At 40.8% G+C, this 72,089-nt stretch overlaps 1 protein-coding gene across 1 annotated transcript; it reads right to left on the bottom strand.

Moving 5' to 3' along the window:
• Positions 1-23,912: 23,912 nt before the first annotated feature.
• LOC124779513 lies at positions 23,913-68,505 on the bottom strand. The gene is made up of 3 exons (XM_047253716.1): positions 68,357-68,505; positions 46,602-46,975; positions 23,913-24,423 (listed from the first exon to the last, which is right to left on the bottom strand). The coding sequence occupies exons 2-3, from the start codon at positions 46,910-46,912 to the stop codon at positions 23,937-23,939; spliced, it is 798 nt and encodes a 265-aa protein (XP_047109672.1). The 5' UTR covers positions 46,913-46,975; positions 68,357-68,505; the 3' UTR covers positions 23,913-23,936.
• Positions 68,506-72,089: the final 3,584 nt, after the last annotated feature.

The following is a 72,089-nucleotide window of genomic DNA, read 5'->3' as shown; positions in this document are numbered from 1 at the left end:
GGATATGCTGTTTCGAGCCACTTACTGATTTAACGTAAGACCAGAACTTCCTAGGATTTTCTGTCAAGTCGGTACATAGAATTTTACTTTCGAATTCAATGAACGCTTCACGCATAGCCCTCCTTACGCTAACTTTGACATCGTTTAGCTTCTGTTTGTCTGAGAGGTTTTGGCTGCGTTTAAACTTGGAGTGGAGCTCTCTTTGCTTTCGCAGTAGTTTCCTAACTTTGTTGTTGTACCACGGTGGGTTTTTCCCGTCCCTCACAGTTTTACTCGGCACGTACCTGTCTAAAACGCATTTTACGATTGCCTTGAACTTTTTCCATAAACACTCAACCTTGTCAGTGTCGGAACAGAAATTTTCGTTTTGATCTGTTAGGTAGTCTGAAATCTGCCTTCTATTACTCTTGCTAAACAGATAAACCTTCCTCCCTTTTTTTATATTCCTATTAACTTCCATATTCAGGGATGCTGCAACGGCCTTATGATCACTGATTCCCTGTTCTGTACATACAGATTCGAAAAGTTCGGGTCTGTTTGTTATCAGTAGGTCCAATATGTTATCTCCACGAGTCGGTTCTCTGTTTAATTGCTTGTTAAAATCAATCACTGTACCTTCTTCATCTCCCTCAGAGGCGCATTTGTATTGCTAGGAAGTCTTTAGTCTGGAACAACCAGACCAGGATAATTTGTTTCGGGCTATACTCGCGACATTATCATCACCACGACGGGACGTCGAAGCAACCAGCCATAGCCTCCGGTATGCCAGATCGTTTTCTTCCAGTTAAGAAGACAGCTTGGTAATGTAAGTCCGCAGCACCGGCAGATTAGGGATTTTCCTAGGTGATAATCAGAGCTCGACAGAGCGCGCCTGTTCGTCTTTTTCTAACTTTGTACTGTCTTGGGTGTTCACTGTTTGAGTTCTCACTACTGTAGCAGCAATTAATGTTGGGTTGGCTGTGTGTTTCTCTTAAGATTTGAGTTGCAAGGAATTGGCTCCACATACCACTTCGTCACAAATGTCACAATCTAGTTTAGGGACAACTTCACCTTCATAGCATTTATTTGAGTATCCAGTTTGAGCCAATTTTATGTATTGTAAATGTTTCATGTGTTTTGTTCATTATTTTGAGTTTAGTCATAATAAATCATATTGTTATTTTGGACAGAACTTTCATTCTGTTAATCGGTAGAGCAACCCTTTCATTTCTCACTACGTTAATGAAACTTTCCTTTATTTAACTTATTTATCAAATTAAATTATTGCAGGTGCCAAACTCTTTTTTACTCCACTTGCAGGGTCGATTACAGTCAGTTCGCGTTTCTTTTTAATCCATGTGCAACAGCAAAAGTCGGAGTTAAAAAAGGGGGGGGGGGCTTAGCGCATCATTTACATATGAAGATTCTAGAAGAATTTAGTGTTAAATACACTGCTAGCCCCGGCACCTCGCATCACAACACAGATAAAGAAAAATATCCGAAAATACTTAATTTGTTTTTGGCTTACACGAAAAAAATTATTTGTCTTGTGTTATTCGGCTGTCTGTCTACCCGTCGGCTAAAACTACTTTTACTCAGTAACAAGTAGAAGTAACAATTTCAAATTATTGTCATGTAGTAAGATCTACAGTCCCTTGGTGGTTTCAAAATCATGTACTTCTAAGCCAATGTAATCAAAAGATAACGACTTTTCATGTCACACACTTTGCTACTCGTTATATGATACTTCCTATTGACCCGGAATGATGAATTTCGGCAAGAAGCAGGGTTTCACGATATAACTAAAGGAAAATATCCGAAAACTATTAAGTTGTTATTTTCCCATACGAAAAAAATTTTTGTCATTTGCTGTCAGACTGTCTGCATGTCCGTCCGTCTGTTGAGACCCCTTTTTCACAGGAACATGTAGACGTATCAAGCTGAAATATGTCGCATACTGGGGTCTATGTTCCCTTGGCGGTTCAAGAGGCTGAAAGGTTTTAAGTCAATCCAATCAAAGTTATGGCCATGTATGTCACTTATTTTGATACACGCAAATTCACTCATTAAAAGCTATAGTGCACTTCCCGTTGACCTAGCATCATCAAATATCGCAACAAGCAATTCTTCACAGTAAAACTAAAGGAAAAAATCCTAAAACTGGTAATTTGTAATTATCTTACACGAAAAAAAAAAATTGTTTGGCTTTTGTTATACGACTGTCTGGACAGTAACGGGAAGACGCATCAATTTCAAATTTATGTCAGAGACTAAGGTCTACGGTCCTTTGGCGGTTTAAAAACCTTACAGCTTTTAAGTCATTGCAATCATACGAAACGGCCTTTGTGTCACATATTTTCGTACAATCAAATTCACTCACCAAAAGCTGTAGGGTAGCTGCCTGTCTGTCAGTCGATCCATCGGCTTAGACCCCTTAATCTCAGTAACTGGTTGACGTATCAATTTCAAATTAATGACAGGTACTAAGAGCTATAGTCCGTTGATGATTTACAAATCTTTTACGTCTAACCCAATACTGTCAAAACATACGGCCTTGATGTCACACATTTTCACACTCGCAAACTCACTCATCAAAACCTATAGTATATTTCCCATTGACTTAGAATCATTATACTTGGCAAGAAGTAATGTTGTCCAGTACAACTGAATGAAAGTTTCAAAAACTGTAAATTTTTAATTGTCCGACACAAAAAATTGCTTAGGTTATTTGTTATTTTGTAAGTGTCCAACAGGAAAAAAAGTATAACCATTTGTTATTTGACTGTCCCTCTTCGTCCGTTTGCTTAGACCCCTTTTTCTCAGTAACTAGTAGAGGTATCAATTTCAAATATTTGTCAGACGCTAAGGTTTGTGATGCCTTAAGGTGTTGAGTCAATGCAAGCATAAGATATGGCCAGTTACGTCACATATTTTGAAACACGCAAATTAACTCGTCAAAACCTATAGGGCACTTCCCGTTGACCTAGAATCAGAAAATTTGGGATGAAGCAATGTTTCACAATGCTACTAAAGGGAAAAATCCGAAAACTATGAATTTGTAAATATCTTACACGAAAAAAAATTGTTTGTCATTTGTTATCTGAATGTCTAACTGTCTGTTTAGACCGATTTTTCTCAGTCACGTGTAGACGCATCAATTTCAAGTTCATGTCAGATACTAAGGTCTATGGTCCCTTGGGGGGTTAAAAACCTTAAGCTTTCAAGTCAGTGCTGTCATAAGATACAATGATTTAGTCACATATTATGATGCAGAGAAATTCACGCATCGAAAGCTATAGGGTACTTCCCGTTGACTTGAATCGTAAAATTTGGCAAGAAGCAATGTTTCACAGTACAAGTAATAGAAAAATCCGAAAACTGTTAATCTGTAATTATGTTACGGGAAAATTTTTTTGTTATTTTTTATCTGTCTGTCCGTTCGTCTGTTTAAACTCCTTTTTCTCAGTGGCCGGTAGACGAATCAATTTCAAATTCGTGTCAGATACTAAGATCTATAGTCCCTTGACGGTTTAAAAACCTTAAACGATCACGTATTTTACTCACGCAAATTCACTCATCAAAACCTTTATGGTACTTCCCGTTGACCTAGAACCATCAAATCTGGCCAGATGAAATGTTTCGCAGTACAACCAAAAGAAAAAGTTCGAAAATTGTTAACTTGTAATTACCTCACAAGAAAATTGTCGTCTTTTATCAGACTGTCTGTCTCTCTGTCCCTCAGTCTGTTACGAACGACTTTTCTCAGGAACGGGTAGACGTATCAAGATGAAATTAATGTCACATCCTAAGGTCTGTGGTTCCTCGGCGGTTTAAAAAACTTAAGCTTCTAAGTCAAAGCAGTAAAAAAACACAACCATTTATGTCATATGTTTCGATACTCGAAAGCCCACTCATCAAAACGTGTAGGATACTTCCCGTTGACCTAGCATCGTAAAATTTGGCAAGTAGAAAGGTTTCACAGTAGAACTAAAAAAAAAAGAAAAAAAATCGAAAATTGTTTATTTGGAAGTGTCTCAGAAGAATTTTTTTTTTCTTATTTGTTATCTACCTGTCTGTCCGTTGGTTGAAACCCCTTTTTCTCAGTAGCGGGTAGACGCATCAACTTCAAATTTATGTCACATCCTAAGGTCCACATTCTCTTTATTGTGTAAAACACTAAAGCTTCGGCGTCAGTGCGATCAAAAGATACTATCGGTTATGTCACATATTTTAATACCTTACCTGTAACGACATGACATCGAGAACATACAAAACCCGTGGAAACTCTGTATCCCGTGGATGGGTGAACTATTTATGTACTTGATTAAGTTTGTACGGAACCTCATGTGCGTGAGTCCTTCTTGCATTTACCTGGATTTTTTTTTACTAATAATCGGGTACAAAACTGGTTTATCAATCTGTCACAGCAGCAGACCTATAAAATTTTATTTTTAAATACAACTTTAAAGGAACGAGTGATGTTTATTCGTAAAATTTCGATTGCTTTGAAATATTGTGTTACTGCAGAAAATGGGAAAAGCGAACAGCGCTATTTTAATAATATCACCGACAGCCTGAAACGACTAAAAAATTTGTGTATATGACAAAAAGAATCGGCACAGCACTGCTGAGACAATACTGCACCTGTTGACGTGCGGCGTGGCCTGTTTAGACGGTACGCGTGCACGAGCAGTGCGGAATACGTGGCCACGCTTGGTGGATTTCCCTGCCGCCAAAATACGCCTCATCTGCACTTACGGAACAGAAGGGGAGTTATGGCGAGAATACTCACTGAAATGAAATATTTCTACCCCAAAATCTTAGATATTTAGTAGGAGACCACCCAGCAACGCTACATTCAAATGTTCAAATGTGTGTGAAATCTTATGGGACTTAACTGCTAAGGTCATCAGTCCCTAAGCTTACACACTACTTAACCTAAATTATCCTAAGGACAAACACACACACCCGTGCCCAAGGGAGGATTCGAACCTCCGCCGGGACCAACCGCACAGTCCATGACTGAACGCTACATTAATTCAAAAGCTAACAAACTGAGCCTGTTGATGTGACGAGTCTATCACCACTTAGAATGCTTTCATCCGCAAAAAAACTACGCAAGTTACAGAAGTGTTAATAACTGTCTCTTATGCTAATTCCTTAACAAATTAATTGTATGAGAACCTGAGGTGCTATGAACTCAGACGAGGTGTAAAATGCAATATATCCGTTTATATTGTAACCTGTGGGCCCCCTGGTAAGACACATTAATGGTTTTAACGGAACCAGCAATAAACAATTTTACAGCTAAACAAATTAAGCCAGAAATCGAAACTCTCCGCAGTAGCACCTATTATGAAGTCAGCGCGGTGTAGGCACTTCCAGACCTGTTTTAGTTATTATACAGTATTCACTGTTTTTCATAGCTATATTAACTCTGTTTTAAACCGGTCATTAATAAAGGCTTTTGCTCTGTGAGTATGGTGCATGTTTGTAGCTTACGTGACCATTAGGTGAAAGTTCGTAAAAAGACGAATCCGAATAACTGCAGACTTACATTTTATGTTAATGTGTAATCGTGTTTTATTTGTGTAAGTCAGTGTTGCGAAAAGGTTTCAATACGCACTTCTTTTTAGCAACAAGGAGACCAATAGATGTGTATTGTATTTTGTAGGCTGCAGATGACTGCAAGGGAGAGGGTTATATGTGTACGAGGGTGAGTCAGGAGGAAAGGTGCATTCTTTGAGGGGCGATGGTGATTCTCAACAAAAGATTACTTATGGACATATGACCTATTCTGAATTGTTTCCGCGATGGAACACATTTAGCATCACTTTTCTGCTTTTTCTCTTTAATAACTCGAAAACCGCACTCTCCAGCGAAAACGTGCCGCAGTACAAAATTAAGCTACATTAAATTTTCTTCAAAAAGGTTTTATTCACTTTTGCTGTACGACTAGTAGTTTGCACGAAGAAAGCGCGATAGTATTGAAAATATCTCACAACGCGCATGCGATGTAGCTTAGGTAGCTATTGTAGGCCAATTTGAGGTAGTCTCCCGACCTGATAGACCACAAGTGTGCTGTTCGTCTCTACTTCCTCTACTCTACTGTGGTACTTGTAAACAGTGACAATGTTTGTATAATACAGAGATAAAATAACAATGTACATTAAAATCTGTTGTATTTCGGAAATCATTCAGAGTAGGGCATATCTCCATACGCAGTTTCTGTTTTTTTTTTTTTTTTTTTTTTTTTTTTTTTTTTTTTTTTTTTGATCGCTTCGGAAATCATTCAGAGTAGGACATATCTCCATATGCAGTTTTTTTTTTTTGGATCGCTAGCCTTATCACCCCCAAAGCAGGTATCTTTCCTCCTGCCGCGGCCTGTATATGTATTGGTTTAATGATATATTTGGAATATTTGAACGGTGGGCATAAAAGTAAATTTCTTTGTAACTAAGAGAAATGTGAATTCAGCAACGCTTTATAAATGAGACGCGGGGTTCTTAGGCACTGTAGTCATGCCCGCTATCTCTCAGCGCTAGGCTTGGAAATAGCTAGCCAAAATAAGAATTTTTGCGGCGTCTGACTCGCCAAGTGTGAAATAGTGAACTGTAAAACTTTTTTACATTAATTTCTGGCAAACAAGTAGTGCTACACAGAAACTAAAGAGATACCATTGGACAGTTTTCTTACCGCTTTCCTATGACCACCGAATTAAATAACGATCTACAACTTCCGATTTTCCTGAACCTAAGGCGCTTTTGGACTTTGAAACGGAGCGTCCAGGTGGGAGTTCGCTCTGTTCAGAAGTACTGCTACGTTTACTGCACTCATATACGAATCTTAGTGAGGGGATGTGTTCATTTCAAAACCGTTTTCAATTTATGTCTTCCTTTGTAAGGCCACCATTCACTTCTGAATTCAGTTACCGAATAAAATTAATTTTTATTCAATTTCAGTCAGCAATCAGTTACTTAATGTTCACATTTTATTTGTTTTCTTTGCAAATATTGTCAAATTTCTTCAATTACTAGGAAGCTCAGTAAAAATCTAATGACTCTACTGCCAAGTTGGCCAAAGGGTGATAAATGAAGTGATGTGTAACAACCACTGAGACATGTGTTCGAGCCAAAATTCTACTGTTGTTGTTGTTGTGGTCTTTCAGTCCTGAGACTGGTTTGATGCGGCTCTCCACGCTAATCTATCCTGTGCAAGCTTTTTCATCTCCCAGTACATGCTGCAACCTACATCCTTCTGAATCTGCTTAGTGTATTCATCTCTTGGTCTCCCTCTACGATTTTTACCCTCCATGCTGCCCTCCAGTGCTAAATTTGTGACCCCTTGATGCCTCAAAACATGTCCTACCAACCGATCCCTTCTTCTAGTTAAGTTGTGCCACAACCTTCTCTTCTCCCCAATCCTATTCAATACCTCCTCATTAGTTATGTGATCTACCCACCTAATCTTCAACATTCTTCTGTAGCACCACATTTCGAAAGCTTCTATTCTCTTCTTGTCCAAACTATTTATTGTCCATGTTTCACTTCCATACATGGCTACACTCCATACAAATTCTTTCAGAAATGACTTCCTGACACTTTAATCAATACTGGATGTTAACAAATTTCTCTTCTTCAGAAACGCTTTCCTTGCCATTGCCAGTCTACATTTTATATCCTCTCTACTTCGACCATCATCAGTTATTTTGCTCCCCAAATAGCAAAACTGCTTTACTACTTTAAGTGTCTCATTTCCTAATCTAATTCCCTCAGCATCAATCGACTTAATTCGACTACACTCCATTATCCTCGTTTTGCTTTTGTTGATGTTCATCTTATATCCTCCTTTCAAGACACTGTCCGTTCCGTTCAACTGCTCTTCCAAGTCCTTTGCTGTCTCTGACAGAATTACAATGTCATCGGCGAACCTCAAAGTTTTTATTTCTTCTCCATGGATTTTAATACCTACTCCGAATTTTTCTTTTGTTTCCTTTACTGCTTGCTCAAGATACAGATTGAATAACATCGGGGAGAGGCTACAACCCTGTCTTACTCCCTTCCCAACCACTGCTTCCCTTTCATGTCCCTCGACTCTTATAACTGCCATCTGGTTTCTGTACAAATTGTAAATAGCTTTTCGCTCCCTGTACTTTACCCCTGCCACCATTAGAATTTGAAAGAGAGTATTCCAGTCAACATTGTCAAAAGCTTTCTCTAAGTCTACAAATGCTAGAAACGTAGGTTTGCCTTTCCTTAATCTAGCTTCTAAGATAAGTCGTAGGGTCAGTATTGCCTCACGTGTTCCAACATTCCTACGGCATCCAAACTGCTCTTCCCCGAGGTCGGCTTATACCAGTTTTTCCATTCGTCTGTAAATAATTCGCGTTAGTATTTTGCAGCTGTGACTTATTAAATTGATAGTTCGGTAATTTTCACATCTGTCAACACCTGCTTTCTTGGGGATTGGAATTATTATATTCTTCTTGAAGTCTGAGGGTTTTCGCCTGTCTCGTACATCTTGCTCACCAGATGGTAGAGTTTTGTCAGGACTGGCTCTCCCAAGGCCGTCAGTAGTTCTAATGGAATGTTGTCTACTCCCGGGGCCTTGTTTCGACTCAGGTCTTTCAGTGCTCTGTCAAACTCTTCACGGAGTATCTTATCTCCCATTTCATTTTCATCTACATCCTCTTCCATTTCCATAATATTGTCCTCAAGTACATCGCCCTTGTATAGAGCCTCTATATACTCCTTCCACCTTTCTGCTTTCCCCTCTCTGCTTAGAACTGGGTTTCCATCTGAGCTCTTGATATTCATACAAGTGGCTCTCTTTTCTCCAAAGGTCTCTTTAATTTTCCTGTAGGCCGTATCTATCTTACCCCTAGTGAGATAAGCTTCTACATCCTTACATTTGTCCTGTAGCCATCCCTCATTAGCCATTTTGCACTTCCTGTAGATCTCATTTTTGAGACGTTTGTATTCCTTTTTGCCTGCTTCATTTACTGCATTTATATATTTTCTCCTTTCATCAATTAAATTCAATATTTCTTCTGTTATCCAAGGATTTCTACTAGCCTTCCTCTTTTTACCTACTTGATCCTCTGCTGCCTTCACTACTTCATCCCTCAGAGCTACCCATTCTTCTTCTACTGTATTTATTTCCCCCATTCCTGTCAGTTGTTCCCTTATGCTCTCCCTGAAGCTCTCTACAACCTCTGGTTCTTTCAGTTTATCCAGGTCCCATCTCCTTAAATTCCCACCTTTTTGCAGTTTCTTCAGTTTTAATCTACAGGTCATAACCAATAGATTGTGGTCAGAGTCCACATCTGCCCCTGGAAATGTCTTACAATTTAAAACCTGGTTCCTAAATCTCTGTCTTACCATTATATAATCTATCCGATACCTTCTAGTATCTCCAGGATTCTTCCATGTATACAACCTTCTTTTATGATTCTTGAACCAAGTGTTCTATAATTAAGTTATGCTCTGTGCAAAATTCTACCAGACGGCTTCCTCTTTCATTTCTCGCCATACATTTCATCACTTTCTTCATCATCTGCGGAGCTAGTTGGCATATAAACTTGTACTACTGTAGTAGGCGTGGGCTTTGTGTCTATCTCGGCCACAATAATGCGTTCACTATGCTGTTGGTAGTAGCTTACCCGCACTCCTATTTTTTTATTCATTATTAAACCTACTCCTGCATTACCCCTATTTGATTTTGTATTTATAACCCTGTATTCACCTGACCAGAAGTCTTGTTCCTCCTGCCACCGAACTTCACTAATTCCCACTATATCTAACTTTAACCTATCCATTTCCCTTTTCAAATTTTCTAACCTACCTGCCCGATTAAGGGATCTGACATTCCACGCTCCGATCCGTAGAATGCCAGTTTTCTTTCTCCTGATAACGACGTCCTCTTGAGTAGTCCCCGCCCGGAGATCCGAATGGGGGACTATTTTACCTCCGGAATATTTTACCCAAGAGGACACCATCATCATTTAACCATACAGTAAAGCTGCATGCCCTCGGGAAAAATTACAGCCGTAGTTTCCCCTTGCTTTCAGCCGTTCGCAGTACCACAGCAGCAAAGCCGTTTTGGTTAGTGTTACAAGGCCAGATCAGTCAATCATCCAGGCTGTTGCCCCTGCAACTACTGAAGAGGCTGCTGCCCCTCTTCAGGAACCACACGTTTGTCTGGCCTCTCAACAGATACCCCTCCGTTCTGGTTGCACCTACGGTCCGGCTATCTGTATCGTTGAGGCATGCAAGCCTCCCCACCAACGGCAAGGTACATGGTTCATGGGAGGAGGAAAATTCTACTAGGAAACTGAGTCAAAATTCTACTAGGATGCGCATTTACCGAATCCTCTGCTATTTAAATGGCAATCTTTAATGCTGACTTTTTTAGTCGGAAGAAAGCAGGCAGCTGCAGTAGGGATCTAACGATGGTCGTGCACATATGGAATCCACGGGTTCAGATTGACCTTAGGATCTTTATTATCCTCACGCTTCTAGCGCCCTAGAGGAAAGTGATATTGTTCGCTCGCCCGTAGCGTTTCCCGACACGTCAAGTTCTGTGTATAACATCACGATGGAGGTATCCGTTCTAGAGGCTTGAAGCAGAACGAACATTACCAGAATGCATTTGTCATCGTCATTCGGTGCAGCAGTTCGCATGAAGATATGCCATGCTACTGGGTTCACAACAGTCGTCTGGTTCGCATAGCCGGTAACATGGACAGCAGTCGTTACATTTCTGACGTTTTAACGGCACTGACTGTGCACTATCTTAGAGCTCTCTGTGGCGTCATCTTTCAACAAGATGACGCAAGTCTGCGTGATGTCCATGCTGTGATGACGACCACTTTATAGGGATGGAAAAAACTAGCCAGTTAAAACCGACACCGGTATTTTAGTTCTGAATATCCGATATTTCCCGGTATTTGTTTGGTCTTGATTGTAAAAGGTATTTTTTTTTAATTTTTGATAATAAATGAGTAAAAAACCGAAATATCTGTTAGCCATAGCAGCAATGCTAATTCTTTTTCGTTTTTAAATACACCTTTTTAATAAAGGAGTAATTTTAATTCGTAAAATTTGCATTGGTTTGAAAAATTGCGTTTTATAGAAAATGAGAAATTTTATTCATAAAATTTTATTTATTGTTTTATTTACACGTCAATTTCCGTAGGACCAAATTAAGGAGCAAATCTCCAAGCCATGGAACGTGTCAGTAAATCAAATTGAAACATAAAAGTGATAAAATGTTTATTAATCCAAAAACAGTCAAGCCGTAAGTTGAAGTAAGCGCAATCAACAATATAACATAAGAATCAGTTTAATTTTTCAAGGAACTCCTCAACAGAATAGAAGGTATGACGCATGAGAAAACTCTTTAGTTTCGATTTGAAAGCGCATGGATTACCGCTAAGATTTTTGAATTCTTGTGGTAGTTTTTTGAAAATGAATGTACCAGTGTACTGCACACCTTTCTGCACAATAGGTAAGGAAGTCCGATCCAAATGCAGGCTGTATTTATGCCAAGTATTAACTGAGTGAAAGCTGCTTATTCTTGGGAGTAAGTTGATATCGTTAACAAGAAACGACGGTAAGGAACATACATATTGAGAGGCCAATGTCAAAATACACAGACTAGTGAACAGCGGTCGACAAGAGGTTCGCGAACATACACCACTTATTGCCCGAACCGGCCGTTTGAGTCAAAAATATCATTTTAGAATGGGAAGAGTTACCCCAAAATGTAATACTGTGCGACATAAGCGAATGAAAATAAGCAAAGTAGACTAATTTTCGTGTCGAACGGTCACTCACTTCTGATACCGTTCGAATAGCAAAAATGGCAGTATTAAATGTTTGAACAAGATCCTGAACGTGAGCTTTCCACGAAAGCCTACTATCTATCTGAACACCTAGAAACCTGAACTGTTCAGTTTCACTAATGATATGCCCACTCTGCGAAATTGAAACGTCGGGTTTTGTTGAATTGTGTTTCAGAAACTGTAAAAACTGAATCTTACTGTGATTTAGCGTTAGTTTATTTTCTACAAGCCATGAACTTATGACATGAACTGCACTATTTGAAACCGGGCCAATGTTGCACACAACATCCCTCACTACCAAGTTACTGTCATCAGCAAACAGAAATATTTTAGAGTTACCCATAATACTAGAGGGCATATCATTTATATAAATACGGAACAGGAGAGGCCCCAGCACTGATCCCTGGGGCACCCCCGAATTCACCGTACCCCTCTCAGACCCCACATCACAGCCATTCTCAGCTGTCATCGCCGGACATCCATTCTGTGCAGTATGGCACCATCCATAGAGTGGAAATATTTTTAGAAGTGACTTTGGAATGAAGTACAATACTTCATCTGCTTTAAAAAATTATGTATTTGTCTGCCATTTTTATAAAATGATAAAAGAGGAAGGAAATTACGGTAACAATAATAAATTAAAGCCTTAACAACGATTCAATTCATTCATGGCATACAATAAAAACAGAAAGTAGCTGATCCGTCTGTGTCTACATAACATACCTTTATTTGCTTGTAGTTTTAAAGCGGACAAATTAATACGACAAACAGATATCCTCAACCTCGGCTTTCACCCTCTAGTACTGACCATTCGTAATGCCGAGATTGTGGTATGATCTCCGATTACAAGATGACTCTCGAGTAGAGTTTCAAAACATTAAAATCAATAGGAGAATACTAGTTCCTTTCTCCTTTTTGTAGTATTCAGCCACTTACCAGTTTTCGAGAAAATCAAGTAGCGGTGGAAGTGCTAAGTTTCCTCTTATTTACCTATTTAATTTAATATTTTTATTCTATATACCTCGAAACTGGGGGACTCAACATTTTTCAATCTTTGATCGATGTCTACATTTATCACAGAAAATGAGTAAATAAAAAACAGAAAACCGGTTATTTCAGAAGTCGGTTATTTTGAGCGATTTTAACGGTCAGGTTAAGCTGGAGGGGGAAAAAACGATATAACAGAAAACGGATTATTTCAGCGATAACCGCCATCCCTACCACCAGTCAGAGGTTATGTTATGTTATGGTAACCAGGGAAACGACAGAGAGGCTCCGTCCCCGCCGCAGCCGCAGTGGTCCGCAACCCCACGACGACTACCGCAGTCCACTTCACCCCTCCGCCGCCCCACACCGAACCCAGGGTTATTGTGCGGTTCGACCCCCGTCTCAAACCAGACGAGTGTAACCCCTATGTTTGCGTGGTAGAGTAATGGTGGTGTACGCGTACATGGAGAACTTGTTTGCGCAGCAATCGCCGACATAGTGTAGCTGAGGCGGAATAAGGGGAACCAGCCCGCATTCGCCGTGGCAGATGGAAAACCGCCTAAAAACCATCCACAGACTGGCCGGCTCACCGGACCTCGACACAAATCAGCCGGGCGGATTCGTGCCGGGGACCGGCACGCCTTCCCGCCCCGAAAGCCAAGGCAGAGGTTACTCAACTATTCAGCTGTTGTCCTGACGAGCGCGTTCCCTGAATGTCTCACCCACTGCAGACACGGTTGTTCTGTTCTTTTCCCTGATTGTGTCCTCAAGATCCGACTGCCTCAAGACTTAACTGTCTTCGATGCAAAATTATTTGAGATCTTGAGGGCTCTGGAGCAGATGAGACATTCATCCAGTGCTAAATTTCTTGTCTGCTCCGAATCTCTGAGCGCCCTTCACTCTCTACAACATTTGTATCCAGCAAATAAAGTAGTCCAGATGTCCAGAATGCCCGCCTCCAAATACAGTGACTGGGAAGGAGGTGACTTTCTGCTGGGAACCAGGGCACATGGGTATTGTGGGGACGAAAGGTCGGATCTAGCAGCCAAGGAGGTGTGTAGTGGTCCTCAGTTATTCCAGTGGCCATCCCCCTGCATGTTGTAGCCTCGCTGTTGAAATCCAGAGTCTTGCGTCGATGGGAGAAATGAGTGGCTGGAATTGCCAGACAATAAGCTCTGTCTAGGAATGCACACAACGCGACCGTGAAGTACCTCCTTCCAGCCACTTCGACGGGTCAAGGTCCTCCTTATCGTCTTCGCATACGACACAGCCCTATTAAGCATAATGTCAAATGTGTTGTGCTTGCGACGTAGAGATCACTTTATTTTATTGCAGTGTCTTTCATTTTCCGACCAGCGAGCCGCTGCGGATTTGCCGAAGGATCTGCCCTTAATTTCAGGTTACGTTCAAGCAAATGTAGTTGGAGTTTTAAAGTTTTGTGAATTGTCCGACATTTTGTCCAAGATTTTAGCGAGATAAGTTTTAATGTGCCATCAAGGTGACTGGGTAACCCACGTTTTTTTTTTGCAAGTGGTCAGCCAGTGAGAATTTCCTGTGGCTTCCTTTTGACTTATTTGTCGTTTTATTTGTGTTTTGATCTCATGCATGGCCGCCCTTTACTCGTTCTCCGCTGTCTTAGCGGATGTGAGATACAATGAGTTTGTGGTTAGTTCGAGTGAGGTGGTAGTGAGAGAGTACACGAGCATCATTTCATAGATTTCCTCTTCATTGTATGATAACATTTTCATAATTTTATACACATTCGCTTCTTTTAATGTGCGTAAGGGCGCTGATAACCCCGCCGTTGAGCGTCCGTAAGCTCCAAACACACACGCTCTGAACAACTTATCATGGGCTGCCGACAGATTGGCACATTACTAACCACCAGCCACTACGGTCGCTGAACTCTGGCTTTTAGAGGTGACGCAACTTGGTATGACGTACCTTTATTTGTGACAGAAACTCAATCAGGCTCCATGTTCAGCAGGGTTAGAGCCCTTGTTGCTGACGATGGTGTCAGCGCTATGTACTAAATTCTGCACCCTGCCTATCCTCAAAGTATCGCATTTTAAGGTGAAAGTAATGACCTCCGGGTCACATTATTAATATAACACTCGTTCTTTCCTGTAAGCATTGCTTTTATGAAATGTTAAATTTATTCGTATCTTTTTACAAATAATTTCGATCATATCCATGCCGGTGTGGCCGAGCCGTTCTAGGCGCTTCAGTCTGGAACCGCGCGAACGCTACGGTCGCAGTTTCGAATCCTGCCTCGGGCATGGATGTGTGTGATGTCCTTAAGTTAGTTAAGTTTAAATAGTTCTAAGTTCTAGGGGACTGATGACCTCAGCTGTTAAGTCCCATAGTGCTCAGAGCCATCATATCCATACTTGCCCGTATCATTGGATGTAAATATTGACGTATTCAGATATCCATGAGCGTTTAGCTACGGTATCTTTCTCATTAATTTTGGGGTAACAGTACAGTGTAGTCGAATACCGAGTCACTTGTGGTTGTGTGGTGGCGCAGCTGGTTGGACTCTGGAATCTAGTATTGTACAGTTACGATGAAATGAGATGAATAAAAGCACGATGAGCTGTATTGAATGTTAATTTTCTTACAAATGTTTTCTTCGAATTGCGCATAGTGTTTAGAGTACCGGTACTGTGAAATGAATGCATCGACACACATTAAAAATCTGAAGTGAAATCCCAGTTCCTGCATCAGTATTACATTTCACCGTACATTTATGAAAGCGACAACCCACCCCTCACGTAAGAAGCGACATCATCGAACTAGACTACCTGCCACAGAAGAATTCCACCTCAACGAGACAAAAGTTAAGTAAATTATATTGTTTCCAACAGTAGCTTGCTTGCTTTTTATTATCACACAAATGGGCGCACTGTCTATAAATGCGTAGCTTTGCTGTTTGTTGGTGTTGCTATTGTTGATTCCAACTCACCGAGGAGTCCTGTTAACCAGTGAAGAACTTAAACATGCTGAGTTGCCATAGAAAAACTAAAATGTTTCTGGCGGATTAAAACTGTTTTCTGGACCACGATTCAAGAAGGAAATACCCAAGCACGACTCAAAACTTGCCCTCACAGCTTTGCTTCTACTACTACCATATCTACTACCCTCCAAACTTCACACAGGTTCTTCTACAGCTCGCAGGATTAGCACTCCTAGAAGAAAGGATACTGCGGAGGCATGGGTTAGCTGCAGCCTGAGGGATTATTTCCAGAATGAATTTTCACCGTGTATCAGAATGTGCGCTGATCTGAGACTTTCTCGTTGTACGCGAAATGGAAAGGTCCCAGGTTCGAGTATCGGTGTGGCACACAATTTTAATATACCAATCAGAGCAATCTTCGCTGCAGAGTTAAAATTCATTCTGGATTCCTAAAATGTTTTGGTACAAGTTATTCGACAGAAAAAAGTCGTCTGTGCAGGTGAACGTTCTCCACGGTCTCATTGTAGCGGAATAAAATAAAATAAAGCCAGAAATATAGGATGTATCAAAAAGGACTTTAAAGATTTGAAAACTTTTATTGATTTATTCATTTAACCTAAGGACATGATTCTGGAGTGATTTTATCGCAAAATTACATCACGTTTTTTTATCATGTACCTAAGAAGATTCAAACTGACTTCTACTGGTTATGTGGCACACATCCCATCTGAAGTCAAACTCGCTGGAGCATGTCAGGCATGACTTGTTCAGTTGCGAGATAAGATTCTAGCTCTGAGCTCTGACAGAGAAACTGTAAGAGTGAAACAAACAGGAACTCTTGACGATTCTCCAAAAGAAAAAGGCCAGGAGGTGTCAGGTCCAGTGAATGTGGAGGCCATGCAATTCGCGTACCTCGATCCGTCCACTGATGTGAATCGAACATTTAGGAAATCTTACCAAACAGTTAAAACTTCACCTATTTTCGTTTACAGTGACACCAAGACTATGTCTGTAAGTAGTGTGAATAAGTTTGTACGGGTTTTCAAAGTTGTTAAGACCTTTTTGATACACTCTATAGTAAGTTCTGTCTTCCGAAATTCCTTGGCTGAAGAAGCTCTCAAAGCATCCCTACATTCAATCGGCACACAGATGCGAAAACCTCAGCTACAGAAAGAAATAAGCGCTCTACGGACGTGATGGGGCGCACATAAGAGCATGCACAGCAACTGGAGGCTCTTCTGGCTGCAGTCTGCGATGTTCACGATTGGTGGCAGTATTTCAATTGCGACCCATAATACACCAAGCGCTAGTTGTGAAAAAAATGGCCTTTTTATTCACGTCGCAACAATTTTTTGTTTATCGGACTTCATTTTAGTTATACTGTTTAGCCGGATTCAGTATTATGACGTCTACATGTTCAAAGCTAAATTTATTGACACGTTCTACTTCACCAGCAGGTACACACTGTTTCCGCTGCGCTGAGGCATAAAGGCTGCGCAAAAACCTCTCTGCCCCTGGTAAGAGGCCCTTTGCCATCTCTTCCACTTTCATTCTCTTTAGCCGCCCCCAAACTTCCAATTTTTTGAATTATTCTGTAAAATACGTAATTCTGTGTAAATCTTCCGAAACTGTCCTACCTTTCTGAAATTTTATGTAAATATTCCAAAACTTTCCGATCTTCCGTCGTAGATCACACATCAAAAAAGTTTTGCAACACCTCCGTTCCTAGAGTTCCTGAATCTGTACCGAAAATTGGAACAGAGATGAACACAAACACCATTTCCGTCCTTTTTATCGCTCATGAAAACCACACATTTCATGTTGTATCACCATTCAGCGAGACCTTCAGAGGTGGTGGTCCAGATAGCTGTACACACCGATACCTCTAATACGCAGTAGCACGTCCTCTTGCGTTGATGCACGCCTGTATTCGTCATGGCATACTACCCACAAGTTCATCAAGGCACTGTTGGTCCAGATTGTCCCACTCCTCAACAGCGATTCGGCGAACATCCCTCAGAGTGGTTGGTGCGTCACGTCGTCCATAAACAGCCCTTTTGAATCTATCCGAGGCATGTCTGATAGGGTTCATGTCTGGAGAACATGCTGGCCACTCTAGTCGAGCGATGTCGTTATCCTGAGAGAAATCATTCACGAGATGTACACGATGTGGGCCCGAATTGTCGTCCATGAAGACGAATGCCTTGCCAACATGCTGCCGATATGGTTGCACTATCGGTCGGAGGATGGCATTCGCGTATCGTACAGCCGGTACGGCGCCTACCACGACCACCAGCGGTGTGCGTCGGCCCCACATAATGCCACCCCAAAACAGCAGGGAAGCTGCACCTTGCTGCACTCGCTGGACAGTGTATCTAAGGCGTTCAGCCTGACCAGACGATTGTCTGGTTGAAGACATATGCGACACTCATCAGTGACGAGAATGTGATGCCAATCCTGGGCGGTCCATTCGGCATGTTGTTGGGCCCATCTCTACAGCGCTGCATGGTGTCGTGGTTGCGAAGATGGACCTCGCCATGGACGTCGGGAGTGAAGTTGCGCATCATGCAGCCTACTGCGCACAGTTTGAGTCGTAACATGACGTCCTGTGGCTGCACGAAAAGCATTATTCAACATGTGGCGTTGCTGTCAGGGTTCCTCCGAGCCATAATCCATAGGTAACGGTCATCCACTGCAGTAGTAGCCCTTGGGCGGCCTTAGCGAGGCATGTCATCGACAGTTCCTGTCTCTCTGTGTCTCCTCCATGTCCGAAGAACATCGCTTTGATTCACTCCGAGACACCTGGACACTTCCCTAGTTGAGAGCCCTTCCTGGCACAAAGCAACAATGCGGACGCGATCGAACTGCGGTATTGACCCTCTAGGCATGGTTGAACTACAGACAACACGAGCCGTGTAACTCCTTCTTGGTGGAATGACTGGAACTGATCGGCCGTCGGACCCCCTACGTCTAAATAGGCGCCGTTCATCCATGGTTGTTTACTTCTTTGGGCCGGATTAGTGACATCTCTGAACAGTCAAAGGGACTGTGTCTGTGATACAATATCCAGCCAACATCAATCTTCAGGAGTTCTGCGAACTGGGGTAATGCAAAACTTTTTTGATGTGTGTAGTTAACTGATTTCCATTGCCCTTTTAAATAATTTTGTAATTACTGTGTTCTGAAGCTTCTCAGAATTATCAGAATGTAAACAGACATAAACATTATGACTTTAGTTTATGTTTTCCGGCCGGGCTGGCCGAGCGGTTCTAGGCGCTACAGTCTGGAACCGCGCGACCGCTACGGTCGCAGGTTAGAATCCTGGCTCGGGCATGGATGTGTGTGATGTCCTTAGGTTTAAGTAGTTCTAAGTTGTAGGGGACTGATGACCTCAGCAGTTAAGTCTCATAGTGCTCAGAGCCATTTGTAGTGCATTGTTTACTCATTTGGAATCATATATTTGCACAAGTTAATCTTTGTATATCAGCAAAACTCTGATTCTATATTTGAGTTCGTATATCAACAAAACGCTATTGACTAATGAACTGTTAAGATTTGTGAAACTTAAACCGCAGTTCACAAAAAGTGGGCAGTCAACAATGTATGGCTTACAGTTTGAATAAGTCTTGGTGTAATTCCACACTTTCAATGTGATCGCTACTACTTTTGGATTGTTCGGCGTGTTATCAGCTTCTTCTTCCTGGCACCTTCTGCAGCGATCTTGAGGGATCTTCTCTCCATGTGGTTCCTGGTTTCTCCACTGACGTCGTCACCATTTGTATTTCTGTTGATCTTCTAAATAACCTCTTATTCTTGAAGTATTGGCCAGTTATCTCGACAATAGTGAGCAATCTTTTTCCAGAAGGTTCTGGAAATCAACTCTTTTCTCCACGTATAATTTACACCGTTCTCAGCCTCAAAACACTGTCCCTGAATTCTTTCAAGCTTCTCCTGTTGCCACTACTACTGAAAGTCCGCAGCTCGTGGTCTAGTCGCTAACGTTGCTGCCTCTGGATCACAGGGTCCCCCGTTCGATCCCCGGCCGGGATGGGGATTTTCTCTGCCCAAGGACTGGGAGTTTGTGTTTTCCTCATCATTTCATCATCTTCATCATTCGTGACAGTGGCTAGATTGGATTGTGAAAAATTTGACTGCGTAAAAATTGGAACTTTGTACGGGCGCTGATGACCGCACAGTTGAGCACCCCATAAACCAATCATCAACATCATCACTACTACTGAAAAATGCTTTCTCTCCACAAATTAATTAATTTCTGGCAAATATAGTTTGCACTCGTGCTCAACATAATAACACTTTCAAGTCCTGCCTTGAACTACTGTTCTTCCAAAATGCACGTTTTCTTCTTCCACACATCACCTGCCATTCGTTACTGCTAATAAACACTCCTTCTTACAAAATACAACCGTTCTTTCTGCCGATAATTAGATCCGTCCGCTTTAACGCTGCTGAGTATCGCCATTAGCCCACTCTACTCACAATTTTTGTTACACAGATAAAATATTCCCTACTCTGCTGAAACTTCGAGAAATACACGGAAGAAATACATATGTACGCTTCTTCTTCTTCTTTCGAATAACCCATTTGGAGGGTACGATGAATCAACTTTGGCTACTCTTCATTGTATTAGATCTCCTTAGTTTCCAAATTTCCTTCATCCTTTTAGAGTGTTGTACCCTTTCTTCTTGAGTCTACTTTCCTCTAGTTGTTTTCTTTCTCTCCTGAAATTCTGCCTTTTGAACTGCCACATCTCACTTTAGCTTGTAATTTTAAGGGTAATTCGTTCCAGTGCGTGAATTCCAATCTCTGCGTCAGAATTACTCTTGAGAGAAAGCCCAGAGCATATTTCTTATCGCTGCAGATCGAGAGGTTAAGATCGATTTAGTACCGACAGCTACATGCCTCTAACACAACAGTAGATTGTTAATTTTTACTGGTTTGGATTCACAACAATATAAAATTTTGTAAAAGACAGAAATTTCGCCATATAATGTAGAAATTATTTATTTTTGAAATACATTATTGTGGTTTCTCATTTACTCATCGTGAAGTGAACCGCTAAGTAAAGTATATGCTTAAGCACATGTCAAAAATTTCAAAATATCAGCAATACATGCAGGGTGTTCGGAAATTACAGTTACAAGCTTCTAGGACTTGTAGGCGGGAGTGAGTACATAGTATTTTGAACAGAAACTCGTCTCCGGGAACGTACCACTTCCGTGCTACAGGCGTTTGAAAACATGTTTGCTTGGTGGCTATGTAACAGGGTAATCATAGTGGGGGATGCTTACATTGGATCGGCTGATGTCTTTTGAAGTCAATCGTACCTCTCTGACCTAGTTCGAGCCTGATTCACGCGTCTGTGAGCGTTACAGCAACATGGTTGAGCACATGTTTGCAGAATTCACCGACATGAACGTTTTGATTAGTCACGGTATCGGAGGAGCTGCTTCGCGTTCTCCCCAACGTCCGACTTCATTGCTTACCCTTTCCGCCACAATTACGCGGCGGTCTCGAGAAAGGGTACCTTCTCCGTCAGCAGGCGTAACTCTTGTGCTCCAAGGAGACGCCGCATATCCGAATTGTACAGGCCCTACTGTATCACGTTGAAAAGAACCCGTCAACAAGTACAAGAGCAATTTCTCTGGCTATTAATGAGTGGAACTGTAAAACAAGTGATGCGCTGGGTCACACCTAACCAATTAATTGTAAAAGTGGCCGCTTTACCAACATGTTTTCAAATGGGTGTAGCACGGAAACGGTACGTTTCCGGACATGGGTTCCAATTCAAAATATTATCCACTCACTCCCATCTACAAATCCTATAAGTCTGTAACGGAAATGTACTAACACACTGTATACATCATTCTCACACGGTCCACACCCATTGGCTCAACGTATACCTGTATAGATTCTACATTGAGAGCTAGAGATTTTTGTTTCTTTAGTGTTGGGCGGGCTGGCAGCGGTAAAACCGCTCTTCAGCCAAAAATTATAAAAATTTTATTTAAAAATTGTTAAAACATATAAAAGGTGACAATAACAAATGATTTTGTAAAAAATACATAGGTGGACGACAGTGACAATTTTTCTGTAAAAACAAGTGACACTAAACAAAGATTTGTAAAATACACATAGACGAAAATACTGATGGTTTTTAAAACTCGTTTGACATTTTATTTTACAGTTAAAATACAGTCACTTTTGAACGTGAATGATGGCTAGGTGTCACGTGAACAGGTTGCATGATGAAGGTGTGATGAGGAGTATGACTGTGGGGCTCTGTAGAACTGCAGGGAGCGACTAGAAGCGAGCAAGGTGGATCAGGGGAAAAGAGAAAGTTGGAGGATGGTCTGAGGTGGAGTGTTGTGATTAGGGTATATCTTGGGACGGATTTCATAGTTCTGGAGTGGGAGTTGGTTCAGATTCCAGCAGGAGGGGATGGATAAGGCATGGAGGTGCATAGAAGGTGGAATACGGATATAGTGGCGCAGCCGGGTACCTGGACTGGTGATTAGTGGATGGGAAATTGGATGCTGAGACTGGGTTTTGCGATTAATATATGGAATCCGAAGGTGCTCTAGGAAGAGAAGAAGGTGTGGGGAAATGGATGAGTTGGTACAGGATGCGAGTTTGGGAAGGTAGGCGGATGTGGAAGGCGAGGCGGATTGTGTGTCTTTCCACGATTTCAAGGGACTGACAGAAATTAGGTGAGGTGGGGATCCAGGCAACATTAGCGTAGGTTAGGATGATGTGGATGAGGGATTTGTAGGTGATGATAGTGGTAGAAGGATGTAGGCCCCAAATGCAGCCTGATAGTAGTTTTAGTCGATTTTGGGCTTTGTGGTGGATGGTAAGGAGAGGTGGTTTGCATATTAGTTTATGGCGAGAGTTAGTCCTTACATACTTTTCTGTGTTAGTCAAAGGGATGAGTTGGTTGTAGATGGAACGATGGAAATCTGGAAGATGGAAACGTCGAGTGGTGTGACCCGAGATGGTGGCCTGCCTTTTCTGCCGGTTTAGTTGAAGTTTCCACGTATTACATCAGTCAACTAGGAGGTTCAGGGCCGGTGGAGGGAGACATGAGAGAGTTGAAGGGTATGATGAGTGGTTAGGTAGGCAGTGCCATCAGCATATTGCAGGAGTTACGTTCGGGGAGTAAGGTGGCGTGGTCTCCTGACCTCCATAGACCTCACCACTGTATTGTGCATATCAAGATGTTTCATTCAAGCCCAAACTCGATAGGGTAGAGTCAATTTTACATATATCCATTTAATCGATATGCAATAATAAATAAATCGCAAGTGTACACCGAGATTAAAAAGTCGAGGCCGGCGTACACAAAAATTCAAGACACGATGGCCACAGGAGTGTTTGTTCAGCAGAGGCAACCATCCCGCTGGAAAGTCCGTAGGAGGGTGAGTTAGCTCGCAGCTGCGCCGGCCGGTCGACCGCCCACGGACCAAAGCAGTTTTTGCCAGAGAAAAGGGATAATGGCCTGCGTTTTCACCTTAAAAGCAAAACCTGCTGTGCTGTTTGAGGGAGCCCTCGCATACGCATTTTTTTGATGGACCTGGTGCGGTGTTTCAGAGTTCTCACAAGTGGTGCTATATATTTCTGGATTGGTCCGCTTAGCCATTCCCCCATTTGTAAGAGTAATGATGATTGGTGGACTATTTCTGACGCGATGAGCCGGAGGAGGGAGGGAAAGACAGCAGATGATATACCTTTTTGATTTTTGCGTGGAGGGAAGTCGTGGGATTCTTGGAGCAACGAAAGAGTACGTGGAGGAAGAATGGGACCGTCGTAATAGAGATTTGGGAGTGAGATACGGTTGTAAATGGCATCCGAGATGGTGTGTTTGGATGTCATCAGGGTTTTGAAAACTGGAATCACAACTTTCCATTATCGAGAGCGACACTACATACAATATAAATTTGACGTCGGCTACAAACACCGTTACTGTCTCTGGCATCTTTTATTATAGATAACATCGAACTATTGCGCATGTCACTGCGTGGTCCTTCGACAGTGTCAGTTGCTATCAAACGTGACCACTTCAAAATGGCAAAATGCCGATATTGGAATAGTGCATTATAAAAAATAGCCCTCGAGCGCTCAGTCGATGATCGATCAGTAAGTGACCGGAGCCTAGCAGCACTTGCAGCGTCCGTAGAGCTTCACGTCGGCCGCGACCAGCACCAGCCAGACCACAGAGTTGAGCCACGAGCTGACGATGGCGGCCACGAGCGCGCCGCCGGTGTCTACAGGGTCCCCGCGGTAGCGGTCCCTCTGCTCCGACAGCGGGTAGTAGTCCTCCTGTCCCACCTTGGCGAGGAAGGGCCGCGTGTGGGGCTCCACGAAGTCCATGATGTCGAAGATGGCGCCGCAGCTGAGGCGGTCGTAGACGGCGGCGGCGGCGTCCCCCACAGCGCCCAGCTCGCGCACCGCCGTCTCTCGGTACTGCGAGCACGAGGCGTGGTAGCCGGCGGTGAGCGCGGCGGCCGCCGCCAGCAACAGCAGGCAGCACAGGACTGACGTCACCAGCAGCACCAGCCACCACGCGAGCGCCATCTGACCGCCGCCGGCCTGCGGGTCCTCCGCCGCCGACCTCGCCACTGCCACACTCCTGCCGCTCCTGTGGAAACGTCATCGCGCATCAGCCATCTTCGATACTAACAAAGCAGTTCAGGTGCTCTAAGCAGGCAAAAATGAATACAAACGTCTCAAAAATGATATCGACAGGAAGTGCAAAATGGCTAAGCAGGGATGGCTAGAGGACAAATGTAAGGATGTAGAGGCTTATCTCTACTGCCTACAGGAAAATTAAAGTGACCTTTGGAGAAAAGAAAACCACTTGTATGAATATTAAGAGCTCAGATAGAAACCCAGTTCTAAGCAAAGAAGGGAAAGCAGAAAGGTGGAAGGAGTATACAGAAGGTCTATACAGGGGCGATGTACTTGAGGACAATATTATGGATATGGAAGAGGAGGTAGATGAAGGTGAAGTGGGAGATATGATACTGCGTGAAGAGTTTGACCTGAGTCGAAACAAGGCACCGGGAGTAGACAACATTCCATTAGAACTACTGACGGCCTTGGGAGAGCCAGTCCTGACAAAACTCAACCATCTGGTGAGCAAGATGTATGAGACAGGCGAAATACCCTCAGACTTCAAGAAGAATATAGTAATTCCAATACCAAAGAAAGCAGGTGTTGACAGATGTGAAAATTACCGAACTATCAGTTTAATAAGTCACGGCTGCAGAATACTAACGCGAATTCTTCACAGGCGAATGGAAAAACTAGTAGAAGCCGACCTAGGGGAAGATCAGTTTGGATTCCGTAGAAATAGTGGAACACGTGAGGCAATACTGACCCTACGACGTATCTTAGAAGCTAGATTAAGGAAAGGCAAACCTACGTTTCTAGCATTTGTAGACTTAAAGAAAGCTTTTGACAATGTTGACTGGAATACTCTCTTTCAAATTCTGAAGGTGGCAGGGGTCAAACATAGGGAGCGAAAGGCTATTTACAATTTGTACAGAAACCAAATGGCATTTATAAGAGTTGAGAGGCATGAAAGGGAAGCAGTGGTTGGGAAGGGAGTGAGATAGGGTTGTAGCCTCTCCTCGATGTTATTCAATCTGTATATTGAGCAAGCAGTAAAGGAAACAAAAGAAAAATTCGGAGTAGGAATTAAAATCCATGGAGAAGAAATAAAAACTTTGAGGTTCGCCGATGACATTGTCATTTTGTCAGAGACAACAAAGAACTTCGAAGAGCAGTTGAATGGAATGGATAGTGTCTTGAAAGGACGATATAAGATGAACATCAACAAAAGCAAAACGAGGGTAATGGAATGTAGTCGAATTAAGTCGGGTGATGCTGAGGGTATTAGATTAGGAAATGAGACGCTTAAAGTAGTAAAGCAGTTTTGCTATTTGGGGAGCAAAATAACTGATGATGGTCGAAGTAGAGAGGTTATAAAATGTAGACTGGCAATGGCAAGGAAAGCATTTCTGAAGAAGAGAAGTTTGTTAACATCGAGTATAGATTTAAGTGTCAGGAAGTCGTTTCTGAAAGTATTTGTATGGAGTGTAGCCATGTATGGAAGTGAAACATGGACGATAAATAGTTTCGACAAGAAGAGAATAGAAGCTTTTGAAATGTCGTGCTACAGAAGAATGCAGAAGATTAGATGGGTAGATCACATAAATAATGAGGAGGTGTTGAAGAAGATTGGGGAGAAGAGGAGTTTGTGGCACAACTTGACTAGATGAAGGGATCGGTTGGTAGGACATATTCTGAGGCATCAAGGGATCACCAATTTAGTATTGGATGGCAGCGTGGAGGGTAAAAATCGTAGAGGAAGACCAAGAGATGAATACACTAAGCAGATTCAGAAGGATGTAGGTTGCAGTAGGTACTGGGAGATGAAGAAGCTTGCACAGGATAGAGTAGCATACCACACCGTGAGTGGGACGGTGACGTCAATGATAAACTGATCGTGCTTAGTTTACACTGTAGATTCACTCATGCTCATAAATTAAGGATAATGCTGATACATGGTGAAACAACGCTCTGGTGGGTGGTTTGCGGGTTTAAATCACTTCGGGGTATGACCATGGGGTGCATTTGACCTGCGGTCGTCGCACGGTGGCGCTGGCAGCAGTTCACATACGCAGAGGTGTGTTGGTCCCTGTCAGAGTACAGTGCAGCGAGTAAGTGTGCAGAGGTTTGCAGACGTGCTAATGGTGACTGTGCGTTGAAAATGCCTCAAAGAACACATATTGATGACGTTACGAGGGGTAGAATACCAGGGCGACTGGAGGCTGGTCAAACACAGCAGGTCGTAGCATGGGCCCTCCGTGTGCCACAAAGTGTGATCTCAAGATTATGGCAACGATTTCAGCAGACAGGAAACGTGGCCAGGCGCTGCAGTACGGGACGTCCACAGTGTACAACACCACAAGAAGACCGATATCTCACCATCAGTGCCCGGAGACGGCCACGGAGTACTGCAGGTAGCCTTTCTCGGGACCTTACTGCAGCCACTGGAACAGTTGTCTCCAGGCACACAGTCTACAGACGACTGAACAGACATGGTTTATTCGCCCGGAGACCTGCAAGGTGCATTCCGCTGACCCCTGGTGTCAAGAACGCAGCACATGGTCCAAGGATATGTTCATGGACGAATCCAGGTATAGTCTCAACAGTGATTCTCGCCGGATTTTCATCTCGCGTGAACCAGGATTCAGATTCCAACCCCTTAATATCCTTGAAAGGGACCTGTATGGAGGTCATCGTTTGATGGTGTGGGGTGGGATTATGATTGCTGCACGTACACCACTGTATGTCTTTGACAGAGGAACTGTAACAGGTCAGGTGTATCGGGAGGTCATTTTGCACCAGTATGTCCGCCTTTTGAGGGGTGCAGTGGGTCCCACCTTCCTCCTGATGGATGATAACGCACGGCCCCACCGAGCTGCCATCGTGGGGGAGTGCCTTGAAATAGAAGATAACAGGCGAATGGAGTGACCTGCCTGCTCCCCAGACTTAAACCCCATCAACCACGTCTGGAGTGCTCTCAGTCAACATATCGCTGCACGTCTTCAAACCCCTACGACACTTCAGGAGCTCCGACAGGCACTTCTGTGAGAATGGGAGGCTATACCCCAGCAGCTGCTCGACCACCTGTTCCGGAGTACCAACCCATTGTGCGGCCTGTGTACGAGTGCATGGTGATCATATCGCATACTGATGTCGGGGTACATGCGCAGGAAACAGTGGCGTTTTGTAGCACATATGTTTCAGAACGGTTTTCTCAACTTATCACCAATACCGTGGACTTACAGATCCGTGTCGTGTGTGTTCCCTACGTGCCTATGCTATTAGCGCGAGTTTTGTGTAGTGCCACGTTGTGTGGCACCACATTCTGCAATTATCCTTAATTTATGAGCATTAGTGTACATACAGACTGTACGCACAACAAACAGCGTGCCATTAAGGAGACTGCGAATGTGTGGAAGTCTTTCCAGCGGGCTTCTTGCAGGGAATCAGTCCTCCTTTGTCGGCTCTGCATTGGCCATACGTGGCTAAAGCATGGTTACCTCCTCCATCGCGAGGACCCACCTCAATATCGCTGTGGCTTACGAATGACGATCGTCCAGCTCTTGCTGGTCTGCCCACTTTTAGCCGCTCTCTGGCGGACTTTTAACTTTTACAGCACCCTACCTTCGGTGTTGGGTACAATGCCTCTACAGCAGCTTTAGTTTTACGTTTTATTCGTGAGGCTAGGTTTTATCATTTGATCTAAGTTTTAGCGCTTGTCCTTTTCCGTCTGTGTCCTCCACCCAGGGGCTTTCAGGGTGGACGTTTTAATGTGTTGCAGAGTGGCTGGCTTCCCCTTTTTTATTCTCATGGTCAGACAGCCATGGTAGTCTGTTTTCTTGTTTTTAATGCCTTCTCCCTGTTTCTTGAGTCTCTCTGTGGTTTTCTTGCCGGACTCTGTGGCCGAGCGGTTCTAGGCGCTTCAGTCTGGAACCGCGCGACCGCTACGGTCGCAGGTTCGAAAATCCTGCCTCGAGCATGGATGTGTGTGATGTCCTTAGGTTAGTTAGGTTTAAGTAGTTTCTAAGTCTAGAGGACTGATGACCTCAGATGTTATGTCCCATAACGCTTAGAACCATTTGATAGTGAAAATTACCAAACAACGGGCGAGACAGCATTAATTCTGTCCCTCTATTTTTTGAGACAGGATGGAGCAGGATACTACGCAGAATTTAAGCAAAGACTCCATCTCTATTTACAAGGTTATTTGCTAATTAAATTTCAATTGCTTCCTTCATAACACTTTCCCAGTCCTGGAAGTACATGCCAGAATCTCCGAGTTATGTTCCACAAAATGACCGGTGCCAAGACAATGTTCTGCAACAGCCGATTTGCTAGGCTGTTGTAAGTGTGTGTGACACTAGTTGCCGGCCGGGGTGGCCGAGCGGTTCTAGGCACTACAGTCTGGAACCGCGCTACCACTATGGTCGCAGGTTCGAATCCTGCCTCGGGCATTGATTTGTGTGATGTCCTTAGGTTAGTTAGGTTTAAGTAGTTCTAAGTTCTAGGGGACTCTTAGAAGTTAAGTCCCATAGTGCTCAGAGCCATTTGACACTAGTTCTCAGTGCACCGCTCCTCCATTGTCCTGATAATCTAGACATTACATGCCACAACAGCAAGGAACATGCCTTACACAAGCCAAGATCACCACTCACCTTTCGCACGGTTGGTCGACAGCACAGCGCCTGTCTGATCTGTATTTCATTACATCCATTCCGGCGGAAGGTGACCTCAAGAGGACTTAACTGAGTTGGCAAACTCTCAAGAGTCTGAAATGACGTGAACCAGGATGGGGAGTACCCATTCACGCCGAGCGGGATCGTGAAACTCAAAAATGGTTCAAATGGCTCTAAGCACTATGGGACTTAATTTCTAAGGTCATCAGTCCCCTAGAACTTAGAACTACTTAAACCTAACTAACCTAAGGACATCACATACATCCACGCCCGAGGTAGGATTCGAACCTGCGAGCGCAGTGGTCGCGCGGTTCCAGATTGTAGCGCCTAGAACCGCTCGACCACTCCGGCCGGCGATCGTGAAACTGTCAGGCTGTAGATACAAGTGAGTGCGACTAGGGCTCCTGCAAACATTATGTCCCAGATTTCCATCAACCTTCCCCGTGACCAACGCATCAACGAAGGCAAGGCACCCATCCCTTTCTACCTCCATTGTGAAAAGCATATTCGTGTTAATTGAATTCAGGTGTTATAAAAAGTCGTTCAAATTATCGAATGTTTTGGACGACGTCACTTGGCTGCATTCCCGTAAGTTATTTGAACGTCATCTTGTTGTTAAGGAGCCGCGGGGAAAGCCCGAGCGGCTAGAGGCGCCATGTCACGGATTGCGCGGCCGGTCTCACCCGAGGTTCGAGCCCTCCCGCGGGCATGTGGGAGTGTGTGTTGTTCTTAGCATAAGTTAGTTTAAGCAGTGTGTAAGTCTAGGGACAGATGAACTCAGCAGTTTGGTCCCTTGGGAACTGAGACACATTTGAACATTTTTGTTGTTAAGGAATTTTCGTATTTGATTATTTTCGTATTATAGCTTGTGTGTTACGAAATTCCGCCGTTTCAAGGCAACGCCACATTGAAAATTTATCAGAAACGCGTTCTTGGTATAATTTGTTATAATTAAATGTCGAATAACGACATCTTGACGGTTAAAGCTTTCATGACATTTAAAGTGAAAGACACGGTCGAAAGTTGTCAAAATGGAGTTAGGAAATGTAAACCAGCTGGCTTACGTCATACTAGTTTCAGATATTTTTTTTATTCGCTTTGGCGTTTTTAAAAGATTCTGGGACATTGTTATCAGTTGAACACAAGTACGTTCTGCAGTATTCGGTCTTATGTGCCTATAAGAGTCCTCTCCCCCCCCCCCCCCCCACTCTGTCTCTCTCTCTCTCTCTCTCTCTCTCTCTCTCTCTCTCTCTCTCTCTCTGTCTCTCAGGAGTGAACTATCATTGTCAATAATTTACAACTTAAGCATGAAACACGAAATGGGGATAAATATTCAGAACACACTGATCATCTGATAAAATGAATTGCCAATGGCTCTGAGCACTATGGGACTTAACATCTATGGCCATCAGTCCAATGAATTGCCACAAAGAATAAAATGCATAGCAAGGAGTGTCACATTTGAAAGATAATTAAGAGATAGCTTATACTCGGGCGTCTATAAAAAAAATACAAGCAAGTTAATTTTGGAGACTTCTTTCCCAAACAAAAACGTCTTCATTAAAGTATATATGCAGACGAAATGTAACCTATTGTCGGTGCAGGAATCTTTCTGTTGCTGTCTTTTCTCATTGTTTTTTAATTACTCTCAAGTGTAACGTGAGAAATTTGTTTTTCTCACAGTGAGCTGTAATTTTTCGCAAAAATTAGAACATACTTCACACAACCAGCGCACTTATTTACTACTAGCCGAGCACTCGGCGTAGTTCGGGTATATATTTATTTTAGTTATATTTGTCAGTCTCGCCCTTTCCCCTCTGTCCACCTCCTCCAACTACATTCTCAATCCATCTCCTCCTGCCCCTCTCTCTGTCTACCTCCTCCTCTTTCGTTTCTACGTTCATTCCCTCCGATTCTCTTTCTCTCCCCAATTCCTCCTCCCCCTCTCTCTGTGCAGCATAATTATGTAATAATAAAAGAAAAGCACCAGTTTGCTTTTGTTCTACAATATTATTTTTATTGCTAACCGGTTTTCGGCTTACAAGGCCATCTTCAGGCATTTTCCTGTAGTCATTAAGTTGTTTTATTTCTTGCAGTTGTCTTTGTATTCCACATATGCTGTAGTTTCAATAGTTAAGGGTTTGCTTTTAACTTGTACTTGTATTACTGTCCATGTTTAACTCCCCTTCTAGTTGTCTCATCAAATACTGTTCATATTTTACTTTGCTCATTTATTTAATGTAAACTGGTATACAGCCACTGCTTTGATTATAATGTTAATGTTAAAATGCAGTACCACCACACTCTCAAACTGTAGGTTCCCTCAAACACCTCAATTTTCCTGCATTTATTAATTTCTGTTTATCGTATTGATATGGCTTAAGTTCCTCGTGTATTCTGTATTTACATTGACAACTGTCTCTTCTTTTTTAATTGGTTGTGTTTCACTCTCCATGTTTCATACCTCTTGATGCAGCCTTGCCTAGTACTAATTTTATCTTATTTCAATAGTTTTCTTTATCAATAGAAACTGTCATGTAGGCATTCTATTCTTATTTTGTGCTAAAGATTTTCCTGTCAACTCCATTGTTATTTATGTACTGTTCAGTTTTTATTATTTCATTGCAAAGATGTTACTCACTGTATGTTTCTACTTCACTCTAGATGTGTTACTTCTCTTCTAATGTTGTCTGCTAACATTAACTTCTTTGGTGATAATACTCAGTAAATGCCTGAAGATGGCCTTGTAAGCCGAAAACCGGTTAGCAATAAAAATAATATTGTAGAACAAAAGCAGACTGGTGCTTTTCATTTGTTATTATAATGTTGTTCTACCAAGAACCGACGGAAGATTCTGTTAACATAATTATGTAATTTTTTAGGTACATTCAGCGGCATATTTGGATACTTTGTGCTAAATCTGTTGCAAATAGTCAGTATCACATTCAATAGTCGTGCACGATGCGGTAGGTTTTGACGCATCTTAGTGTTTATGATGTCAATCGCCTGAATTATGTAGACAGTGATATAATTTTGCACATATATTCAGTACTGTATGTAGACACTGTCTAAATTCTATCGTGAATACAATTTGCAGTAAAGAAGTAATACATGAAAACGTTATACCTGGTGGGTATCTGTGAGCTGTGAGGTAGCTCCGGTAGCTCAGATGGTAGAGCACTTGCCCGCGAAAGGCAAAGGTCCCGAGTTCGAGTCTCGGTCGGGCACACAGTTTTAATCTGCCAGGAAGTTTCAGCAATAGAATCGTTTTCTTTCAACAGTACGGAGAGGGTTGACAGCGAGAAAAAGTTTCGTAAAGCTTAGAAATTATGCGTAAAGTTTGTCGCAAGTCACTAAGTGCCTCTCGGTCTCAAATCCTGGATGAATCAAATGTGGGTATTCACGTGTACATTTCTTTTTTACCCTTACCCTTTCCCTTTCCCTTTTGAAAGGTAGGTGGTTCTTACCCCCCACAGCTGTTGACAGTACGTTTGGTTGAAATCAGTCCTGTGGTTTCGGAGAAGATGTAAAAAAAAACATACATACATGCACTCATAAGCCAAAACATTATGACCATCGCCCACCGCGACGCTGGAAACCGCCTCGTGGCGTTACGGGCACGTGTCGCAGTAACAAAAGTACGTAAGCGGAGCAGACGTGGAAGGTGGGATCACCCTAGCGAAGAAACGGGCTGCAAATGGCGATATCCATTGAGATAAACGACTTTGACAAAGGGCAGGTCTTTATTACGCAGAGCCTGTGAATGAGTAGTTCGGAAACGGTAAAGCTGGTCGAATGTTCTCCTGCTACTGTCGTGAACATCTACGGAATGAGGTAGAAGGACAGTGAAAGTACCACTAGGCGCTCATCACATGTTGTGGGGTTCGGAGGCTTGTCTCCGTAAAGTAGGATAGATGCTGATCTGCAGCATCTCTGCCGAAAGAGTACAACGCTGGTGCACGCACAAGTGTTTCGGAGCACACCGTTCATCGTACATTGTTGAACATGGAGCTCCACAGCAGACCATCCCTACGTGTTTTCACTTGTTGGCCCAACGACATTGTCAAATACGATTACAGTGAACACGAGACCGTCGTGATTCGATCGTCGATGAATGGAAACGTGTCGGCTCTTCGGGTGAATCACATTTTTGCTACGCTAGGCGGACGGACGTCTCCACGAACGTCGTCGTGTGCGTCAACGGCGGCTCGAAACGTGCAGCGCTCCACGGACGCAGGCTAGGGGAGCAGTATTACGCTATGAGAGACATTCTCCTGCGCTTGCGTGGGATCTTTGGTAGTAATCGAAGGCACGCTGACAGCTGGGAACCACCTGCATCCCTTCATGCCTGATGTCTTTCCCGACGGCGATGTCACCTCTCAGCAGGATAGATGTCCATGTCTCGCAGCCGGAACAGTGCTTTGAGGAGCATTATAGTGGACTGACGTTGATGTCTCGGCGGCCAAATTCGCCTGTAGGAGGCATCCGGGTCGCTATACTTCATGATATGTATGAATATTTTCTTTTCGTGATCCGATATTAATGAACTAAAGCCTGTATGGTGTCCAAACTTATGCTCAAAGTTACCTGCGAAAACCCCATGAAAGTTCCTCTATTAGTTTTGAAGATTTGTGTGTTCAACGACAGACAGCAATGACGGTCTTATAGCTTTGTCATTAGTACAAATTGGAGGTTTCTATAGTTTATTTTTCGTAGTATCTATGTAAATAACGAGAATTAAATTGACAGATTCTCACTCTAAAAGAAAGAAAAGGAAGTAATAGTTTCGAAAATTGTAATGACTGTACCAACTATAGGTATAATGAGCTGTTGCTTTAATTCGTGTGCTAGAATGGCTGCGCACCCCTTCTAATGATAGACTAACTCCTGAACCTAATTTTCAGAGTTTCTAAAAGTAAACTTAAGTTGCACAGACACCTTATTGAACCATGTTGAATAAACGTTGTTGCGCAGCAGAATATTAATTAAGTGAGGAATAAAATGTTGTTGAAACCGACGGGACAACACTAAGTGGAGCAGGGACGTCGAATACACAAAGTCTGCGTAATCAGAGTCAGGACTTGGAAGAGCTGCAGTACAAATGAGCAGGGAGCTCTCTGCCTCAGACTATGGGAAAGAGAGCATCAGGAACACACGTAATTCAGCACCTTGGCAACAGTGCAGTGCAGAAAGAACGCTATGTAGTAATTACAAGTATGGACAACGCAAGAACGCCTTTCAGGCTGCGAACTTTCAATAAAAGAACGCCGTAAAGCTCCGAAACTGAACATTGGACCAGCCAAGAACGCTGACGGGCTCAGAAAACGGGAGCACATTTGGTCACCAGTAAAGGAGCATCATATCGCACTCCCCTCAACTCCCTTCCTTCCAATCACTCTCGATCTGGCCACTTCCTCTGCATCACTGATACCAAGCAAAGGCCAGCTCTAATAGTTGCAGGTGGACCGAGCGAGTACGACGAAGTTTTACCAACTGCCACCAGATTGGAGTTTACTGCTACGAGTCTACAGATTTTCGGCTGTGGAGGGCAGTACATCTTTGTGAGCTGCATTCCTGTCCAGTCGCGAAAGACGGAATATTTCTCAATATTACATACGACACCTATGCGGTACTTAAATTAAATGAGATATTGTTATACAGTAAATTTTATATGAAATTTGGGTATCTTGTCCACATTTCATTCTCAAGATTGTGGCAACTAAAATCGACCATACGGAAAGTATACGCTATGGACTTCTACCTCTGCAAACTCTTCAAAATTTCGTGCAGTGTTTTACTATATTTAATGCTGCATAATAACTGCGTTGAACATCGAAACAAAATTAAGTCATTTACGGGGGGAAGGCATCAGTCAAGAAGACGTGTAAAAATCAAATTTTTGGGCCAAATAGTTTTTGTGAAATCGAATGATAAGTGTGTCAAAGCAGTGGGAACACCATGTGTCTGCACAGGCGAGCAGTGCAGTGACGACAAAATTGCGCACAGCGCGGAATGCGGGGAGCACGTGTCTGCAGCAGCGAAAGGGTTAATGAAGAGACAAAGCACTAGAAATTTCAAAAAATTGCATTCAAACGAATATAATTCATGAAGTAAGGCACTTCGACATTGTTTTTAAATAATTAAAAGTTTAAGTTCTGCACAAGGTTTGAACTCATAACCTTTCACATAGAAGTGGAACACCTTAACCATTACGCTAACGCAGATCGTCTGCCTACAGAGCACAGTGAGGAGTCTAACACGTTACGCAAAATACTGACAAACACTTTTGGTATGACTATGAATTACTCACGCTTCGTCGAAGTACAATAGGAAATAAACAATTACCGCTCTTCTTTAGTGCGAAAAAGCGGTTCGTGAGATTGATACAAACACCTTTCCTTCCTGTCGCCTGAATTAGGAGTCTTATTGCTTGTTTGGTTTAATTAATTAATAGAATATGAAGCAATTGGTATAAAGAACGCTTTTTCCAAACTTTCTATAAAAGAAAGTCTGCTATCAAGACATTGCTTTTGTTCTATTACTTTATTTATGACTGAACGTTTCTAATACTGAAGACACTCGTCCATGCTATGCACTGCAGTCGAGATCTGGCAACGTCGTTCTCTGTTCATTGGCTGACTGTGTTTTGTGACGTCAGATGCGCAGAACGAACCTAAACTCGGCCGCCAACATAAATGACGCGCACTTTAACTGAAGATGACGGCCAGAGCGACTTCCGTGAATGGAGAACCGGTTTGCCCGTCTGCGAGCTGCTCAGCTTGGGAGCAGGCCGTCTGTGCCAGCTTTCCTGAGCAGTGAGAGTTCTGCCTTACTGGCTGCACGCTGGGACTGCGTCTAACGCTGTCCGCCGGGTCGGTGTAGGGTCTTCCGCCTACACGCCGCCACAACAGACAACACGAGCATGCAGAGTCGCTGGGCCGAACCTGAGCGCAGCTACACTCAGCTGGAGCTCCGAGGCTCCGACAGTCGTGCACAGATGCAACAGGCTGCAGAGACGCCCCGGCTGCAGCACTGACCCCAGACAACGCGAGGGGCCGCTCCAGCTGACGGCTCGCCGAACACTGGTGCCCTACCTACCCCGCGCCTCTGTGCAACACGCGCACAGCACGACCGCTGCAAGGCCGCACTCAGAAGAACGCAGGGAGATTGTAAAACTCTCCAAAAGAAATGCTTGTTGATTGAACGGTATCTTCTTAACGTCTTGGCGCACCACAGGATCGCACCACCACTTGCCTTTCCTACACTCACTATAAGGAAAGAAGGTGTAACGGAACCTTTTTATCAATACACGATATATACAATACCTTCCAGATTCCGGCAACATTTGAACTTCTGTTCATTTTTAAACTGTATAAAGTACACTGAAGCGCCAAAGAAACTGGTATAGGCATGCGGATTCAAAACAGAGAGATGTAAACGGGCAGAATAAGGCGCTGCGGCCAGCAACGTCTACAGGGTGGTCCATTCACAGTGACCGGGCCAAATATCTCACGAAATAAGTATCAAACGAAAAAACTACAAAGAACGAAACTTGTCTAGCTCGAAGGGGGGAAACCAGATGGCGCTATGATTGGCCCGATAGTTGGCGCTGCCATAGGTCAAACGGATATCAACTGAGTTTCTTTTTAAATAGGAACCCCATTTTTATTCCATATTCATGTAGTACGTAAAGAAATATGAATGTTTTAGTTGGCCCACTTTTTTCGCTTTGTGATAGATGGCGCTGTAATAGTCACAAACGTATAAGTACGTGGTATCACGTAACATTCCGCCAGTGCGGACGGTATTTGCTTCGTTATACATTACCCGTGTTAAAATGAACCTTTTACCAATTGCGGAAAAGTTCGATATCGTGTTGATGTATGGCTATGGTGATCAAAATGCCCAACGGGCGTGTGCAATATATGCTGCTCGGTATCCTGGACGACATCATCCAAGTGTCCGGACCGTTCGCGGGATAGTTATGTTATTTAAGGAAACAGGAAGTGTTCAGCCACATGTGAAACGTCAACCACGACCTGCAACAAATGATGATGCCGAAGTAGGTGTTTTAGCTGCTGTCACGGCTAATCTGTACAACAGTAGCAGACAAATTGCGCGAGAATCGGGAATCTCAAGAACGTCGGTGTTGAGAATGTTACATCAACATCAATTGCACCCGTACAATATTTCTATGCACCATGAATTGCATGGCGACGACTTGGAACGTCGTGTACAGCTATGCCACTGGGCACAAGAGAAATTACGGGACAATGACAGATTTTTTGCACACGTTCTATTTAGCGACGAAGCGTCATTCACCAATAGCGGTAACGTAAACCGGCATAATATGGACTATTGGGCAACGGAAAAATCCACATTGGCTGCGACAAGTGGAACATCAGCGACCTTGGCGGGTTAATGAATGGTGCGGCATTATGGGAGGAAGGATAATTGGCCCCCATTTTATCGATGGCAATCTAAATGGTGCAATGTATGCTGATTTCCTACGTAATGTTCTACCGATGTTACTACAAGATGTTTCACTGCATGACAGAATGGCTATGTACTTCCAACATGATGGATGTCCGGCACATATCTCGCGTGCGGTTGAGACGGTATTGAATAGCATATTTCATGACAGGTGGATTGGCCCGCACGTTCGCCGGATCTGACGTCCCCGGGTTTCTTTCTGTGGGGAAAGTTGAAGGATATTTGCTATCGTGATCCACCGACAACTCCTAACAATATGCGTCAGCGCATTGTCAATGCATCTACGAACATTACGGAAGGCGAACTACTCGCTGTTGAGAGGAGTGTCGTTACACGTATTGCCAAATGAACTGAGGTTGACGGACATCATTTTGAGCATTTATTGCATTACTGTGGTGTTTACAGGCAATCACCTTCTCAGAAATGATAATTTCACAAAGGTACGTGTATCACGCTGGAACAACCGAAATAAAATGTTCAAACGTACCTACGTTCTGCATTTTAATTTTAAAAAAACCTACCTATTACCAACTGTTCGTCTAAAATTGTGAGCCACATGTTTGTGACTATTACAGCGCCATCTACCACAAAGCGAAAAAAGTGGTCCAACTAAAACATTCAGATTTCTTTACGTACTACACGAATATGTAATAAAAAATAGGGGTTTATACTTTAGAAAACGCAGCGCAAATCTAGCGGGCCAACCATAGCGGCATCTGGTTTCCCCCTTCAAGCTTGACAGGTTTCGTTCTCTGTAGTTCTTTCGTTTGACGTTTATTTCGTGAGATATTTGGCCCGGTCACGATCAATGGACCATCCTGTATAAGACAACAAGTGTCTCGCACAGTTGTTACATTACTGCTGCCACGATGACAGGTTATCAAGATTTAAGTGAGCTTGAACGTGACATAATCGGCGCACGTGCGATGAGGCATAGATCTCTGAGGTAGCGATCAAGTCGGGATTTTCCCGTACGACCATTTCACAAGTGTACCGTGAATATCGGGAACCTGGTAAAACACCAAATCTCCGACATCGTTGCGCCCAGAAAAAGATCCTGCAAGAACGAGACAAAAGACGACTGAAGAGAATCGTTCAACGTGACGGAAGTGCAACCCTTCCGTAAATTTCTGCAGATTTCAGTGCTCGGCCATGAACAAGTGTAAGCGTGCGAACCATTCAACGAAACATCATCGATATAAGCTTTCGGTGTCGAAGGCCCACCCGTGTACCCTTGATGACTGCACGATACGAAGCTTTACGCTTCGCCTGGGCCCGTCAACACCGACATTGGACTGTTGATGACTGGAAACACGTTGCCTGGTTGGACGAGTCTCGTTTCAAATTGCATCAAGCGGATGAACGTGTACGGGTATCGGGACACCGTCATGAATCCATGGACCCTGCATGTCAGCAGGGAACTGTTCGTACTGCTGGAGGCTCTGTAATGGTGTGGGGCGTGTGCAGTTGGAGTGATATGGGACCCATGATACGTCTAGATACGACTCTGACAGGTGACAAGTACGTAAGCATCCTGTCTGGTCACCTGCATCCATTAATGTCCATTGTGCATTCCGACGGACTTGGACAATTCCAGCAGGACAATGCGACACCGCACACGTCAAGAATTGCTACAGAGTCTCTCCAGAACACTCTTCTAAGTTTAAACACTTCCGCTGGCCACCAAACTTCCCAGACATGAACTTTATTGAGCACATCTGGGATGCCTTTCAACGTGCTGTTTAGAAGAGATCTCCACACACTTGTACTCTTACGTATTTATGGACAGCCCTGTAAAATTCGTGATGTCAGTTCCCTCCCGCACTACTTCAGACATAGTCGAGTCCATGCCACGTCGTTCTACGTGCTCGTGGGGGCCCTATGCGATATTAGGCAGGTGTACCAGTTTCTTTGGCACTTTAGTGTATTTCAGCAGATATTTATGAACGAATCAAGCTATGCTCCCAAAATTTTCTGTATTTTTATATTTTATTTATACATCGATATTTCCGATCACCCTAAAACAGTCGTCGTCAAACTGAGGACTGCGGCCCGCATGCTGCCCGAATCGACTATTCGTACGGCCTGCAGATCTCAACTGCATTTCCGTCTAGCAACTAACAGCCAAATACAAAACCACCGACAAACTTTAAGAGCTTCTTAAGAGTGTAATTTTCCTGCTCAGTAACAAAAAAAATTCTTACAGAGACCGTAAAATTTTAAGACGTGATTAGTTTTAATTGACGCTAGTGACTTCGGTAGTGAGCTAAGTAAAGTTGGTCGCTTACTTAATGGAGCAGATCACTGATGATTTAGAGGTTGTGGTAGGGGGAGTGTGTCCTAGTCTGTCTTCCGCTCCTGACAACTCATAGGTGTGCGAGACTCGTTCTGATCAGCTGCTACAGTATAAATTTTAAAATTATAAAGAATTTAGCAACCAGTCGCTGGTTACTACAATCTTTATAGTTTTATATTCCACGGTCGCTGCACAGAAAGGGAAGCTTATGAAGCCCAACATTCAAAAGTATAAATTTTGACGCGGAAGTAAAGTAGTTCCGTGAATCTGCGTTATAGAGACGGTTATCTTCAAATGCTGTACTTATTTGTAGCAAGGGACATAAAATTAATCAACGCTGTTGTACTCGTAATACCAGGTCGATATAACTAAAATGCAGCCACTCACAATGTCCACTGTGGGCTGTAATTATCGTATGGCAGCGAAATTTGGTAGATATTCCAATACGTTATTGTGAAACTGATTTACGGTGGAACAAATAGTTCCGATTTTGTTCAGCAGGTGCAAATCTGGCCCTGTGAATCCAAGAAAGATGTGTAGAAATGTTTTCATATCTAATGGATGACGAAAGAAGGTGCGCAGAAAAGGTCAAACAAGTTTGAAAGGTATAATGTTGATTCTATTATCAACGACCACACAGACATTTTGTTCAGTATGAGCACCAGAGACGTCGACGAGATACTGTACAGCGCCAGATTTGCACCTGGTTGCGAAAATTTGAACCAAATTCTTTTCCAGCGTGAATCGATTTCGCGTTAACGTGTTAGCGTATCAATTAAGTTTCGCTGGCACACGATCATTACTTTCCATCTGGACCTGCGTGAGTAGTTGCACTTTAATGACAACCACCATGTAGAACGCTATGAGTAGAAGAAAATGACATTCAAAACATCTATTAAGCATTTCCCATGTTGCGTAAGTACAATTGCTGTTATTAATCAGTTGGTTATCCGCTCACATAGAAAAAAACAACACTTCGCCAGGTAGTTACACTGCCACAACTTTAGGGTTGCAGCAATCTGAAACATAGAACAATCAATAGGAAGTTTTCCAAATGGTGCCGACATTTAACAATGCGTACTTGGGACTCGGCAACCTGTCGCGCCCTCAGTATAACTAGTCTATTCGGGGCACATACGGTACTAATTTATGTAGGTTACTTACTAATTAATAATTTCGGCACATATACGGCCCGAGGTGACACACCACTATGTCACTATTGGCTCTAAAGTAACAAATATTGAGGATCACGGCTCTAAGAAGTACTCTGAAAATTAGCTTTTTTATGCTCGTCAGAAAAATTAGTGCAATACAAACCACAATATTCTCTGTTAATTTTAACACTCATTCCTACTATCAGTCATAATCTATGTTGCAGATCTAACTTTTTTATATTGCAAATCGACAGCAAAACCATTCCGTGAGTACTGGCCAGCGCTTAATTTCAGCCGGAACGGTGTTCCAATACCTTACAGAAATTCTTTTTAACTCTCTGGAACAAGTCGGTACCGAACATTTAAAATAGCAGACGTGTATTAAATTAGAACGTAACTATAATTAGCTGCTGCATCAGTACGAGTGAACGTGAAACCAGCGTTATGCGATGAGGAGGGGCATGGGGCGAGGTGTTGTTTGTTTGTGTGTGTGTGAGTGTGTGTGCGCGCGCGCGAGTAGTATACCCAAGACTCGAACTCGAGACCTTTGCCTTTCGAGGCCATCTGCTCTACCATCTGAGCTACCCAAGCTAGACTCACGTCCCTTCCCCACAGCCTTCATTCCGCCAGTACCTCGTCTCCTACCTTCCAAACTCCACAGAAGTTCTCCAAGGTCTCCTGCAGGCAAAGGTCCCGAGTTCGAGTGTCGGTCTGGCACACAGTTTTAATCTGCCTGGAAGTTTCATATCAGCGCACACTCCGTTGCAGAGTGAAAATTTCTTTCTGAAGTCTTATGGTTTCATTGGTGCGATTGTGAGCAACTGTACTGTAAAATTTGAATCTCAGAACAGTATTTGTAAAAAAAAAAATTTAAAAAAAAATTAAAAAAGTTTTGTCACAAATGTTTATAACAGGGGACCACGCGGGTGGAGGGAGGAGGTGGGGGGGGGGGGAGTTGTGTAGTTGATCACCTGCGTTCAATTTTACGAACTAAGTACTGTTACTAGCATTATTTCAATAAATTGGACGTACGGTATCGCCACAAAATTTCAGTTTTAAAACATTTGTTGCTCTTCGTCCCGGTGTCGTTGATTTTGGTAAAATATGTCCAAACTTAAGATTTTGGAATCGCTGTAACACAATAAAAGCTAACAAATTTTTGACAAGAGGACAATGTGGCCGACGAATAGATGAGCAGGCCGGCGAACGAAGGGGAAGAGCGGGGAATGTAAGGCAGTAGATCCCCGCCACCCACCCCGCCCATAGACACAAACAGACACTTGTTTACTCCTCGAATACGCACGTACAATCGAGCCGATAGAAGTAATTTTCCTTCGATGCTGAGTATCGAATTATGATTTGGTTCTAGAAGTAAGGGCAGCGCTTGTAGCCGTCGGCGACAGGTGGCCCCACTTATTGATCGGCCGGTGGAGGTGCGCGCGCATCCGATTCCCCTCCCTCCCTCCAACGCATGTGGTTGCAGCCCCAGAATCCTTTGATAATTCGTCCACTACAACACAGGATATACCGTACTTGTTGCTGTGTTCATGACAGTGCTAACATTTTAAATAAATATGAAAATAACTAAAAATATTTACATAAAAACGTACTGTCTCTCGTTTTACAAATATACTAGCTGTACTCGGCCACGCCTTGCTGTGGCTCCGTCTGGTTACACTGAAAAGGAAGAAAAGAGAAAGCGCACGTTTCTGAAGTGTATTCCAATTGGCTATACATCGTAATCTCCTTCTTTCCCTCAGTTCCTATCCATTTTCTCCCTCCCCCTCTCCATCTCCTCCTACCCCTTCCCTCTCTGCCAATCTCCTTCTTCTTCTGTCTCCTTTTCCTTGCACCGATGCGTCCTTGTCCTCTTCCTCTTCCCCTACCCCCCCACCCCCCCCCCCCACCCCGCAAATTCGCCCCCTGACTGTAAGCCTTGGTTATTCTTCTGGGAAATTCAAATTCTGTAGTAGTATTCCAATTATAAGCTGATGAGCCGGAAACACAGCTTTCCCGTTTTCTGTGAAAATCGGCTGTGCGGAAGAAAACGAAGCAGAATATTGTTGTGTATACAATTTATGTTACAAATTTACATAGTGGGAAAGAAAATGTGTACACGAGAAACAATTTGTCAAATGATTTAAATGTCGCGCTATCGCAGTTAAAACTGTATGTGCCAAAGGAAACGAAACTGTACGTTTTTACAGCAGAGCATTTTCTTCCTTGCAGTCAGTTTAAACACACAATCTGTACACTGTTGTTCAAAAAAATATATAGTCTCTGTCTGTAAGAACACTTAGTAGCGCATCGTTTAAAATTTGAAGTTAATCAGTCAAGAACTTTTTGATATATATGGTAACATGTATCCCTTTTATATAGTACATATATATTTATATTTACTTAAAACTACTGATAGCCTTGGGAGAGCCAGGCCTGACAAAACTCTACCATCTGGTGAGCAAGATGTATGAGACAGGCGAAATACCCTCAGACTTCAAGACGAATATAATAATTCCTATCCCAAAGAAAGCAGGTGTTGACAGGTGTGAAAATTACCGAACTATCAGTTTAATAACTCACGGCTGCAAAATACTAACACAAATTCTTTAGAGACAAATGGAAAAACTGGTACAAGCCGACCTCGGGGAAGATCAGTTTGAATTCCATAGAAATGTTAGAACACGTGAGGCAATACTGACGCTACGACTTATCTTAGAAGCTAGATTCAGGAAAGGCAAACCTACGTTTCTAGCATTTGTAGACTTAGAGAAAGCTTTTGACAATGTTGACTGGAATACTCTCTTTCAAATTCTAAAGGTGGCAGGGGTAAAATATAGGGAGCGAAAGGCTATTTACAATTTGTACAGAAACCAGATGGCAGTTATAAGAGTCGAGGGACATGAAAGGGAAGCAGTGGTTGGGAAGGGAGCGAGACAGGGTTGTAGCCTCTCCCCGATGTTATTCAATCCGTATATTCAGCAAGCAATAAAGGAAACAAAAGAAAATTCGGAGTAGGAATTAAAACCCATGGAGAAGAAACAAAATCTTTGAGGTTCGTTGATGACATTGTAATTCTGTCAGAGACAGCAAAGGACCTGGAAGAGCAGTAGAATGGGATGGACAATGTCATGAAAGGAGGATATAAGATGAACATCAACAAAAACAAAACGAGGATAATGGAATGTAGTAAAATTAAATCGGGTGATGCTGAGGGTATTAGATTAGGAAATGAGACGCTTAAAGTAGTAAAGGAGTTTTGCTATTTGTGGAGCAAAATAACTGATGATGGTCGAAGTAGAGAGGATATAAAATGTAGACTGGCAATGACAAGGAAATCTTTTCTAAAGAAGAGAAATTTGTTGACATCGAGTATAGATTTAAGTGTCAGGAAGTCGTTTCTGAAAGTATTTGTATGGAGTGTAGCCATGTATGGAAGTGAAACGTGGACGATAAATAGTTTAGACAAGAAGAGAATAGAAGCTTTCGAAATGTGGTGCTACAGAAGAATGCTGAGGGTTAGATGGCTAGATGACATAACTAATGAGGAGGTATTGAATAGTTTTGGGGAGAAGAAAAATCTGTGGCACAACTTGACTAGAAGAAGGGATCGGTTGGTAGGACATATTTTGAGGCATTAAGGGATCACCAACTTAGTATTGGAGAGCAGCGCGGAGGGTAAAAATCGCAGAGGGAGACCAAGAGATGAATACATTAAACAGATTTAGAAGGATGTAGGTTGCAGTAGGTACTGGGAGATGAAGAAGCTTGCACAGGATGGAGTAGCATGGAGAGCTGCATCAAACCAGTCTCTGGACTGAAAACCACAACAACAACATACATTTAAAAAATAAATAAGACCACGCGTTTATTCGAATGCAACGTTTTGTCAAAATTTCAACTCAATCAAGCGACTCCTTTTCGAATTCTGTGAGCACAAATACACGCAGGCTGAAGTTTTGTGCATTGAGATCACGGAAGTCTTGTGATAGTGATATTCACCTACACAGATTGCGATAATCTCGCGTACGGAACATAGCCTTACAAATAAGACTGGAGGAGCTGCTTCTTCCTGTCAAAATATTCACATGGTGCTACAGATGCAGCTCCTGGTGTTCTGTGCTGTGCAGTGAACAATTAAACCTGACAATGAACAAGTGGAAAATCGCAGCTAAGTATTTTGCATGTTATACAGTCGGGTCTCTCGTTCTCATTTTGGAGCGAAGCGTGCATTCAACTGCATACAAAATCTTTGTTGGTACTGCAGCGTGTTTTTTTTATAACTTAGAGCCTATCCCAGTAGGCATCATCCATTACTCACGTAAGTCGTTAATACCTCAGTTTTAAATGAACTGTACCCTGATCTGATTGCCGTTATCTGAAGCGAGAGTTGCAGTACTATTTCTCCGTGCAGTTCAATGAAAGGTTATGTTATGAACAATCAAATAACAATTTGCATTTGTCAAATTCTTTAAAATAAGGCGACTAATAAAGATTAACAGTGTGTTTTATGTGAAGTCTGCTGAAGTCAAAATTCTTTACAAATCTTTAGTCATTCAATAACTCGAATTGCAGAATATTAACTTCTCTATCAAATATCGACTGCTGGCACTAGAATAACTCAAAGCAAGATTTTATTTTTTTAATGATTTTAGTTTAACTTGGAAGCCACAATAACAATTTCACACAGAGCTATGCAGGACTGAAACATATTGATTTACAGATTGTTTCGCAATACATGTTTCACACTTCTTGAGGTTGTAGAGGGGACTTGGTAGACCAAATTGTACGTAGGAACCCACCTCCGCAAACGTCATCCAAAGACGCTACAGAGCGCCACGGGGTGATTTCGTGAAGATGTTACAAATTTCGTCTAGTAAACACGGGCTCCAAAATACACACCTGAGGGCCTATGAGCACTTGTTCTATAGTGGAGATGTGTTTCATTCTAGAGAAGCTGAACAAGTACTTACAGCTCCTCACGATGCTTTTTAGAGTGCATTTTTTCTTGTCTTGCTCCATACTGGCACCTGTGAAAGTTCCATACCCTACATTTTTACCAACTTCAGTGCCACTTTGAGAGGTATCGAATGATTTTCGCTTGTACTTTCGACTCGACGGTTTCCGGACAAAGGACCTTACCTCAAATTGATATGTTTATCCGCCTCCGCCATCCTTGCAAGTCTTGTAAGATCGTCAGGGAATCACCCTGTATATACATAACCTTTACAGGCGCCTGTAACTTCGTCTCTCTGTAACGTCGTTGGATAACGTTCTCACACATGGGTTCCTATGTAAAACTTGATCTACCAAGTCCTCTCTACAACCTCTAACAGTTTGTACTATGAATTGTGAAACACCCTGTATATTGCAAGTCAGATTTACTACTGCCCAATAGTGATGTATGACTGAACATAAATGTCTGATAACAATTTGTTGTCATGAGGATGTTTCATGAATGACAGTTAAGGTCACTAATAATTTGAGAGTGTGAGTCACAATGTTAGAGACAGGTAGCATAATATAGGTTCTCTCCATTCATTTATAACGAAGTAAATAACAATGGTAAGGGTGAAAAACATGATACCTTCTTTTAGAAGTCCTTCTGGTTACTTTCTTGTACATGCAGGCCTGATAGCCGTAGTAACAGCTCAAAATCAGAGCTATTGCAAAAACAGGCAGCGGCGCAAATGACACAAAATGGCACAGCTGGATTTCTCCGCCACTGAACATGATGGGTGAACTTTCCCCATTAAGTATGCAGCCGCAGTATCTGGAGGCGCAGTTGTCCAGGATCTCACTCCAGTGGAGCCACACGGTGGTGGATGCAGCGACCGTCACGACGGACAAGACTGCCGAGGCAGCGTACAGGACTGCGAAAAGGCCCTCCCTGCCCATTGCAGCCAGAATTAATCTCCGCAAATTCCAGTTTTTCCAAGTGCGACCTCCTTACGGTACAACCTAAAAAAGAAGTCTCTTATTATGCAAAATCACTTTATTATATTTTGTATCTGCCGCATAATGTTTTCTTATGGAATATGAGAGAGTGTTGTACCTTGGTTCACTTCTCACGTGCAGCAGCGTTTTTCTGAAATTACATAAATAGATGCCGAAAATTAAGGTTTTTCTAAATGTGGCAATATTTTCCAAGATTCAACATGGTCATGTACCTAGGTACAAATATTCTGTTGAAATTTAAAAGCCTCGAAAACGAGAAAATTTGTCAATACTATATTTAATCGCCTATTTGTAACATTATTATTCTGCTACACACGTGTTATTAGTAAGTGATATCAAATTGAGCGGAAGTGCAGTTTTATTAAAAACCATTTACAAGTTTAAGTACATTTTGAAATACTAACTGTTGGACACTAGCACACATTTTCATTTTCGAGACAGGTAAAGTTTCTGAGACATTAAAGAAGCTCAGTTCATTAACAAGTACCACATGTTCCATGCTAAACGCTACCTTCTGTTTCAAAGTACAACACGGTACACGACCGATGAAGTATGGCTTCACTGTCCACATTTCATACAAATAATTCAAAAAATGTATAGCATTTTACTCACAACAAAATCCTGTAACTGGATAATTTAAAACATATTCCAAATGCCTTTACTACATCACACAGCAGTTAAACGGGTAGAACTCGAAATATTTACAAAATCTGAACAAAACACAACCTCATTTCTAACAGAAATAAAATCTGTAAAAAAATGTTGGAAACCACTTATGGTAGTTTCTAGTGTGTATTCCTTCGTGACTAGGTTGAAGTACCTACCAAAGAGCATTATGTGTTCCTAGGTATACCATCTTCTTGGTTCACTACTCTCCCTTACACCACTTTTTCTGCACATATGCTTCAAGCAATGCACAATACGTGATGTTTTTCAGCTTACACCATAGAGGAGAACTTTTAAGATGCGAAAAAACAAGACATTCATTAAGAACAGAATTGTATCCAGATGACGAGATGTTCTGGCTGGAGACCCGTCATGAATACAACCAGTTACTACGCCAGGAAAGTTTACGGAGCCACCCAAGAACAGACACAGCTTTTAGAAAAATGTTGTCTACACTGTATCAACAACTGACCATCACTGCAATGATACAGAATCCTATCCTATTTTGGCTTAAAGAGGGTAAATTTAACTTGCGAGAATGAATTGCTTTGAAGTAAAAAAATGTGTTTGAGAGCTTAATATATACAGGGTAATTCACGAAGATATGAAAATATTTTTATATGTTATTCTATAAGTGAAACAAAAGAAAAAAAGTTCATATAATCATAGGTCCGCAAATGTTTAGTTACGGAGTTTCGTCAAATAAAAGATTTTGCTTGAAATTTAGCAACTTCGCTAATATGAAGCCATCGAAAAACTGTACGAGGTTAAAGTAAAGCACGATTTCCATTTATTTTGTTGTTATTGGTCTGGTGAGTCCAATAAAACATGTCCCAAACGTGTATCTGCAGTAGTTTTCCAGGACATCCAGAGAATTCATTAAGAATTTAGAAACGTTTATTTCATTGTTGGCAAACGTTAGTGAGTTGTTTCAGTCGTTTCCTAACCTTGAAACGCGTTAATTTTCTGTAGTTTTCAGTGAAACCACATAATAACAACAGTGTATTTAAGTGAAACCACTTGGTACCTGTTGCAATTTGTAGATTACTTATGAAATATGGATGCCTTTCAAATTTACGACAGAGGAATACGCCGATATTGCATTTATTTATAGCAAATGTGATGGTAATGCTACAGCTGCAGTTAACGAATATCGCGTACGTTATCCAGCTCCGATGATTGCGAATGCACGAACCATTAGCGGAGTATTTCGAATGTTACGGAAGACACGTTCTCTACCTAGCGTTCATATTCAGTACAAGCACTCGATGCGTGAAGATGATGTTGAGGTTATTATGGATGCTGTTCAACGTAGCCCGGGTACCAGTACACGACGTATCTCTCAACGATTAGAGATTTCACAATCTAAAGTATGGCGTACATTGACGTACAATAATCTGTATCCTTACCATAACCTAAAAGTGCTTCATTTACGTACGGAAGATCCTGACCTTGGCTTGGAGTTGTGCTACTGGTTAAATATTAATCGGCGGTTACACAAATTCACTTTAATTGCTGATGAGGCACAGTTTACTCGCGGTGGTATAAACAATTTACATAACGAGCACGTATGGTCTGAAGCAAATCCACATGCAACGGTGAAACGCAATTTCCAGCAGCGATTTAGCATAAATGTTGGTGTGGTATAATCAACACACACTTTATTGGACCATTCATTTTTCCAGGACATCTAACTGGCGAGGCCTACGTACAATTCCTTCAAGCAGAAATGCCTCGTTTGCTCGAAGATGTTCCGCTTGCTACGCGATTGCAAATAAATTTACAACGTGACGGCGCGCCTCCAACTTTCACCAACGCAGTTACTACAGATTTAAATGAACATTTTCCCCAGAAATGGATTGTTCGTGGTGCTACACGTCTGTGGCCATCCCGACCGCCCGATTTAACACCAATGGATTTTTGTGTATGACGATGCATGAAAGACATAGTTTGTGAGGACAAGGTCAATACACGTGAGGCATTATTTGCTCGCATTATGAATGCAGTAGACGAAATTAAGAACAACACTGTGAAACTGAAACGAGCAACAAAATCTATTCATACACGTGCAGCGAAATACGTTGAACTCGGTGGAGACATTTTTAAACACTTGTTGTGAAAGCATTGTGAAATTGTATGTACACTGTACAACTTCCTTAACACTGAGCTCTGTTTTTTCCGGTTTAACATGAATTCACGTGTGCTATGGTATTAATAAAAGCAGATTATCTGACAAATTCATACAGTTTCTGTTGAAAACTTCGTGCAATTGTCTGGAATTTAAAAACAAATTGGGTGAATTAAAAATTTTACGAATTTACGTGTTTGTTTCTCTGGATGTTCTGGAAAACTATTACTAAAAATAAATTAAGGAAATGGATGGAGATGTTTCATGAAAAGACAGTTCACTGAAAAAAACATATGCTTGTTCAGTTGCAGATTGAATGATATAGATTTTTCAATACAAGATGAAAGTGCATGTCCAAAAAATTTGGATACATCTTTAAACAGCTTTTCACATGTTTTCAAAGAAACACTTCCACCCATAGTCTGCCAGTGAAAGAGAACGAATAAACCACAGTGGATTACCATTGGCATAAAAATATCTAGTTACTAGAAAGAGGCAGATACAGGTTGAGCTGAAATCCAATAAGAGTTCTCAGTTCATTAACTATGTTAAATCGTATAACAACTGTTTATGAAGGTTCTAAATGCAGCAAATGGAATGGAAAACTCTAAATTCATTTAAAAGCATAGAAATAACTCAATGTCATTTGAAAGGTTCGCAAATCTGAACTTGGAGTCAAACATAGCAATCAGAAAAGATTTAAAATAAAGATACAAGCAAAATAATAGTAAATCTTGCTCAGATGTTGGAAAATTTTTATGAATTCTGTATGAAGTTAGTGAAATATGATACTGATGTATACTCCTATGGAGGTGATTTTCATTGTTTGGCTCAAATCAGAACAAGACTGAGAGTCCACTGAATTTGACAAAGAAACATTAAAAGATGTAGAAAAGAAAATTATTAAAGCTAAAAAATAAAAATTCTGTAGGAGGGAATGAAATACCACCCAAAATTATTAAAGCAGCTTCAGATACAAAAGGTCACACACTGTGCAAAATAATTATCAGTCATGTGAAAAACTTCCTTTTCAGGCTTTTCAAATTATGCACAAAATTGTAAATATTTTGACATGTCCTATATCCTTGTAAAAAAAGATCTACAGATGAATAAAGCTACTACTACTACTGCTTACTGCAGACTACATAAAATATTGAACAGCTATGAAATAGTAGGTTGAAAAAGTTCAACAAATTGCCTCTAGAATGGGTAGAATCTCCATTCGACTTACACAAATCCTTTTCACTCAATTAATGAATTTTATGAATGTGAATATGTGACAGCATAGTGGCAATTCTTTGGAGAGTGTACCACAGTTTCTACAACATCATTAATGCAATACGTGAAACCACCACTTAAAAAAGGCTCCAAAGAAGATATGGAAAATTACCATACGATCTCCCTTCTTCCCCTGTTTTCTCAAGTATTTGAAATAATCTATTCAGTTCTGATTTAAAATTTGTCACAAATTTAATGTAATCTCAAAAATTAATTTGGCTTCCAAAACGACAAAAGTGCAATTTATGCAGTTAATGGCTTCATGAATAAAGTTAACTCCACTTTAGAGAAATCACGAAAAGCTGCAGGAACTTCTGTGATTTATCGAAAGTGTTCAACAATGTGAAACACTCCTTACTATTACACAAAACGAAAAAGCATGGAATTATTAGTAGTGCCTTATAGTTGTGTAAGTCATATCTAACAGCAAGAAAGCATAGGACTGTCATAAAATCAAGCAAAGAAAAGTACTCCCCGGAGTGAAGAACTGTTTCACAGGGGCTACCACAAGGCTCAGTTCTAGACACAATCCTGTTTCTTTTTCATGTGAATGACTCACCAATTAACTTAAACTATCATTCAGTTTTGTTTGCTGATGACACATCAGTACTAACAGAAAATAAAAATGGAGAAGAAACTCCTGAAAATTTCATAGAAACTCTAGATAACCTAGAAATCCAGTTCCATTTGAAGTGCCTAAAATTGAATATTTCAAAAACACAGCTGATGCGATTTAAGACGAAACCATCTAAGATAAATTATATTCAGGTATGTGCCAAACAAAACTGTGATGAACTGAAAGGCCCTCCATGGTTCGACTACCATGTTAGAAAACTGCTACGAAAGCAAAGGGAGGTTCACTGCAAATTTAAAAGTAGCCAGTGTCTTACAAACAAATAAAATGTAAACAATGTCAAAATCAGTGCATGTGTGAACGATTCAACGAATATGAAAGTAAAATTCTGTCTACCGATTTCACAGAAAATCCTAAAGAGTTTTGGTCTTACATTAAATCAGTAAACGGATCTAAGCTATCTGTCCAGACACTTGGTCGTCTATTACTAGTTGGAATATAATAACATTCTTTCCGCTGCGCAAGTTGGCATTAGGAAGGGCAGATCGACTGTTCAAGATATGGACTCTTTGATTAAAAAGGTGCTTAGTGCTTATGCACAGAAAAACTTCGCTCTGGCTACTTTTTTGCGACACTGTCAAGGCCTTTGACTGTGTACATGATGCACTTCTCAGCAAATTAGTAGGAATCATTAACAACAAAGTAGATAACATATTTGAATTATTTGTTAATAACTATAAACAAATTGTGTGTATCAAGAAGGAGAGATAGCAGCTAGCTGAAATGAAGTGTGGTGTGCCATAAGGTTCAATTTTGGAAATTATGTTATTTATTCTAATGATAAATTTTTGTCATTTTATATAAATACTCACTCCAGTCTCTACATTGGTGATACACTTTTTTCCGATGTCAGTCCAGACTTTGAGACTCTTCAGACTGTGACTAGAAACACTCTTTCACAAGTACCAATGTCGTTTAGAGCTAATGGATACTTGCTCAGTGAGAGTAAAACTGGACAAATTGTATATAGTTTAAGATATTAGCCAATAGAAGTCTGTTTAGGTAAAGTTTTCAGGTATTGTCATTGATAGTAAGTTGTCTTGGGATCCACACATTTAGTACGTTAGTGCAAGGTTGACTAGAGAGGTGTACGTGTGAAGAAATTTAAAAAATCGTGTACCTTTGTTTTATGTGACATCAGCCTATTTTGCTTTTTTTACAGTATTATATCCTACAGGCATTTATTTTGGGGCAATAGCACACATGTTCATGATATTCTGGTACCTCAAATGAAAGTTACAGGATTACTACAAACTCAGAAAAATTTTCCCACTGCTGGCCATTGTTAATTGATCTAAAAATATTTACTAATAAACTTGTACACTCTTTTCTTGTACAGAATAAATAACTCATTAGTATACCTGCTTAGACAGAAATAATAGACGTATTCACGTAACTATGGCATTCTTTTTTGGGGAACAAATGCACAAAATATGAACACAATTATCAAACTCCAGAAAAGAGCCATAAGAATAATAACCAAAAATGCTAGTTGAGCTCATTGTAAAGATCTGTTCAAAACACTGGGGATTTTAACTGTTCCATGTGAATACTTTTACCAGTCAGTTGTGCACATAAAAAAATAACATTGGTAATTACTGAACAAACAGCTCTCTCCATGACCATGCAACAAGAGATAGACTCAACTTATATTTACCAAGAAAAAGTAAACATAAAATTCACAACAGCATTTTCTACCAAGGAATAAAACTGTACAATAAGTTACCAAAAGAGACTGAAGAAATTGCAAAAATGCACTTATTTAAAAAGGCAGCCAAAAAGTACCTGTCATGCAATACATTTTATACATTGAAGGATTACTTAGATAAAACGGTGTAGGGTTTGATAATAAATGTTATACAAATAAATAATAATAATGATGATTATAAAGCATCCAACATTCCACATAACACCCTCACTTTATGTTTTTTCCTTCTTTTTTCCTTTCTAGAAATACTTGCCCCCAAGCTATGCATAGAACAATACTAACACCTCTTCCTCTTTCTGAGCTCAACATCTCACTCATTAAGGAGGGATGCTGACTCAGTTTTTCAGGACAGCAAATGGGAAGATGTGGTACAGAAAATGGCCCAGAGATCACCGGTGTATGTGTGTGTGTGTGTGTGTGTGTGTGTGTGTGTGTGTGTGTGTGTGTGTGTGTGTGGTGAGTGAAGTGTTATGAAACAATGTGTGTATAGTGTATGCAGCGACTGATAGTGATATATGAGTGAACAGTGTGGCATTACATTATTGAATAAGTTATTTGTAAAAAAAAAAAAAAAAAGTATTTATTCCAGGAGTAAATCTAATGATTGTCTCTAACTAGAAGTCTGTAAATATATGTGTGTGCGAATTAGCTTATTTCAAATTGGTCTACACTTGTAAATATTTTGACATGTCCTATATGCTTGTAAAAAGAGATCTACAGATGAATAAAGCTACTACTACTACTACTGCTTACTGCAGACTACACAAAATATTGAACAGCTATGAGATAGTAGGTTGAAAACGTTCAACAAATTGCCTCTAGAACGGGTAGAAGCTCCATTCGACTTGCACAAATCCTTTTCACTCAATTAATGAATTTTGTGAATGTGAAAATGTGACAGCATAGTGGCACTTCTTTGGAGAGTGTACCACAGTTTCTACAACATTATTAATGCAATACGTTTTGTTCAAATCGTTTTAACTTAAATATTGTACTTTATTGGAAACTTATTACAGTTTTTAGTTTTTATGAACTAATCTTTTTTGTGTATCTACTGTATATTTATATACATTCGCAACTTGACGTTGTCTGTTGCTGTAACAGTTGAACGACAATAAAATTTTAGTTATCTATTTTATTCATAATGTCTCTGAAACAGAGGATGACACAGAAAAGGCCGAAATACTGAACGTCTGTTTCCAAAACTGTTTCACAGAGAAAGATCACGTTGTAGAGCCTGTTTCCTCCTTTAAATGGTCGAACAAATGAGAAAAAGACAGAGATCGAAATAAGTGACCACCGGATATAAACGCAACTGAAAGCGCTCAACAAAGATCACGCCACTGGGCCTGAGATGATACCAATTTGATTTTACACAGATTATGCGAAAGAACTTGGCCCTCTTATAACAGCAGTGTACCGTATGTCTTTAGATGAGCGAAACGTTCCTAACGATTGGAAAAAAGCGCAGGTCATTCCCGTTTTCAGGAGCGGCCATCGAAATGATGCACAGAACTATTGGCCTACATTTCTTATGTTGTATAATTTTGGGACATGTTTCATGCTCGCGTATGATGACATTTCAGGAGACCGAAAATCTCTGAAAACCATGATTGTGTGAAACCCAGTTCACTCTATTAGCCCACGAGATTCGGCGTTAAATCCTGAGTTTTCTGGGGTCGCGGTTCGTGACGTGGCGCCCCCAGTACCTAGAACTTGCCGGTAGATGTCACATATAGCCTGTCGTTCTTATCCAGAGCTTTGAAAATGACCGGAATGTATTTTGAGTTAATGTCGAATATGTTACGCACTCTGTATGTGTTTGCATTCTGGTCAGACATCAGTTTCTACAGATTTTACGCTTAGGATTGTATATATGTGCGCTTATCTCATAAGGGGGCCTTGTCGACTGATCCTGTTCGATTTCTTTATGTATATTTATGAAATTTGAAACATCTGCCAGCTGTTTTCTTTTAACTTTGTCGACTTTTTAACTGTCCCCCCGTGCATGTCCCCGTATTAGTGTATATTTTAACTCACATCATCTCCAATTAATTCCAATTAATATGTATTTTGTGTCCCTATTTTTATCCCCCTTTTTATGTAAGAGTTCCACTTCCTGTATTTTTGTAAAGCCATTTGGCTGAAAAGCAGTGGACTGCGACGCTGCCAGCCCCCCACCCCCCTGCCCATATGGGGCAGGGGAATGAAATTACAATAAAGAAAAGAAAAACATTTGGAACATCACCAGTTTCCTAACACAGTGCGACACAAAAAAGAGGAAGTCAAAAACCGCTTCCTAGTACAGTGCGACACAATGTTATAAAAGAGAAATTGAAAAAAGTTGCTGAGAGGATTTCCAAGCTCTATTAAGTATTAAATTTTTCACCGAAGTCAAACAGATGCTCGTAGCTTCGAAGAACGGTTCAGGTTCGAATCTCCCCTACAGCATTTTTTACATTAATTTAGATTCTATATTTTTGTTAAGGACAAATTATGATAAACAAATATTGAATCATAACTTTCTGATTAAGATAACACCCTTTTTATTTCCAATTATTGGTCACAAGAAACAAAATAAAATTTGATACAGATATGTGAAATGACTTATAGACAACAATAATAACCCAGAATGAATTTTTCGCCCTACAGAGGAGTGTGCGCTGAAATTAAATTTCCTCACCTATTAAAATCGGACTAATCTTCCAGAAAATTCCATCAATAATACTGGCGCATTTCGTATGCTCGTTCCTCCACAGAAAACAAATCTTAAAATACCCAAATCTGTATTCTGTGTTCGTGTTAGGTCACTGATTTGTCTCCTGAACGATCTTCTAAGCAGAAATTTGAAGCTCCATAAATATCCTTTACATGTACGGTATTGAACTCCATATACTGTCAGCGTAAATAGCGCTAAGGAGATGTATTATGGATCCAGTAAGCATACAGTAGTTCAAAACACGTTTACTAGCGTATTTTCGGCAATTTCATCTTATGTCTTTGCCTCAATGCCGGAGGTATAAAGGTGGAGTTTGCACTCGGCTATCTCCCATTCGTACGTCCCGCCCCAGGTAGGCAGAAACATGGCTGCCGCAAAGCAGCGGCGTTGGCCACTCCCTCGACAACCCGCTGCGTGTGACATCTAGTGGCAGCACGGCGAGACGCTAGGAGCTACGACTCTGGAAAGACCAGGAATTGAATTTTTAAAACTACCGTAGGCTACCACAAGTAGCTATGGTAGTTTTGCAAGTAGCTCAGGTCAATTAATGTGGTATCTTTCTCGTAAGTTTTAGAGATACTAATGAAATATAGAGTCACACATTATCTTAATATGCACAACCTGGTAAACGGTAATCAGCATGGATTTCAAGCTGGGAGAAGTACCGAAACAGCTGTACTAGGATACACAATAGAAATAATCACTAAATTGGAAGAGGGATATAGTGTAGTTGGGATAAATCTAGATTTGTCAAAAGCCTTGGACACTGTTGACCACAGCATACTTTTGAAAAAGCTTGAAGCTATAGGTATCAGAGGACCGGTAAAAAAGTGGTCTTATCTGGAAAAGAGGATGCAGGTGGTTGAAATTACAGCACCAAATATTAATCAAAAAATTAAACTAAGATCAGATCCAAGGGACGTCAGAGTAGGAGTACCCCAAGGAAGTGTATTAGGCCCCTTGCTGTTCCTCATTTACATTAATGATATTCAGGTGTCAGAGAGAAAAGCTAGAATCATGTTATTTGCTGATGATACTTGTTGAATAGTTAGTGATACGAACCAGTCATTGCACAGTACTGTGGACCATGTCCTACAAGATATACAAAAATGGTTTAGTGCTAACAAGCTAACACTGAATGCAAAAAAAAACTAATTATGTGCAATATGGAAAAATAAGTGAACAGGACGACCTGAATCCCACCATGGAGGGCAAACAACTTGAAAGAGTACAGTGTGCAAAATTCCTGGTTGTGCACATTGATGAGAAGATTAATTGGAAGGACCATGTGGTGAACTTAGCACTAAAACTAAATTCAGCATGTTTTGTGCTTAGAATAATTTCAAGAGTTTGTAGTAATGAATGTGCCAGATTAGTATATTTTGGCTATTTTCAGTCCATTGCATCCTATGGGATAGTATTCTGGGGAAAAACAAATTGTTGTCTAAATGAGATTTTCAAATTACAAAAACGTGTTATTCGGATAATGACCCACAGCCCACCTCAAACACATTGTAGGCCCCTTTTTAAAGCATTGAAAATTTTAACAATTCCATCATTATACATTCTGAAATGTCTGTTGGTGATCAAAAGAAATCAGGACAAAATGAAAGCCAATACAGACTTCCATAATTACAATACACGGAAATGTAAAGATCTCCACATACAAGCTGTAACAAGGACCCGAAGCCAGAAACATGTATGTAATCAAGGCATCAAACTTTTTAATGCACTACCAAAACATATCAAAGAGCTGGAAAATGAGGATAAATTTAAAACTGTTCTAAAGAACCACATGCTTGACAAATGCTATTACAGCATAAGCGAATATCTCTGCGCAACTGTATAAAATATATGTTTAAGTTAATGTGACAAATGAAATTACATCAGTGCATAATAAATTATGTTATAAAAACACTTATTAGTTGTATATTGTATTAAACATAAGATAAATTAATATGAATTCAGCACAGATACAAATTTTGTAAAGATATTATATAGTTGTTAAAGTGTACCCTGACAAATCCTATATCACAAATGTGATCATTGGGATGATAATAAATAAATAAATTACCTGTTCGTTGGGTTTGTCGCGTACCTATCGGGCATTATGTCATAACAATACCTTTCTTTGTGTATGCGAACAGCGTTGTACTAGATTCCCCAAAAAACTGGAAGCGATAAACCGTCTAGAAACTGAGTAAGGATATATAAAGGGTAACATGAGGAACATTGTTGTTCTGCATAGTTATCCTCCTGTCTGTTGCTTAAGAATAAACAGTATATATAACAAAGCCGAAACTGTCAATGTTTAATTCAGGTTTTATTAAAATTGTTGGTTTGTAACGTGAAACAGAGGGATGCTGTACAAAAAAATTAAAGAAAACAATACAGACTTATCACATATTGCTAGTAAATGCATTACTTCAAAATAATGGTAAAATAAAAAAACCGCAAAACGAAAATATATCAAACGCCACTCCAATACTTCATCAGATTAATATAAAACATGTTTCCGTTATACACAAACATTTTTCACATTTATCAACAACAACAGGGAACTCTTTTATCATGATGAAGAATGTTCTGTTGAACACAAAATTATATATATACATATATATATGTGTGTGTGTGTGTGTGTGTGTGTGTGTGTGTGTGTGTGTGTGTGTGTACTTTTGAGGCAAATATATATACTTGTAAACTGTATTGCCTCGAAAGTAATTGCTTTGTTTACATAAAAGCACGGTAATTATGCGTTCAACTAATTTTTCTTACTCATCAAGTGCAATTTTATTCCATAAGGATTAACACAGAATGAAGTTTGGTTCTAATTATGTGCAAAACAAAGAAACAAAAAGCAGCATTGGCTTCCATTTCCTCTCTTATACATTAATTTATATTCATTTTGTAAATAAAAACTGCCTTTTCTTGCTGCAATTTACTAAACAGGTATTTCTGTGCTTGCTGCAGATGATGGCCACACAAGTAAACTTGTCATTCATTCATATCTGTTTCCGTATCAATACTACACAGAATCCTACCATTTAGTATGTCATTTATTGCCAGTAAGCAGATGTCAGACTCAGATTCATTGGAAAAATCCTCATGAGATGAAATTTAGTCCATCAACAAAGGAAGTAACTTACAAAACACTTCTTGTCAGAGGAAATAGAGAAGATCCAAAGAAGAACAGCGTGTTTTGTTAGAGGTTCATTTAGTAAGCGTGAAAGCTTCACAGAGATGCTCAGCCATATCCAGTGGCAGGCAGTAATAGAGAGGTGTACTGCACCACAGTATAGTTCATTCCAAGGAGAGTCATCTGATATACAGTATTGCTTCCTCCTGTCTACATCTCGTGAAAAGACCATGAAGATAAAATTAGAGAGATTCGAGTGCACACAGAGGCTCACAAATAATTGTTCTTCCCATGAACTAAACACAACAGACAGAAGAAGGGGGAAATGACAGTGTACACAAAGTAACCTCCACCACACACCGTAATGTGGCTTTCAAATTATAGATGTAGATGTAAAATTTGCAGAAAAGAATTATCAGAAAACATGTGGAGTGCAGAGTCAAGAGAATTGTGTCAGCCACCATTAGGGGACCTAAATATACTAAGTGTTTCTTCACTATACTTATATTTTTTCCACAGATAATAATGCTGAACTGTTTCTTCCAAATAACTTCCAGCATAATTATGAATCTAGGAGCAAAGAAAGTTTCATGCTTCCTAGACACAGACTCAATCTTTTCGCACAGACTCCACAATATATGAGAATGAAAATATGCTATAAGTTAAAAGCACAAATTTCTGAAAGGCTGAAACTGAGAAGATAAAAAGAAAATTATTTACATATTACTATGGTACAGAAATTTTATTACTCTATTTGACAATTTTTTTAATGATGACCTGACCTTCTGTGCAGGAAAAAAAATACATATTCGGACTGTTTAATCACAATAAGTATTGTGTTCCATATATAATCTATTATAGTTGTAAGCTGATGAGTCTCCTTTACAGCATATTAATTATTTTACTTGTATTTTACAAGACGAAAAAATCCGATTCTAACGCATGGTGGTAGACAACACATAAGAATGTTGTAGCTACTGAAGCCAGGGCCTCAGTCTTAAAAATGGAATACAAGAAACAGAAGCCCCTTGCTAAAGAAAAAGAAAGGAGTAAAAATAACTAGGAAATCACAGTTTATGGAGATTCCACTTTTTATTTCATCTTAGACACCTAAAGTTACTGATGTCCAACTACAATTTGATCCCCACGTGATTATTCCTACAAAACTATATTGACATAGCACAACAGTGACTGATAACTTATTTCTTAACACAACTGTATTTCATGGTACAATTGTGAGTACAATAATAAATAGTCTAACTTACCATGATGATCTATATAATCCCCATAAATCAGTGTAAGCTATTAAGGAAAAAGTGGAATTTCACAAAATCTTAAATACTAATTTAAACTATTCACAAAGAATTTACTGGATGAACAATGGAAAGAAGATTAACAAGAACATTCTACACATGACAAATTTAATGCTTCCCTTCTAATATTCTTTAGAACACCAAAAATCTAGTTGTCCTGTATAACAGCTCAGGCACAATTACAGTTCAAGCCTACTTAAAGTGTGGCTAACACAGGATCAAAGTATTTTATGGCAAGAATCTTATCTTATGGCATGAAGCTCTGATCAAGAATTAAATATTAACTGCAAGTAATATTAAAAAATTCTTTGCTGTAATATCAATAAGAGAAAAGTACATGCACTCTGTACAAAAAATTTAAAATTTCAGGAGCAGAGCAAAGATAGTCGCAAATGTTGGTAGATAGCAAAAAAGAGTGGTTTGGTAAGCCAGAATGAATTTTTCACCCTGCAGTTGGAAGTGCACTGTTTTGAAGCTGCCTGGCAAACTAAAATTGCATGCCAAACTGGGTCTCAAATCCAGAACCTTGCCTTTTGTGTTACCAACTGAGCTACCCATTCTGCCCTCACAGCTGTATTTCTGCCATTGCTTCTCTGCTAGTTTCCGAATTTCACAGCAGCTCTCCTGCATGTGATAAATGCACTGGCTGCAAAAGGCGAAGTTCTGGGTTTGAGTCTTGGTGTAACATACTGTTTTAATCTGCCAGAAAGTTTCTACCCAAATGATGCTTAACTCTCTGATGACAGCAGCAATGATATACGTAATGTGACATTCAATTGCTGGTTGTCAAATACAATAAAGTGTAATTATATCTAAAAACAAAGATGATGTGACTTACCAAACGAAAGTGCTGGCAGGTCGATAGACACACAAACAAACACAACTGGTTACCAAGCCCCCACAGAACGTATCCCTGCCTACGTAGATCAACATCTTCAACCCATTACATGCAGTCTCCCATCCTTCATCAAAGACACCAACCACTTTCTCGAACGCCTGGAATCCTTACCCAGTCTGTTACCATTACACCAACAACCTGAAAACAGCTTTCACATCCCGCAACTACCCTCCCGACCTGGTACAGAAGCAAATAACCAGATCCACTTCCTCATCTCCTCAAAACCAGAGCCTCCCACAGAAGAACCCCAAAAGTACCCCACTTGTGACAGGATACTTTCCGGGACTGGATCAGACTCTGAATGTGGCTCTCCAGCAGGGATACGACTTCCTCAAATCCTGCCCTGAAATGAGATCCATCCTTCATGAAATCCTCCCCACTCCACCAAGAGTGTCTTTCCGCCGTCCACCTAACCTTCGTAACCTCTTAGTTCATCCCTATGAAATTCCCAAATCACCTTCCCTACCCTCTGGCTCCTACCCTTGTAACTGCTCCCGGTGTAAAACCTGTCCCATGCACCCTCCCATCACCACCTACTCCAGTCCTGTAACCCAGAAGGTGTACACGATCAAAGGTAGAACCACGTGTGAAAGCACCCACGTGATTTACCAACTAACCTGCTTACACTGTGAAGCTTTCTATGTGGGAATGACCAGCAACAAACTGTCCATTCATATGAATGGACACAGGCAGACAGTGTTTGTTGGTAATGAGGATCACCCTGTGGCTAAACATGCCTTGGTGCACGGCCAGCACATCTTGGCACAGTGTTACACCGTCCGGGTTATCTGGATACTTCCCACTAACACCAACCTGCCAGAACTCCGGAGATGGGAACTTGCCCTTCAGTATATCCTGTCTTCTCGTTATCCGCCAGGCCTCAATCTCCGCTAATTTCAATTTGCCGCCACTCATACCTCACTTGTCTTTCAACAACATCTTTGCCTCTGTACTTCCACCTCGACTGACATCTCTGCCCAAACTCTTTGCCTTTACAAATGTCTGCTTGTGTCTGTGTATCTGCGGATGGATATGTGTGTGTGTGCGAGTGTATACCCGTCCTTTTTTCCCCCTAAGGTAAGTGTTTCCGCTCCCGGGATTGGATTGACTCCTTACCCTCTCCGTTAAAACCCACGTCTTTCCCTCTCCTTCCCTCTTTCCTGATGAAGCAACCATTTGTTGCAAAAGCTTGAATTTCCTGTGTATGTTTGTGTTTGTTTGTGTGTCTATCGACCTGCCAGCACTTTTGTTTGGTAAGCCACATCATCCTTGTTTTTAGATATATCTTTCCCACGTGGAATGTTTCCCTCTATTATGTTCATAAAGTGTAATTATTTACATATAAAGTTAAGAGATAAAGCACACAAAAATTTCATGATATTTACATCACTGACACATTGTTACATATAGTGTGATTTATTACAACTTAGCATGACAGTAATCAGAACTTCATGTCACTTAAATCTGGTTCCTCATACTGTTTTATAGAGTAGTATGCTTCCTTCTTAAACCACTCTGCTAGAACATCCTTAAATGTACTATAGGGAACAGAATGGACAGCTTTTGGAAGTCTATTGAAAAATTTGAGGCCTAGAGACTTGTGGCTGTTGAGAACCTTAGCTAGTGTGCTGTAAGGTATATCAATTGACTGTCCAGTTCTTGTGTTGTGACCATATACAGGCATCTGAAGGTTAAAATTATTTAAATTCTCTTTAATACTCAGAAGGCAACTACACTTATAGGGGCCTTGGATTTTCATAATACTGAGCTCTTTGAAGCGATCTTTAGAGGATTCTCTTGGTGTCAATGCTGCTATACATCTGATAGCCTTTTTTTGTCACCTGAATACTGGTACAGTTTTTGAGCTGGGGCAGTTACCCCATAGAAGAGTTCCACAGGTAAGGTGGGAGTTGAAAAATGCAAAATATGTATATACTAGCAAGGTTTTGCTTACATTATTCCTCAGTCTGTACAACAGATAAATCATTGGAAAAAGTTTTGAGCACAATTTTTCTAAGCTGAGTTTCTGTTCTATGTGTAAACCTAAAAGTCTGACTATTTTTTGATGTTCATTGGAGACACGTAAACTGAAAACAGTGTCTTCAATTTTGTTGTTATTAATTTGTAAATAATTTGCCTGGAACAAGTTGGTGCATCAGTCAATTGCTACATTTACATTAAGTTGCAGCTCCTCTAGATCATCAACTTCTGTGATTATAGTTGTATCATCTGCATATAGTACTGCCTGACACGGGAAAAGAGGAGGGTTAGTCATTTATATATACAATGAACAGGAATGGACTCAGTACTGAACCCTGTTTAACACATTTCATAACAGTAATGAGTCTGACCTTAAGCTGTTTATAGTTACCACATGTTTTCTGTTGCTTAGGTATGACTCAATAAGGGAAGAGCATTCTCTTCAACTCTGTTGTATTTGAGCTGTTTGGTAAGTGTACTGTGGGAATAATGTCAAAAGCTTTCCTCAAATCTAGAAGAGTTGCACAGATTGTTTTCTTAGTCTCAATGGAATCACACATTTTTATGATAGTTTCAACTGCTTTTACAGTGGAAAGATAAGGTCTGAAACCATACTGTGAGGACCTAAGCAAACTATTTTGTTCAAAGTGCAGGTTCATCTGTTTGGGCATACACATTTCAAGTCTTCCTAATAGTACCTGAAAACACAGGCAGAAAATACTGATGGTTGGAAGTAGTTCCTACAACTTTACTAAAATAGGTTTACATCACCAGCAAGCATAATATGTGGCAGCTCAACTGTTAAAAGGGATCACAAAAATCATTAGTTCACTGAAATGTTGGAATACTTCTGTCTATGACAGTATCTCAGCCAGTGTACTGGAAATGGAAATGAGCGTTTGGCGTCATTGGCCGGGAGGCCCCTCGCGGGGCAGGTCCGGCCGCCATATCGCAGGTCTTATTACATTCGGCGCCACATTGGGCGACCTGCACGCCGGATGGGGATGAAAGGATGATGAACACAACACAACACCCAGTCCCTGAGCGGAGAAAATCTCCGACCCAGCCGGGAATCGAACCCGGGCCCGGAGGACGGCAATCCGTCACGCTGACCACTCAGCTACTGGGGCGGACAGCCAGTGTACTAAATTCATGGGTGACTCAATAGTTCCTCCATTGAATTACTTTTCTCAGCAGCCATCAGTTCAAGGATTATTTCCTGAAGGACTAAAGTATGCTGTAGTAATATCAACTCATGAAACTGGAGATAAGCAGGTGACCTCCAATTACAGACCAATCAACTTGTATTCTCAAGTACATGGTGTAGGGCAAGTTACTATGCAGTTGTAACATAGTGGGAAATGACATCACCAGGCGACTATACAAGTCCGAACTCCTTAATTTTATCAGAAAACACTTTTGGAAGACCTGATTGTGATATGCATCTCACATATGCAGTTGTTTCTGTTTTTAAGACACAAAGGGTGCATGGGCGATTAAAATACACTACAGATTTTGCTGGGTCCCAAAGAAAAAAGTCTGGTGGAATAAGGTCTGATGAGTGAGTGGCGTATAGGTTTTCTGAGACGACTCATTCCCCAAAAAACTCTTCCAGAACATGTGTTGTTAGCTGTGTCCACAATACCCCCATCTTGCTGGAACCGTGAGTGGTTGATTTCATCCTCATTTAGCTGGCCAATTAAATTGATGATCATTAAACAGTAACTTTCAATGTTCATAGTTTCCTCAAAAAGTAAAGTTCCAATAATGCGCTGTCTGGATATTGCTACCCACACTCCAATTTTCTAACTATGCAATGATGTTTCAAGCACAGCATGAGGATTATCCATTGACCATAACCACACATTTTCTGTGTTAACATTACCAGAGAAGTGGAACAAGACATCATCTGTATTGAACATGACATGGAGAATATCAATGGTATTCCTCTCAGCAAAAGATGCACGTCATTTTTGGCAATGGATTTACTTTTCATGATCCACATTTTTCAGTTCTTGCTCTGCTGTCACTTTATAAGGGAACAGTTTCAGTGTTCACTTAACCACTTGCAACATCCTGCATACCTGTGGTTTTATTGTAGCATTTGGTTTCATTGAATCTTGTAGTCTCATATCTTGATGGACCGAAATACTGAGAATAGATAAACTGTATGTGAGATTCAAATAATGTGTGCAGTACAGAAAGTAGGTTTTAAATGTGGTTTAATCCAATATATTTTCACTGTATTAACACTGATGGCCAGTTCTAGATTCACAATTCACCATATACACAAGTAAATAGAAACCACCTCAATCTTTGTAATCCCAGAGTAAGGAGGATCATCCAACAACTAAACAACTTAACGAATTTAGCTTAAGAACACAGTGACACACCAAAATATTTTTGTCAGAATTGGATCAATGATTGGAACAATGTACATGAAATAGTTATCATAGTGACATCACTCATAGCATTGTCTCATAAATATTGTTAACGGAACATTAGTACTCAGAAGTCACAAGTTTACAGTTTCACATGAAATTTTCAAGAGAAATGATACTACACATGCTCACCTTCTTTGCAAATGTTCTTATTGCACATATTACTTTGGGGCACAAAGTGTCACTTTAAACTACAAATAAGTGTTAGCATTAGGAAAGTAATGTGCTGATATTAACATGGTCCGACATATATCTGTTAACTGTGTACTAGTGAGACATGGTCTCTAAGGCGACCTGGCATAATTGGGTCTAACAAGTGTGTTCATTGGGTCATTTATCAGAATACTTGTGTCATCTACAAATACTTTTGAAGAGTGCTCCAGTTTCTTTGATATATCACATTCCTTCTTTCGGAATTTAGTTTTATTTGTGTGGTATCATTTGCTAATGTGACCTTCAATTTTCTGTTGGTAAGGTTGTAATCTGTCTGTGCAAGGGGCATTCATTTAACACCAAGGTATTTAAGATTCCCTATTAGTCTTTTTTTAACTGCACACTCTAAGACCTTAGCAAGAAAATGCCAATAAGGTAATTTTTCTTGTTAAAGGCCTTGTTGGCCAGTACAGAATCTGATAGGGATTCCGTCAGCTGTTTCTCAACACCACTAATAGTTATTTCACTCATTGGACAACTCTCCTGGGTTTTCCTTTGTAAAAGACTGTTTGAAAACAGAATTAAGCATTGTTGCTTTTTCTTTGGTACTCTCAATTTCAATTCCTGTTTCATCCATGAGTGACTGGACACAACTTTGATGCCACTTACAGCCTTTACAAATGACCGGAATTTCTTTGGGTTTCTGTAATAAAATGGAACACCTATAGCCATCTTTATAACAGTTTTTATTACATGACTACCAGTTTCGGTGCTTCAGTGAATCATCTTCAGCCCTTAACAGTTGCTGGGTGGGGGTAGTGGGGAGGGGGGTTAACACCATCCATGTACATGATTCATCAGTGACTAACATCTATGAACTGGTTCTCACAGACTACCTGTAACAACAATGTTGTGTCTCCAGCCATGACAACATCGTTGTTACAGATAGTCTGCGAAAACCAATTCATAGATGTCGGCCACTGATGATTTGTGTATATGGATGGAGTTAACCCCTCAGCATCACTTAAGGCCTGAAGATGGTACACTGAAACACCAAAACTGGTAGCCATATAACAAATAACATCATAAGGATGGCTGTAGGTGTACCATTTCATTACATACGTGAACAGCCGAAGTCCCTCAAACATCCAATCACAACAATGGGTGTCGAAAAACTTCTTTGGGTTTGGTAAAAGAGCATATGACAATATTCTGCTATTGTATTTGTAACCATTGAAGACTGCATGCATTGCTTTCTTGACAACCAAATGCATTTTATTCAGCATCTTTCAAATTTGAGGCATGTTCCTGTCCTGTGCTAAAAGTTTCAATTTCCTCACTGAGGTAAGACACAACTGCTTTTTTATCTAGTTTACTGAACATATATATCTTTCTACTTGTTTTAGTTGCCTTTTGTACTTTATTGATCATTGTTGCCACAACAGTGTCATAATCACTGATATCAATTACGATGTGAATATCGCCGGAGACATCAGGTCTGTTTGTTGGCATTAGATCTAATACATTTTGGGCTGCTGAACTATCTGTTCTAGCTACTCTTCAGAGAAGGAATTTATAATGTTTCACAGGATGTTTTGCCACACCTACCACTAACAAAACTGTAATTTTCTGAATTGACTATTTGGTGATTAAAGTTTCCACATGTTTACAGTGTAATTGGGGAATTTGCACACTACCAAACTGAGGGATTTGTTTTTGTGGAAGTTTTTGGTGACATCAGGAAGGGAATCTGGTGGTCAATAGAAAGATCTTATTATAGTTTTATGCCCCTCTCTTACGCTGAACTGTGTGAAGAAATCTCACATGCAGCTTCAATATCTCATTAGGTTTGAGCATTTTGTTTGCTGCAACAAATACACCATCTCCATTTCCCATTAGCCTAATCTTTTGATATACTCTTAAATTTTATCTCATTAGGTTTGAGCATTTTGTTTTTTGCAACAAATACACCATCTCCATTTCCCATTAGCCTAATCTTTTGATATACTCTTAAATTTCCTCCTAAAATCTCACTGCTGTCAGCATCAAACCAAGTTCTACATGATACTGTAAACAGCTGTTAGAATGTTTACTAGTCAACATATTTGTGCATCAAAAGACTGTTGAAAATGCAATCTCATTTGCTTCTTTCATAAACAAAAATGTTTTCATTTAGAAAACTGAATTTGTTCAATTTTCTGTCTTATACTTCCAGTAAATTCAGATATCTGAAATAGCCAGCAAAGATTAAAAGATATAGTATTCATCTCCGCAAGATTCTTTTGGATTTAGAAGTTCCCAATTTCAGGCTACAGTCCCAAATACAGTACCTGTTATTAAGTAGACCCAGCATGTTCCCAGATTCAAGCAGTGATGAATGAAGGCCTTGTTTTATTAAAATATGAGAAAGCAAGGCCACTTGAGGCGTTCAGACTCTACACAGAATAAAGGAAACTTTGTACTCCATTTACTGCACACTGTGTACTCACACACCACAACATATACTTGCTACTGACAGTACTTGGTATCAATGACTCAAAGGGAGATTAGATAAAGTGTTGGTCCAGTTTGTATAAGAGATAAAGGCAGCGATTCTAGATAAAAGATATGTGACATTAGGGAAGAGAAGAGTGGAGTGTAATTGAGCAGGTCACACAACCACAAACACAAGAAATTCCATACTCAGTTCCCAGAATGAGATACATCATAGATGAACTACTTTACAGACATCCAAGAAGTATGACATCTAACTGTTGTATTGATTTAAGTCAGAGTAGAAAATACTTATTGCTCCATGGCACATGAAACTTCTGTTTTTCTACATTTATGAATAATAATATATGAGAAGTTTTGCTCAGTCATGTCTGCTAATAATACAAGTATTGTAATCAATGGGCCCAGCTCCACAATGCAGGATACATCCATGACAGTCACTAACAATGTACACAAATAGTTCATAGCAATTAGCCTAACCATAAACTTTTCAAAAACTAGTATTGTAAATTGATTGACTGTTCTGGTGTTTCTTGATAGAATATTTTATATATTACGAATGAAAACACACACAACACTAGTGTAATATTCTACTACATCACTGTTGTGTGTGTTTTCATTCGTAATATTATACAGTTTCAGATAGCAAATAAAAAACTCCAAGTTCCCACAATGGATATTAAAAATCAGACTTAATGAAACAACACATACAAAACTCCTATGCAGCCAGGTAGACAATCAATTGAGGCAGAAACACCAAATTAATTAGCTGGTCAAGAAACTTAGCTTAGCATGCTTTGCACTGACAACCATTTCTCACTTTGTTGTCAGAGAAATAATGTTGTCATAATGTGATTCTTGAAATTTTCATAGTGTATTGAATATTCTATGAGGTTTCAGTATTGCAGCCAGATCATGTTGACTTCTCACCACAATATTTTGACTGGCAACCATTCAGCCACCTTCGGGTGAGTGTCCACCACTGAAGACTGCTAGTTTATGATGTCGGCTTTATAGCAAAAATTGGCATGGATATGCATGAACCATGAACATTGGCGCCCATCTCAGGAGTGTCCTCTATCGAAATTTACACCCTCTGCAAGTACACTTCCATCTGGGGCGTGCAGGCATGTGCATAAAGGTGAAACTACATGTCTGCCCTCTCCTGGAAAGTGCACTTGAGACACTACAAACAAATGACAGATGTTGCCATACATGTCATTATGAATAAAATGTTTCCTCTCAGAAGACATTAAAGAGATCATCAGGTCCCAAGCCTTGTTCAGTTGAAAGCTGCTGTCACGATTTATGAGATTTTGTGCTAGATGTATTTCCAAAGATTCTTTAATTACTGAATCCCAAAAGGATTTTTCCAGGGCCAAGATTTTTGTGGCAGAATAATCCATAGAGTGTCCCATGGTAATGTAATGCTCGGCTACAGCCATTTTACTGGGCTGTGAAAGGCGAGAGTTGTACTCAAGTTCAACACACCTTTCATGCACTGTGCATCTCATGAAAATTTTGTAAATTCCTGCCTTCCACAGTACCAGATTGTCATTGACCAAACGAAGAAGAGCACTAATCTTCACTGATGGCAAAAATATTTCTTTAATTTGATGTTTCTAAGGACCCTGTCTACTGGTTTCTGATGTATGGAAGAAATGCCCTGGACCTGAAAAGCTCCTTCTTTTTGATGTTACGAGTGGTCACATTTCTTCCTCCTTAGCACTGTACTAATCTTGTGCAGAGAGTAACCATCATATTTGAACACCAACTGTAGATGTTCTACCTCCTTTGTAAGGCTATTTCCATCAGAAACTACATATGCTCAATCCACCAATGTTCTAAGTGTGCTGGTAGTTTGTGAAAGCTGATAGTAGCTCAACGTTTGCAGACAGAGGTCCATCAATATGTGTGGGCTTACAGTAGACGGAATGCCCTAATGGCCCATCCACTTGCCTACTAACCAAGATGTTGAATAATGGTAAGTAACCAGCCCAGTAAATTGGCCATAGCTGAGCATTGTATTACTACAGAACACTCTGTGAATTATTGTGCCACAAAAACCTTGGCCCCTGTGAGATCCTTTTGGGATTCAGTAATTAAAGAATCTGTGGAAACATGTCTAGCACAAGATCTTGTAGATTGTGATGGCGGATTTCAACTGATCAAGGCTTGGGACCTTGTGATCTCTTCAATTTCTTCTGAGAGGAAACATTTTATTTATAATGACACATCTGACATTTTGTTTTGAGCACCACAAGTGCGCATTCCGACAGAGGGTGGACATGTAGTTTCAACTTTACACGTGTGCCTGGATGCCACAGATGGAAAAGTATTTGCAGAGGGTGTGATGGCTGCCAATGCACATGCGTGTTTGTGCCAATTTGTGCTATAAAGCCAACACTGTGGACTAGCAGTCTTCAGTGGCAGACACTCACCTGAAGGTGGCTGAATGGTTTCCAGTCAAAATATTGTGGCGAGAAGTCAACATGATCTGTCTGCAACTTTGAAACCTCATAGAATGTTGTCATATTTTGCTTATTTCCATTCTGTCTTCTCCTATGGTGTAATCTTCTTGGGAAATGCAGCAGGAGTTGCAAAAGTCTTAAAACTTCAAAAACAAGCATTAGATTAATATGGGGAGTTTCTTTTAAGTTTCTTAGGGTATTTACTAGTACAAATCAATATGATGATGTTTGCTGTCAACAACAGGTAACTATCACAGACAAATAGTGACATTCATAACTATGACACAGGTGAGGTAAATAATTTCCAACAAGGCTGTGCAACTCTCATGAAAGTATGCAAGAGAGTTACTGAGTCAGGTATACAGTAAGGTTCCTATCAATATAAAAAAAAGGAAATTAATAATGTACCATATTCCTACAGTCATTGTTTAAAACTGGTTCTTGGAACTTTGTTAACAGAATTTCTCAGGATAGTTTACATATATCTTTAATAGTCTTCCAGTTCAGGTCATTCAGTATCTCTGTACTACCTGTACAGTATGTAGTGCACCAAATAAAAATGTTATCAGATCATGCTTTAGATTTTGTAAAAAGGAATGGAATCCGTCATGCATTTTTCACAACAGAAGAACACAATATTGACTTTATTGTTGCACAAATTTCATATCCAATCAACCAGATAAGTTATTAATAACTTATTCTGTGCTAACTCTGGACACTAAATGCAAACAATAAGTTAAACAAGACTTCTTCAGAAATATGTATTTGAGGTTGTATGTGCAAAAATTCAGTTTCTTATGACGTGTAATTTGCTAGATGGCATTACAATACTTAGATGATGTTGCATAATCAGTCCAGTCCATTGAAAACGTTAATGACAGCAGTGCAAATGATACTGAGTTTTGTAAATAAGTCTGGTGCTTGTTGGAGTTTTGCACACACTGCTTGATTGCTGCAATTATTTTATGGTCATTTTTTGGGAGAACGTATCAAGATGAAATTTCAGGCCACCCCTAGGTCAGTGCACTGTGAGGAATCTGCTGATGACTGTTGCACCCACGTGGTGGTTTCTTCGTTCTGTGTTGCTGGCTCAGTGGAA

This window comes from Schistocerca piceifrons, chromosome 1 (assembly GCF_021461385.2).
Source record: "Schistocerca piceifrons isolate TAMUIC-IGC-003096 chromosome 1, iqSchPice1.1, whole genome shotgun sequence".
In the NCBI taxonomy this organism is placed as follows: domain Eukaryota; kingdom Metazoa; phylum Arthropoda; class Insecta; order Orthoptera; family Acrididae; genus Schistocerca; species Schistocerca piceifrons.
The sequence above is the reverse complement of the archived record's forward strand: the minus strand, read 5'-3'. Positions and strand labels throughout refer to the sequence as shown.

What these genes read in the sequence shown, in the direction of transcription:
- LOC124779513 (XM_047253716.1), bottom strand. Translation starts at nt 46,912, where the DNA reads ATGGGCAGGGAGGGCCTTTTCGCAGTCCTGTACGCTGCCTCGGCAGTC. An exon ending in AGAAGGACTTCTAAAAGAAG is followed by an intron (nt 24,424 to 46,601) that starts GTATCATGTTTT and finishes ACGTTTCCACAG; the next exon opens with GAGCGGCAGGAGTGTGGCAG.